This window comes from Trifolium pratense, linkage group LG1 (assembly GCF_020283565.1).
Source record: "Trifolium pratense cultivar HEN17-A07 linkage group LG1, ARS_RC_1.1, whole genome shotgun sequence".
Classification (NCBI taxonomy): Eukaryota; Viridiplantae; Streptophyta; class Magnoliopsida; order Fabales; family Fabaceae; genus Trifolium; species Trifolium pratense.
The window spans coordinates 17,653,035-17,725,123 of record NC_060059.1 but is presented as its reverse complement, the minus strand read 5'-3'; the positions used below and the strand labels follow the sequence as shown (position 1 = coordinate 17,725,123).

Sequence of the window (72,089 nt, the reverse complement as noted above, 5' to 3'; positions counted from 1 at the left end):
ACAGACACACCTCATCTTTTATTGGATAAGATCAAACTTTTCACTTTTAGGTGGTTGAGGATGACGAGTATCACGTTAGCTTCAAACTACCATAGCTGGTTGTCTAGTCCATTGTTGTGTTTGGGTTTTGTTTGATTTGATTGTGATTGCATCTCTTTAACTCTGTTGTAAACTTTTGTAGTCTACCTCGGTACGCCTTGTGCTGGGGAGACTGTTTGTGTTAATATATTCCATTTTAATTTCTTCAAAAAAAAAAAACTTTCATTATGTTCACTATGAATCGCTTAGGTTCACTCAGATGAGAAAAGCTCTCATTATGGAGCTAACATGGCACACAAAGGCCCAATAAGTTTGCCAAATGTATCCACTACTGTAAATTTGAAGTAAAGGAATAAAAGATAAAAGAAATGATAATGCATTTATGCATGTACATGAAAAATTAACGAGAATAAATTTTAATACATTGATGATGTTATGCACATAAGAATGATGACATTGTGTATATTATTAAAATTTTAATAACTTTTAAATTAAAACTTCATAATTGGTTGATGGTGTCATGCATGTAATTATGCATGATTTATTCAAGAGTCATATTTAACACATGAAATTGAAGAAAAATAAATTGTGTATTATTTATCTAGTATTCAAAAAAAATGTTATGCTATATTATATGTATTTTCATTATTTCTTTAATTAAAATTAGCATATTTTTCCGACATAATTTAACCCACAATTTAGTAATTGATTTATTAACGTGAAATAGAAATAGAAATCAAGGGTATATGTTTAGAATGAATAAATTAGTACAACATAAAAATTATTCATTATTCATATATAAAATTAATTAAAATAAATAATTTTGGGATAACAAAAAATTCATACGAATGATAGCTATGACTGTGGATAAAATTCATCATAGACACGAGACAAATAGTTTAACGGATACATGAAGATATACTAAACTTATATAGTAAATACCTGTAAACAATGATAACCCAGAGCACGGTTCAAGATGGACAACAACATAGGGTTCCATATTTAAAGAGACACCAAATATATTTTTAGTAATATATATAGGGTGTGTTTGATTTGTTAAAGGGTAAGTACTGGACAGAACAGTACAAGACAGAACAGCACAACACATGACAGAACAGCACATAACAAACTTTTGGGATATTGAACATTTTTTTGTCTTATACGATATTTTGTTAATAAAATGGTATTTTGGCATTTTAGACAACTTGTACTGCGGACAAAAAGTTGTGTTGTGGTTTAGTGAGGGACAAAAAATTCTGTTTTTGTCCTGTCCATTGCCTTCCAGTTTGTTCAGTTCCTGAAACAGTTTTACAATCAAACACAGTACAACTATAGTTGTCCTGTCCAGTCCCTTATTTTTTAGCAAATCAAACGGACCCATAATGTATAAATATAATGGATGAGCATAAATTTATTTTAATAGTATTGTAAATAGTTAGAAGATATATATTTTTGCACAATTGTCTTTTATTTTTACAAATATATACAAAAAATATGAAAGAAAAGAGAAAAATACAAAAGAAAATATAAAAAGAAACAAGAGATAAAAAAAATGATTATGCATGTAGTATTATATGAAAAATTATGGTGTTACGCATGTAATAATTATTCGTGGGTGTTTTGGTGATTGATATGCATGTCTTCAGGAATCATATTTAATATATGTGAATGAGAAATCATACACAATTTCTCATTTACATGTATATTTTTTCTTTCAAAAAAAGTACATTTGAATGAGAAATTGTGTATGATTTATTAATTTTTAATTTTTTAATTTAAACTTCATAATTGGTTGGTAGAGTCATGCATGTAATTGGTCTGTGGTATTTTTGGTGATTGATATATTTAACTCATAATTAGGGAAAGTAAATTGTGTATTATTTATATAATATTGAAAAAAAAATTAAATTTTATAGTATATTATTTGTATTTTCATCATTTCTTTAATCAAAATTTGCATTGTGAAAATCAAGGGATAAAAAATGCTATTATGAAAATTAAGGGGCTAAAATTGAAATTTGTAAAAGTTATGGGTCAAAATGTAAGTACACACAATCCTATTTAAGTCAAATCCGGTCAAGTTTTTTTTTTGTTACATATAGGGGGCGTTTGTTTCAGAGATTATAAATATATTCCTGGGAATCTTAAGATGGAAATAATAATTCCCATGTTTGTTACAATGGAAATAAAAATTGTTCCTGGGAATTAATTATACCCAGGAAATCATTTTTGTCTATGGTTCCTTGCTTTCTAATCCCCCCTAATTGAGGTGGGAAACTTTTATTCCCAAGTAATTTGAGCGGTTAGTGTAAAAATAGTGGGTACCCCCACTAACTTACACATGATATCACCTTTTAAAAAAATATAACTGTCAAAATATATATTAAAAATAAAATATATTAATTATTTTTAAGAATGTAAAATAAAGATTCCTGGTCACTAACGATTCTACCCAAACACCTTTTAAGGAAATTTATTCCTGGGATAGATATTCCTAGGAAACTTATTCCTGGATTTAAATTTTTATACCGTGAAACAAACGCCCCCATATGGTCGAATTTCTAAACTGTATTATGATAAATAGAGCTGTAAAAAGGGCCTTAAGGGGCCGGCCCTTTAAGGGGCGGACCCACTTATTCCTGATTATTAATTTTATTTAAATTTTAAACACAGTTTTTTTAGGGTGCCGATCGTGGACAGTGCTGATTGAAGAAAAAGAGAATAAGTTCACGACACTAAAAAAATTGTTTAAAATTTAAATAAAATTAATAATCAGGAATAAGTGGGTCCGCCCCTTAAAGGGCCGACCCCTTAAGGCCCTTTTTACAGCTCTAATGATAAATAGTAACACATAGTTTAATTATTTTCTTGACGAAACAAAAGTAGTTTAAAATTTGAAAAACTGCAATGAAGGAATGAATAAAAAATAATTTAAAAAATTGAATCAAACAATTTTAAAAAAAAATGCACGCCCAGTGGGACTCGAACCCACAATCGCTTGATTAGAAGTCAAGCGCCTTATCCATTAGGCCATGGGCGCCTTGTGTTAATCGTTTGATATTTGTCTTATATATAATATGTATCGTAATCATTCATAATTTATTTTCAAACAAAACTTAAATTCTTCGACAACCCAAAATTTAGCAGTTATTTGTTCCTTGTTTGTTCTCCACCGAGACTGTGATTAATGGAGGAGAAAAAGAGACACACATGCTTGAAGCTACAGATTAATGGAGAAGAAGCAATATTCGTTAAGGGAACTTGGTTTGATACCCATTTCAATCTCTCCATCACCGACGGTTTCACCGCTTGGAACTGTAAAGGTATTACTACTAATCAATAATCACTAACTCTAACCCTTTTGATTCATCTTTCGTATGCTACTACCCATTTGAATATTGATGCTGAAACAATCTTAAAGTTTTGATTTTGTTTTGTGGGGTTGTTGAATTTTGTTAGCATCTGAAGAGGAGTTGAAGCAGCGTGCTGCTCAGTGGGACCAACCTGTTTTGGAGTATGTGTTGTTGTCTGAGCGGTATTTGGGGTTTCAGCAACCTGGTTCTGTTTATGCATTTGCTGATGCTGGTGATGGTCATAAAAGGGTAATTCTAATTTGTAACCTACCAACTGTTTGTTGTTTAGTCACAGTTGCTTTTGAAATATTTGTTTTGTTATCAATGTGGTGTGTGGCATGATTGGTTGCATAATTGAGTGCAATAAGTATATAGTAATGGCTGTCTGTAAAGCCTACCTCAACTGATAATGCCGATATTGCTAGACTAGACATTTTCACCTGGGTTTGAAAGTAGATGTGTGTGTGAGTTTCAGCGGTGTTTGCCACTTAGTCGATAGACAATAGTATATAGTAAGGGCTTCCGAAACCGTTGCATATGAAAGAGCATTGTTTATATAGGTCTACTGCTTAAATGGTTCTTACTATTGATTCCACAAGAACAAATATTTGTTATGTTTTAAGTGGTAGAAGTAAATAATTAAAAGGATTGGAAGGGTACCACTGTTGATATTTTGAATAGGATAAAAAATGTCACATCAAGAAATATATTTAGTTCAGTTCAATTCAATCCAATACTCAAAGGTTTAAACAGTGGTTGCGGTTACATTGTGATCTTCAATATTGCAGATAGCTGAGGTCAAATGCGTTTGACGTAGCCTCAAACGCAGTCACAGAGAACAAAAAACCTGATGTTGCAACCTATATAGCAGTCGTGGATCTTTATTTAAAACCTTGCCAAATGTTAATACTATTATTGTTTTTCCTTTCCTTCAATGTGATGCTTTGCTTTAGGATAGATATTCCATCATAAAAATATCTAATTAGTTATATGATAACTTTATTATTTTCCTTTTTATATTATTCTGTTTCACTCACCATTAATCATCGAGTCACAGAGACGCGCCTTTCACTATTGGCTATTAATGTTTGTGTGTTTGAATGTTGCAGTTGTCATGGACATTTGAGAAAGGAGGAATGACGCTGCATTGGAGATGGAAATGCATGCAGTCTCCTGATAGTAAGAAAACTACTGCAGAAATATTGGACTTTCTCATGGATGCAAACATAAGGCTCAGTGTAAGAAAACGTTCTGTTTAACTTTTCTTTGTACATTTTTCATACAAGTAATTTCAATGAAGTTCACTTGTATGCGTCGTGTTTCTCAGTTTGTTCGCTATGGTTATTGTCTTCGAGATGCCATGCTTGAGATCATAATTGGTTACAAATAGGACTGCAATGTTTAATGGTGTGAAATGGGAGTTTAAACTGTTTAAAGGGATGTATCATCATCTCTGTTAAAACTTTATGAGAAATGGGGTAATAGGTGAAATGGTAAAATCCTGCATATCATTGTTTCATTACCAATTTGCTGTTGTATTCAATCCGTGCAATTATTTTATTCTTCTCTGTGTGAGAAATCATTGTTAAGAGACAGAATGATAAACATTCATGTTACTCATGTCCTCAATTCTAATCTTGAGCGAAGGTGCAAAAGCAACTAAAACTAAATTGGGAATAGTATTAATTCTTTAATCCGATTGTGTTCAAATTCTATCATTTAGTTGTCACCTGTGATTGAGATTTGATTATATAATCTTTCATTTGCTAAATTAGATTTACAAAGATTTTAAATGAGCTGAGTTGATCTTAGCAGCTGAACTGACGAACTGGTTCTTCAATCTATAGTTTTTTCAGCTTGATAGTTTTAAATATGCACTCAGGTTGTTTGCTTACTAGCATGAGTGCTGGGATCACAAGTAACAAACCTAGCACAAGTAGTTTGTCGTTACTGGATGTTTTCTTATTAATATTTTCAGTAAAAAATATATACTACTCGTTTGTCGTTACATTTTCTGCAAGTGTGTAAAACTTTTAATAGCACTATGGAAAATTTCAATTACAGCTGGACTAAACATAACCTAATGCTAAGCTGGTCAAAAGAATACTGTTGCGTACTAGTGTTCCACCAACACCTCTTACATTATTACATGAACTTTAAATTTGAAGTTAGTGTTCTTCCTGAAATTTTACATTTTCACCAAATATTCAAAGGATCTACTTAGTGGCTTGGCTTGTGAGCGGCTATATTCTCCCTTCGTATTCAGTAATTTACAAAGGTGAAAAATAAAACTTCTTTTCTCACAGAAAGTCACAAAATGTATCTTTTTTAATAATAGAAAATGCCGTATTTTTTTCTTTTCTTTTTTCATTTCATCTTGCCATAAACTAGTCATAAACCTAAGGCAATCGGTATCTATTTCTAGCCATCTTCCCTTTCCTTTAGTTTTGAACATCATAGTTGAGCATGTTTGTTTGTATGCATTTACAGGAAGAAGTTGTCATAAAAACGGAATTGTTTGAGAAGACGAAAGTAGAAGCTGAGAAGTGTTTGACCCAAAGTGAGATACTAGCCAATGCGAGGGTGGAATTTGAACATGAAATCTATACAAAGGTAACTTTTTTACTTTCATTTTGTAGTTGTTTTTTGTTATCTCTGTTTGTCCATTGAAAGTTTTGACCTGCATGGTTTCCAACTTAGTTTGCATCTGTTATTATTCTGTTTTAGTTTTTGGGAGTCTTAAATTCAAAGAAAGCAAAAATACGAGAGCTTCGAGATCAGTTGTCAAAACAAGATAATGCCAACAAATCTCCTGAAGAGGAAGATACAGAAAAAACTGAGAGTTTTGATGAGGAAAGTGATTATGACAAAAGCGATGAAGATCCTGAAAAGTGTATTACTAGTTCTTCGAAGGATGTTGGAGCGAATAAGCCATCTCGTTCAAGGAGAACTAGACTCACATGACAAATTATTTGAACTAGGAAAGAGTTTATTTTTCACCATGGATGTTACATTTGTACAAAATTCACTTAAAAATGACCGCCACTGCTAGGGATGATGCTTTTCTATAAATAATAAAAACAAAATTTTGGTATTTTTTATTGTATTTAAAAATTGCACACAAATGTTCACTCGTTAAGGGTCTATCTTTTTGTTAGCAAATAATTTTTTTTTTAAATTTTAAAAAAAAAAAATATAAATAGAAAAGATTTTCACATAGTAAACTATACTTATGCAAATGTATTATTAACTATCTTTCCTTGTTATTATCCAATTCATCTGTCAAAAATATAATGTATATTGTACTGTATTTATTATTATTTGTCTGAAAATAGTCTGTATATGTGTCTCTCAAGTCTCAATCCTCAACTCTCAACACTTTTTTTTTTGTTTTTGTTTTTTTTTTTATTTATGTTTTTTAAAGTCAATTAACATAGATACAAAATATATTATACATTTCTTACTTGTATATATTTTTGTTCATGTTGCTGATCAATCCTTATCCTTATCCACGTAAGATGATTTACTTATTTACTTTTTCAAATTGAAATTCCAAATTAAATCCAACAAGCTACTGGAATATGCTTTGTTTGTGAGTCTGAATAAGAGAGAAGGTGATGACTTTTAGGAAAACATAAAATAGAAAAATCTTTCATGTTTTTTAAAAGAGTGATTTTATAGAAAATGATAAATCAATATTTTTTATTAATATATTTTAAATTTTAAAAACATTTATACAGTAAGTTAATATTATAGATGATATTTAAAAAGATATATACACGCCCTAAAAACTGTTTTTAATACACTTTTTCACTTCTCTAAATCAAGAGAATTTTGTATTATAGAATAACATAAATCTCCTAAAACTTTCTATTTTTTTCACTTATTTTTTTCTTTTTTCCAAAACCTCTCTCGTCAGTTTTTCTCTAAACTTGCAAGCAAACAAAGCATATGAGAACAAATTGTCAAGTGACAATTCTATTATTATTTTATTACCTGAAAAAGTCAACATGTATGCTTGGTAAACAAGAAAACCAATTGATTGCGTGATATAAAAAATATGAGAATATCTTATTCCTACAAATTTTGTCACAATATAAAAAATATACTGCCACCAATAACTAGTATAAATACCCCATGCAATGTATTGCAATGCATTAACATATCACAAACACAAGAATTGCAAAGAAGAAAACACGTACACATATAGTCATCCCCATAAGCCAAAAAAATGTCTGATTGTAATGAAAGCCAAGGTAAAGAGTTAATTTGTTTAAGTGCATATACATATGATATGAATAATAAATTAAATGGTTTATGAGATATAAAAATATAATTATAATTTAGTCCCGTGAACTTAGCTCAGTTAGTATGTACATTGCATTATATATATGTAGGGGTCGATGTTCGAACCTCGGTCATCTCGGCTTGAATTTCTAGCCGTTGGACTCTTGATGAAAAAAATATAATTATAGTTTGATGATGGTTGAATTAATTAATTAATATTGTGCAAGTACATATGCAGGTAAGAGTTCATGGCCAGAATTAGTTGGAGTGGAAGGAACGGTGGCAGCAGCTACAATTAGGAGGGAGAATCCATTAGTGAATACTATTATTGTGCCGGAAGGAACTTTTGTCACCGCAGACTTCCGTCTTGATAGGGTTCGGGTTTGGGTTGATACATATGGAATTGTTATTAGGGTTCCAATAATTGGATAGAAAGTATCTACATCATGTCTATATTATATGAATGTTGTATATTATATGAATGTTTGAATAAGGAGAGGGTTAGTTTCTTTCCAATTAATTATATACTACTATACTCTCGTGTTATTTACATTTAAACATACATGTACATGTTCTGCACGGCAAATGTGTATTTTATGATCATAAATAAATTATTGGCTTAAATATGAAAGCAATTATGGCCTGTTTTGATTTTAGTTCCGGCAAAAAAAAAGTTTGATTTTAGTCTCTGCAAAATACCAAAACATTTAAAAAGGTCATTGAAGTGAATTGTTGGCCGACATGTTAAGTAATCGATGATTTGACAGATGCTGACTAGGAATTTTGACGACCTGGAATTAACATGTCATTTTCATTTAAAAATAAAAAAATTAAAATAGAAACTTAATATACTTACTATATATATATATATATTATATTTAAAAATATATTAGATTTTTAAAAAAAATTATCAAATAGAAGAAAGAAATCACGTAAAGAAGAAAAAACGCAGAGAAGAAAAACGCAAAGAAGAAAGGCGAAAAAATTAGGGTTCCTGAATCAAAGTTGCGATTGAAGGACAAATCACGCAAAGAAGAAAGAAGATGTCGAGTAGCAAATGTGGTAGCAGAGGTGGTTCGTCTTCTTCAAGAAGCAACCTCAGTTGTCGATTCCAACACGAAACCCTACGCGAAAAGCAGATTTAATCGCAATCGTTGATTCCTACATGAAATAGTACACGAAATTACGAAAACGAAATTGAGGAAGATGAACAAAAACAAATAGTAGAAGAATTCGCGAAGAAGAACTCTGCGATTTGAAGAAGATGAACGGAAACTGCGTTGTTCTTCTTTACGTGATTTCTTTATTCTATTTAATATTTTTTTTAAAATATCTAATATATTTTTAAATCTAATATATTAATTTTTTTTTTTTGGTAAGTATATTAAGTTTCTATTTCTATTTTTCAAATTTTTTATTTTTAAATGAAAATGACATGTTAATTCCACGTCGTCAAAAATCCCAGTCAGCATCTTCCAAATCATCAATTACTTGACATGTCAGCCAAAAATTCACCTCAATGACCCTTTTAAAATTTTTGGTATTTTGCAGGACTAAAATCAAACTTTTTTTTATAGGGTCTAAAATCAAAATAAGCCGTAATTACAGGGACCATTTTCACATTTAAGCCTAAATTATTTGTTTTTTATTTTACTTGCTTGGGAATAAATAATAGGCTTAACTACACATTTGGTCCCTTACGTTTATTTTAGGTTTCAATTTGGTCCCTTACGTTTAAAAAGTATCAATTTGGTCCCTTACGTTTATTTTAGGTTTCAAGTTAGTCCTTTCCGTTAGTTTTGTCACTAACACCGTTTGAACAGTACACGTGTCAGCGTGTCCAAGTGCCACGTGTCAGTCCACATATGCAAATTGACTGCCACATGTGACAAAATTGACGGAAAGGACTAACTTGAAACCTAAAATAAACGTAAGGGACCAAATTGATACTTTTTAAACGTAAGGGACCAAATTGAAACCTAAAATAAACGTAAGGGACCAAATGTATAGTTAAACCTAAATAATATATATGGTATTGGTATGGTACTTGTTGTTAATTTGTAGTAAAATTACACCAATGAATTTGTAATAAAATAGAATCCAAGTCAGATTTCTCCAAAATATAAAACTGCATCACGCATCTGCGCCTAGCGCATCTCTCCCCGCGCTCAGCGCATGAGGCAGAACCAAAAACATGAGACTGATGCATGATTTGCGCCTAGCGCAGACCCTTTTGCGCAGGGGGCAGTAGCTCCAATGATGATTTCTGACTTCTTGTGACCGAGATTTCAAGGCATATTCAACAACACAAGTATTGTCCAAGAATATTTCTTTTTTTTAATATACCAATCAACATATAGTAGATTAATTAAGAAATATATAATTGCATATTTAATCCTTACATTTATTTTATTTAGATTTTAAGTCGGTTCTTTATATTTTTAAAAATTTAAACGCCTACTTTATAGGGACAAAACTGTAATAACCTTCTGGGAATATTAAATTCAAAGAAAGCAAAATACCAGAGCGTCGATATCAGTTGTCAAAACAAGATAATGCCAACAAATCTCCTCAAGAGGAAGATACAGAAAAAAACCGAGAGTTTTGATGAGGAAAATGATTATGACAAAAGCGATGAAGATCCTGAAAAGTTTATTACTAGTTCTTCGAAGGACGTTGGAGCGAAAAAGCCATCTCTCGTCCAAGGAGAACTAGACTCACATGACAAATTATTTACACTAGTAAATGTTGGGGTTGATTGTCAAAGTTCCACATCGCCTAGTTTCTTAAATAAAGAAGGAGGTTAAAAAATAGCTAGTTGAGAAGTCCCACATTGCTTAGAGTGGTGAAGCAAGGGGGAAATCAAGGTTATATATTGAACCTAAGTTTTTTGTTTTTAGATGCACCAGTCAGCAGCACTTTAAAGTTTAAGCTTATATTTGATTTTTTTGTTTTTCTCTTGTACTCTTGTATAGAGTGTTGTGAGATGTATTGTGAGATGTAGTTATGTATTTCCTTTGGAGAGTGTGTGTGTATTGGGGGTCGTGGGATGGTTGAGGGTAGTCTATATGTATTGTAACAATTTTCATATAGTCATATTCTCTGGTTGTCGGTTTAGACAATGACCGTGATTTTTTCTCCGGTTTTGAAAAATTCACGTTATATTCTTATGTTGTGATTGCATTCTTTTATTTTCTCTATGCTGTTTTTCCAGGTTTATTTTATCATTGATTTTAAATTTGTACAAAATTTGCTTAAAGATGTGACGACAATCGCCTTGTGATATCTATTCCCCATAATCTATATAGAACAATATAATTCTGTTTTCTTACTTAAAATATTTTATATTTTCAATTTTTAAAATTAGTTTATTTTAACTTGCTAAAAAAATAATGGTTTTTTCTAATTAACCCTTACATAAATTGAGGGTAGGTGTCCTATGCTGACATGTCACCAATTAAATTCAGCCATATGTGTCCAAGTCAAACATAAATAATTTTTTACAAAAAAGTAATTTTGACTACTTTAATTTTCCAATAATTATAAATCCCACAAGGAATTTTGACTACTTTAATTCGCTTGCCGCCGCTACTTAACTTGTCGTCGTCACTTGTTTTAATCACTATCTGTCGATTTAACAATTCAAATAACAATTACAAATATCCCAAGGAATTAAATCGACAAAGAGTGATTAAAACATACAAGAGAATAAAAAATAAAATCAATGTTACCCAGATGAACCGATTCTGGAACAAATGTAGCCGAAACAAAATTATGAAAAACAATTGTGAAGAGGCCGATGATGGAGAAGTGATTTCGGTAATAAATTTAAAGTAGTAACCTAAAATATAATTATTTGAAAATTAAAGTAGTCAAAATTACTTTTTGGTAAAAAACTATTTATGTTTGACTTCGACACTTATATATCGCTAAATTTGATTGGTGTCATGTCAACATAGAACATATATTCTTAATTTATGCGAGGATAGAGAAGTAGTCACCAAAAATAATAACATTATGTGGCAATATTGAAGTGAACTATTGCGATGAAAAGATGAAATGGTAGCTAGGGATCGGTGGCTTTGCTAGGAACCTGTGCTTGGAAGTTCGAACTTTTAAACTTTAAAAATTCATAGAAATTCTACAATTGTCTTCTATGTAGTATCATATTTTGTAAATAGTTGAATAATCAACTCATTATACAATATTGTCAATCACATTTTTTTTAGCAAAATAAACTCATGGCATTCAATATAATAGAAGAGATACAACTAAGTGAATAATAGTAATGAATACTAGGGCTAAACTGAAATAAAGACACCTAGAAAGATTGGGTGCGATACTATTGACTAGACTCCTAACATAAGCTATCTTGTAATTAACATAGAAATGGGAAGGCAACTACAAGCATGGTTGTCAAAATCGAGATTTTACATTAACTCATTTTGCCTAGGTAACATCGAAACGTAAAATGGTCGATTTTACCTCATTAAAATAATATTAAGTTTATATATACGACATATATATACTTATATAATATTATAATACATCAATAATTTAAATTTTACCTTAATTTAATTAAAAAATCTAAAATATACTAAATCACCGTAAACGTGTTAAAGATGGAGTTGTTTCAACTTCCAACGTGACTAAAAAGAAATAAGTGAGAGAGAAAATGAATGGGCCAAATCAAATATTGGGCCTATTTGTTTAAAAAAAATTAAAATGATAAAATCGTCTCAAAGTATTAAAACATATGATTTACATGATTTCACTGATTTTACCATGATTTAAATCGTTCAAAATCGTGTCAGACCACAATTTTACCCAAAAAAATGATTCTACCAGTTATTTAACTAGAAATTGCTACCTAGAAACGTAAAAACTAGGATTTTACATTTTAAATCGCGTTTTAACAACCTTGACTACAAGTTGAGAGCAAAGTGTCAAACTCATTCGCATACAAACAGTCATTACATAAAGCATTCACAATCTTTTGACAGATAATTAATTTCAAAGATTACTCTCTCAAAGTCATTAGACAAAGTGAGTTCGAGAACATACTTCATTGCAATAGTTTCACATTCAGTAGCAGTAACTACAATGGGAAAAATCATAGACGTGCTTGGACAAAGGAAGTTAAACTATCAATGAAGCATATACCAATACTGAATTTCCCTTATGTCATAAAAATAGTTCCATCAACATTACACAATTCATCCAATTTGCAACAAGTTTCTCCCAAGTATGCACATGAGCAGGTGCAAGATCCATATATTAAGCATATTGTGGCACCAATTAAAGTCTCAGATCAGGTCAGAAGCAAGCCTATAAGAAGTAACCGGGTTCAGTTGTCTATTCTCCCAAATGGATCCATTAAGTGTGTGCCATACACTCCAAAGTACATCAACAATGAGAGGTTGTTTACTCTTCAACCTCCATCTCCTGAAAATGTGATGCAGCGGTTCCGATTCAACCATTCGATTTGATTTTCACTGAATCGTTTTTTTTTTCTTTCTAATTGAGCAATTTCTCTTTGCAATACACAATTTCGTTCGATTCTATGGCTTACAATTTTCAACATAAAAAAAAAATCCCAATTTCCTTTGAACATAATACAAATACAAAATATACACATTTCCTACGTATACACTTTTGTTTGTTTAATTAAATTTTTATTTTTTCTTATATATTTAATCAATCCAATTTGAAATCCCTAATTAAATAAAAAAGCTAACACGAATAGAAGGTGATAACTTTGTGCGAAAATAAACAGACAAATCTTCCAAAAATTTTAAGTGAGCGATTTAATAAAGAGTGAGTCAAACCCACTTGGGTTGGTGCATTGGTATTGGCTTGGAACCTGGGAGTGTGCTCCTCTTGAGGTCTGAGGTTCGATTCTCTCTGGTGCCAATTTGGGTGGGCTAATTTAGTTTCTTAAAAAAAAAATAAAGAGTGAGTCAATATTTTTTATTAATATATTTAATTTTGAATATATTATAAGTTAATTTTTTTTGGATACTATAATATTGTACGGAACATGTAAGATATATAAGGTGACTTCTACTTTTCTAATGGAATTTTAGTACACCTCATCTATCAAACCTTTGACCATGCTCAAGAGGACAAAACTCTTACTACTTAAATCAATTGTTGATTATTATAAGTTAACTCTAAAAATTGTTTCTTTTTTGACTTTATCTATAAATTAAGAGAATTTTGTATTATAAAGTAAAATAAATCTCCTAAAATTTTCTATTTTTTCGCTTATTCCTTTCTTTTGCCAAGTGACAATTCTATTATTATTCTATATATTACCTGAAACTGAAAAAGTCAAGATGTATGCTTGGTAAACAAGATCACCGATTGCGTGATATAAAAAATATACAATAAAAAATATACAATAAATATCTTATACCTACAAAATTTGTCACAATATAAAAAAGGGGTTTGCTAACTTAGACCCTAGTTAGGTCTAAGTTAGCAAGGTGCACCTTTTGAGTTGGACCAAAATACCCATTCTTTTAATTTTCGAAAGAATAGAGCAACAGGGGCATTTCTGTAATTTTACATAAAAAAAAAAATAACACCACGCGCCCCACCTTCTTAAACAATTAATAGACGTTGATCCAGTGTCGCGCGCGTACGGAAGGACCATGGTTACAGACCGTTGATTTCCATCAGACAGCCAAGATGTGATCTCATTAAGACTGTCTGATCAATCAGACAGCCCAGATCATCCTGATCTATCAGATCATCTTGTCTGCGCCACACTAGATTATATGCTGGAGAGAGAAAATTTTGCTTTTGAAAAAGGCAGCCACGTGTCAGCATATGAATGGGTCTGCGTGATTTTTTTCATTTTATACTTTAAACTCGATTATTTCGTCGTAAATTAATTTTTTATTTTTTATTTTTTATACCAAAATTCATAATTTTTTTTTCTCTACAAATAGAGACTTGGTTCGTTTGATTTGGACACCGAAAAAAAAACGCAATTTTTCACTACTTTAAACTCGATTATTTCGTCGTAAATTAATTTTTTATTTTTTATTTTTTATACCAAAATTCATAATTTTTTTTTCCCTACAAATAGAGACTTGGTTCGTTTGATTTGGACACCGAAATCCTTCTGAAACCATTTATATGGTAGAATGGTTTCAGAGAGTTGTAATCTGAAACCATTTTGCTGGTAGAATGGTTTCAGTAAGTTGATTACTAGTTATTTGCTTCTGAAACCATTTAGCTTGTAGAATGGTTGCACATAGTTGTATTCTGAAACCATTTTACTGGTAGAATGGTTTCAGTGAGTAATTTATTAATTGTGTTTGCTTCTGAAACCATTTATCTGGTAGAATGGTTTCAGAGAGTTGTAATCTGAAACCATTTTGCTGGTAGAATGGTTTCAGTAAGTTGATTATTAGTTATTTGCTTCTGAAACCATTTAGCTTGTAGAATGGTTGCACATAGTTGTATTCTGAAACCATTTTACTGGTAGAATGGTTTCAGTGAGTAATTTATTAATTGTGTTTGCTTCTGAAACCATTTATCTGGTAGAATGGTTTCAGAGAGTTGTAATCTGAAACCATTTTCCTGGTAAAATGGTTTCAGTAAGTTGATTATTAGTTATTTGCTTCTGAAACCATTTAGCTTGTAGAATGGTTGCACATAGTTGTATTCTGAAACCATTTTACTGGTAGAATGGTTTCAGTGAGTAATTTATTAATTGTGTTTGCTTCTGAAACCATTTATCTGGTAGAATGGTTTCAGAGAGTTGTAAACTGAAACCATTTTGCTGGTAAAATGGTTTCAGTAAGTTGATTATTAGTTATTTGATGAGATTAAGGTAGTGAAAAATTGGGTTTTTTTTTTCTGTGTCCAAATCAAACGAACCAAGTCTCTATTTGTAGAGAAAAAAAAATTATGAATTTTGGTATAAAAAATAAAAAATAAAAAATTAATTTACGACGAAATAATCGAGTTTAAAGTAGTGAAAAATTGCGGTTTTTTTTCGGTGTCCAAATCAAACAAACCAAGTCTCTATTTGTAGAGAAAAAAAAATTATGAATTTTGGTATAAAAATTAAAAAATAAAAAATTAATTTACGACGAAATAATCGAGTTTAAAGTATAAAATGGAAAAAAATTAACGCAGCCAATCAGATCATGACACGTGGCCTGCCTTTTTCAGGAATTTCTCTCTCCGCGTCATCAAGCAACTACCACGCGCGGCTGTCGGTGCGTGTGATGCACGCGCCTTGCTTTTGGCCACTAACACGCTGCCACGTGTCCTGGGGGGGGAAAAAGAAGTGGGGGGTGCGTGTACTGTTGCGTAAAATTACAGAAATGCCCCTGTTGCTCTATTCTTCCAAAAAATTAAAAAATGGGTATTTTTGTCCAACTCAAAAGGTGCACCTTGCTAATTTAGACCCAACTGGGTCTAAATTAGCAGCCCCCTATAAAAAAATAGGCTTAATTAGTAAAATGGTCCCTTAAAGAACTTCGTCCCAAAATATAAGCAAAAAGTGGTCAACAAAAGTGGATGTATTTGGTTAAAAATTTAGTCCAAATACATTCATTTTGGTTGACCACTTTTTGCTTATATTTTGGGACGGAGGGAGTATTTGGTTTCACATTGGTCCCTTAAAGAAAAAAATGTCCGAATAGGTCCTTAAAGAAAAAAAAAAGGTCTGAATAGGTCCCTTAAAGACATCTCTGTTAATCAATTTGGTCCTTTCCGTCCATTTTTTCCAGAAACCCTTAAATGATTTACCACATATATGTCATGTAAGCAGCCACGATTTACCACATAATGTATGCCATGTAAGCAGTGTCACGTGTACCCTACTTAACGGTTTCCGGAAAAAAAATGGACGGAAATGATAAAACTGATTAATGAAGATGTATTTAAGGGACCTATTTAGATTTTTTTTCTTTAATGGACCAATGTAAAACCAAAAATGTCTTTAAGGGACTATTTTACTAATTAAGAAAAAAAAAATATAAGGCTGCCACCAATAACTAGTATAAATACCCCATGTATTGCAATGCATTAATATATCACAAACACAAGAATTGCAAAGAAGAAAATACGTACACATACATATAGTCATCCATAAGCCAAAAAAAAATGTCTGATAATAATGAAAGCAAAGGTAAAGAGTTAATTTGTTTTAAGTGCATATACATACGATATGAATAATAAATTAAGTGGTTTATGAGATATAATTATCATTTGATAATGTTTGAATTAATTAATGAATATTGTTGTGTACATGTATAGGTAAAGATTCATGGCCAGAATTAATTGGAGTGGAAGGAAAGGTGGCAGCAGCTACAATTGAGAAGGAGAATCCATCTGTGAATGCTATTGTTTTGCTAGAAGGAACTGCTGTAACCGATGACTTCCGTCTTGACAGGGTTCGAGTTTGGGTTGATACATATGGAATTGTTATTGAGGTTCCAAAAATTGGTTAGAAAGTATGTCTATATTATATTATATGAATGTTTGAATAAGGAGAGGCTTAGTTTCTTTCCAATTAATTATATACTACAATAATATAGTATATTGTTATTTAAACATACATGTACGTACATGTTCTGCACTGGGAAATGTGTATTTTATTCATAAATAAATTATTTGTTTTTTATTTTCCTTGCTTTGGAGAATAAATAATGTATATGGTATTGGTATGGTGCACAACACAAGTCTTGTGCAATGATGTTTCTTTTATTTTTTTTGTTACCTTATCATCAACATACAACACAAGCCTTGTTCAATGATGTTTCTTTTTTTTGTTACCTTATCATCAACATATGGTAGATTAATTAAGAAAATATAATTGCGGATTTAAATATCTTTATATTTATTTTAGATTTTAATTTGGTCCTTTATATTTTAAAAATTTTAAATTAGTCCTTCAAATTGCTATGCCTACTTTATAGGGACAAAACCGAAACAAGCTTCTTCAATTCATATTGTTAACATGGTGAATTCTAGACTTCCCATATGTAGTAGATAATTTTGATGTTCATTTAGAGGAGAATAGAGTTCATTTGGAGAGAGGAAAGGTGAAAGTGTTGTTTGTGTTGAATTTAATGTGTAAATATTTCTAAAATATTGTGTATATTCATGTTTCTATCTTTAATTTTTCATCTTCTATAGTCTATACCTCAAAAAATTTAACTTCTAAAATAAATTAGTAGTATTAATTAATGAGACACATGCTAATAGTGTCTCCAAGCCTAAAATATTTTGCCAAAAGCATTTAAATGAATGTGAAGATGAGGAGAAAATTCGAAGAAAAAAAAGGTGAGAGAATTGAAAAAAAAAATGATGTGAAACTAATACAATTGTACTTATAGATAGACACAAAAAAAAAAAAACACATAAAAGGTAACCAACAAAGATTTTGAGTATGAGTCTGCTTGGTAAAAATAAGTTATAAGCTAGCTAATTAAGATTAAAGTGTTTGGTAAAATTAACTTTTAAAATGATTAATAAATATAAAATGACATAATTGATAGTGGGTAGTTTCTTTTTTAGAATAAGTAATTATTAAATATAAAATGACTAATAATTCAACACTCTGATAGAAAGAATTACATAGTTCTTGAAAGCCTCCTCATGATACCTCTTTCAAGTTTATATTGTTGATGGATATGACACATCTCCCTTGATAATTCATCTTCTTGTGGAGGGCTCGTCGGGGACTCGCTTGATTAGTACTATATTAAACATTTTCGTTGTTATATTCAAACATCACCTATTGGTTCTCCTGAGTTTTGGGATACGATCGATCTTGTTGGAGAAAGATGAGTTTGTGAATTTGGAAGGTGAATCGAGATGATGCATTGTCACTGTGAACTAATGCAAAATTGGATGACGATGTGTTCACGTGTGCATTCCGTTAGCCACGTGGACATATTGCGGCACCAACTAAAGTCTCAAATCAGGTGAGGAGCAAGCCTAAAAGAAGTAATCGGGTTCGCTTGTTTATTCTCTCAAATGCATTTGTTACGTGTGCGCCAAATACTTCAAAGTACAACAGCAAAGAAAGAATGGTCTCTTCTATACCCGAAATAATAGAGAAAATAACAGATCTAGAGAAGAAGCTACTGCTTTGATGGAATTGGTGCTCGAGGGTTAGGATGAGAGAGATACCAACAATTAATTGGTAGTAGTTAATCAGGTTGTGGAGTTTTTTTGTACGTCAGAATTCTATTCATTGTATCTCTCACTCCTTCAAAGTATTCCTTATACTTTGTGGGTGTATTTATTGGAATATATTCTTTTTGTTTTTTCAAAAACAAAAAAATGCTAGAAAGAGAGAGAAACGCGCTTTTGTCAATTTGACAGATTTTTTATTTTATTTATTTTAACTTATTGGCGGCTCAAGCCATCTATTATGTGTGTTATTGGCGGCCATCAGCCTTCCATAATGGGCAAGACAGTTTTTCAGCTTTCACGTCTCTCGATGTGCATTATTGGCGGCCCCCAACCTTTAATAATGCTTATTTTATTTGTTTTTTTTATAAGACTGATTTTATGCATTATTGAGGGCTTCTAGCGCTCACAAAATTTGATAAACAATTTTAGGTTTTCTTGTAATGACTTTGCTAAAGATATCCAACATGAGATAGTGTGGGCATGTACAATCCATAAAGATGTGCAATTCATCTTCAATTGCGCCATTGTAGAGAACACACACAATTTTACATTGAACTTTGTGACTATAGAGATTAAATCTATTGGGAAGACAACCTCAAAGTAATCTCCAACAAAAATGAACGAATTACTACAACGCACATTACGGTATGAAATGATTTTTAATTTTCATAAACTATATTAAATGTCACTATTGTGCCACTACAATATTTACCCACTATAATAGAGTTTTAGATTTTTCCGTAAATACTTGTTAGACGGTTTCTTTAAATAGAAAGTTGAGGGATATTGTTAAAAGTAAAATTTTCTTTAGATCTAAACCATTTTGATATTTTGGATTCTAACATTTAATTTTTAGTGAGAAAAGTTAATTAAACAAGCATGTTTGAAAATCGTCCGATGTGTGGTTTCTAATGGGCCGAACATGTGATTAAATATCACATCACAATTGCACTGCGATGTGGTTACGGAGACTATTACATCAATAATATTGCGAACGTAATTTTAAATGTGGATTGCAATATGAAATCTTTGTTGGTCTCCCGACTACCACTTTTAGGGATGATGCTTTTCTGTAAATAATAAAAACAAATTTTTGGTGTTTTTATTGTTTATAAAAAATACACACAAATGTTCAATTTTTAAGAGTTATGTTTTTGTTAGCAAATAAAACTATTACAAAATTTTAAAAATTATAAATAGAAAAGATTTTCGCAGAGTAAATTATACCGATGTATAAATGATATAACTATATTTTTTCTATATTATTATCAATTTATTTGTCAAAAATATATCGTGAAAATAGTTTAGTATATATATATATATATATATATATATGTATCTGTTTACACCGATTTTTGGTAATGTAAACAACCGCTATCCATAAACACTTTGGGACTGGATAGAAATCCTTTTACAGTATTCGTTCAAGTCTCGCGGTTTATGATATCACTTCATGCGTTCTTTAAGAACAAAATCATTGTTTTTATTAGTGTTAGAATTGCATCCAACAACTTTTAATAACAAGTTGTCTCATGACAACATAATAGAAAAAATACTCAAGTGAGCATTCAAAAGAAAGAAAAATAAAGAAGATGAAAATAAATGCAGAATTGCAAAAGATAAAGGAAAATAAAGCAAGAACGAAAGAATATATTAAATTGCACGGAATGTAAATGGTGGTTGGAATCCATTTATGTCCGCCCCTGAACCCGTTTGCCACCGCGGCGTGGGTGTTGCAAGGCTTTCATAAAATGGGATTCAACAACCCTTAATACATAGAAGTTACAAATATTTATGGAGAATAGAAAATAACTTCCTACATCTAAGGTTTTGACAAGTGTCATTTTAATAACTTCTAGTATCTAAGATTGCCACTTGTCCTTTGAATAACTTCCGATAACTTCTTTGTAGGAGTTGTTTGCTTGATCGACGCACCATGTCAATATTCGAATCTTTGAATGACTTCTTCATATGTTAGTCGAATGTCACAAAATAGTTTAGTCGAATTCTACTTAATATGGCTAATTTCGACAAATAAACACCAAATCTTTCTCAATACCAGAAACTTTATAACTTTGGTGTCAACAGTATCTCAACGTTTTTTTTTTTTTACTTTTTTCTTTCTAATGTCCTATTTGGTAAAAATAAACTATAAACTAGCTGATAGCTGCAAATTTAGTCGATAACTTATAGCTAAAAAGCTAATAAAATGAAATTAAAGTGTTTGACAAATTTAATTGTTCTGTAAGTACAAAATAACATAAAAATACATGATTAATGTGTAGTTTTTTTTTAGACAATTAGTGGGTAGTTATATATTTTTAAAAAATAAAGAAATAATAAATGAATATAAATAAGAAAAAAAATGGGATAAAATGTAATAAGCTATAAACTTATACACTACTTAAAAAAGCATATAAAAAATAGTACTGGTATAAATCCTTATCCTTATCGAGTAAGATGATAAAATCATCCAAATTGACATCCCCTATCTATAATAGTAAAAGAAGCCGCATGAATACTTTGTTTGTGACTTTGAATGAAAGAGAATGTGATAACTTTGAGGGGAAAATTTCCACATAAAATGATTTTATAAAGAATTATAAGGCAATATTGAGGAGGTATATCTTTAGTTTTAAAAATATTAGTATAAGTTAACATTATAGATGAGATTTAAAAGAATAATTTAAACACTAAAAATTGTTTCTAATACAATTTTTCACGTACTTCTCTAAAATTAAGAGAATTTTGTATGATAAAGTAAAATAATTCTCCTAATTTTTTTTAATTCTTATTTTTTTTTCTTTTTCCCAAAACCTCCCTCCTTAATTTTCCTCTAAACTCACAAACAAACAAATTGTCAAGTGACAATTCTATAATCATTTTGTTACCAAAAAAAGTCAAAATGTATCTATGCTTGGTAAACATAAACACTGATTGCGTGATATAAAAAAATTTGACAATATCTTATTCCTACAAATTTTTGGCACAATTTTATAAAAAAATAAATAAATATAAGGCTGCCACTGCCACCAATAACTAGTATAAATACGTACCCCATGTAATGTATTGCAATTTATTAACATATCACAAACACAAAAATTGCAAAGAAGAAAACACGTACACATATATAGTCATCCATAAGCCAAAAAATGTCTGGTAATAATGAATGCCAAGGTAAAGAGTTAATTTGTTTAATTAAGTACTAGCAAATGTTTGTTTGTTTTTCTGTCCTAGAGATTGTTAGATTTTTGTTTTTCTGAACTTTCTCTTTTATTTTTTCATTTTATATTAATATATTAACAACAAAAAAAAATACATATATACACCTATTAATAATAAATTAAATGGTTTCGGTCAAAAAATAATAAATTAAATGGTTTATGAGATATAATTATAATTTAAATAATTATAATTTGAATTGATTAATTAATATTATGTACACAAATGTTCAGGTAAGGAGTCGTGGCCAGAATTAGTTGGAGTGGAAGGAAAGGTGGCAGCAGCTACAATTGAGAAGGAGAATCCATCAGTGAATGCTATTATTGTGCTAGAAGGAACTGGTGTCACCAAAGACATCCGTTTTGACAGAGTTCGGGTTTGGGTCGATAAAAATGGAATTGTTATCGAGGTTCCAAAAATTGGATAGAAAGTGTCTCTAGTGTATACATTCATTATGTAATATATAATTATAAATGTTTAAATAAGGAGAGTTAGTTTCTTTCCAATTGAATATATACGATGTAATATATAATTATGTAATATATAATTATAAATGTTTAAATAAGGAGAGTTAGTTTCAGCACGGCAAATGTGTATGTTATTCATAAATAAATTATTTCTTTTTCATTTTCTTTGTTTGGGAATTAATATTAATATATGGTATTGTATTGGTATGGTACTGCTCATCACAAGTCTTGTCCAATATTCTATTTTTATTATATCCATCAACATATAGTAAGATTAATTAAAAAATAATACTCTATAATCCTATATATAAGAAACACATTGAGAAAAATACACACTTATTTTTTTATTAAAAATTTTAAAATGTTATGTGTTATTCCAAAACTAACTTTTGGTATGTGTCTGTGTAATTAATGCAAATAAGTTGCATTTTATATAATTTAATAAGAGTGTATAAGAGATTATCTATTTAATAAAGAATAAATTTAAAGAGTGTTTCTTATAAAAAGACCAATTTATTTTTCAAAGTGTTCCTTATATATAGGACCAGAGAGAGTATATAATTATATTTTAGTCCTTTACATGTATTTTAAATTTTAAGTTGATCTCTTATATTTTAAAAGTTTTAAGTTAGTCGTTCAAATTGTCATGCCTACTTTATAGGACAAACAGTAACAACCTTCTTCATTGTTAACATGATGAATTATTTTACTTTCCTATAGCAAATAATTTGATGTTCATTTAGATAAGAATAGAGTTCATTTGGAGAGAGTATATGGAAGTGTTGTTGATTGTGTTGAATTTAGTAATGTGTCTATTTTGTGTGTGTAAATATCTACTATATAAGAAAAAAAGGTACATATGAAATCTCTAATTTGCCCATTTTTTTATTTTTTGACACATAATCAATTCAGGGTTATTTTGTGTCTTTATTAAAAAAAGTTAGTAGAAAAATGCTAAAAAATTTCTTAGTAGGAATCGAACCCTTAACCTTTTAGTTACACTTCTTATTAGATTTACCACTACGCCATATGAATTAATTTGTTATATTTTTGGAACAAACATATAATCAACATGAGTTAAGTTAAAAGAAGAAAGGGGAAGTGTTTATTTATTTTTTCTTTATTAATGACATGACATACTTGGCCAAAACAATATTCATGTCATTAAACTTTTTCTTCCATTTCAATAAGTATATTTTAAATATTAAGAAAATTAAAAGAATCTATAAATAAAAGATATTAATTAGTGATTGATATTTTTTATCCATCTCTTTAATCATATCTTCAACGCCATCGCCATCCTTCGTCATATGTTTTTATCAAAATCATCATTCACTCCATTACTATTAACCCTTCCTTCAAAATAAGTTTCATCCACAACAACAAACCCTAAAACCCAAAGAGTGGAAGATCATATTTTTAATATTGAGTTGCAGAAAATAAATGAAGAACAAACATTAATTCATAAAACAAGATAAATACCAAATTGATGACATGGATAATGTTTTTGCCAAGTGTGCAATGTCATGTCATTAATGACCTTGACATGTCATCAAAATTGACCCTAAAATGGAGTGGGGATCAAAACTCAAGAAAAATTAAAATAGGGGGACCAAAAAGTTGGTTTTTAAAATAGGGGATCAAAACTTCAAGAAATTGAAAATAGGGGGACCAAAACTGCATTAAAGCCTTTAAATAAAAAAAAATATAAAACAATCAAAAAGGGGTGATTTTAGATCAAAATTGATCCAAAATCATCCCTCTTTGAAAGATGAACAAGAATAAAAAGCAAAAAGTAGGGTTTACTATGTTGTTGTTGTGGGGCGGTTATGAAAAAGCAAAAAGTGGCATATGTTTTTCCTCTTATTAATAAGATTTCATGTTCTTTAATAATTTATGTAGGATTATATATATTTATACTCATCAATTAATAAGATAACCTTTTTTTTTATTTGTACGAGACTTATAATTTTAATCATATATTAATAAAGTTGTTTATTTTTTTTTATAATTTTACGGGTTATACTAGATCAAATATTAATACAAGGACCTAATTATTTTGTTCATTTTTACGAGCCATATATATTTTTTATTAATATATTAATAAGGTTGCTCATTCTTGACATATATTTATACTCATGCATTAACAGAAGGATATAATCTTTTGTGTGATTTCTGCGGTGCCTGTGTTTTTTTTTAACAAACTAAAATGAATTTTATTATTAATAATGAGTCCTGATTGACATAAGGTGTGCCAAACAAAACAACAACAGTTTATATCATACACATACGCAGGGCCTATGTTTTTACTCTTATTAATAAAATTTACAGTTTTTAACTATTTTTTGTGAACTTATATTTATACTCATATATTAATATACGATAACTTGATCTTCTGTGTGGTTTATGCGGGACCTATGTTTTTTACTCATATTAATACGATTAATACGTTTGTCCATTCTTTTATAACATATACGGAACCTATAAAATACTCATATATTAATATGGAAACTTTTTTTTTGTGATTTCTACGGAGCTTATACTTTTATTTATATATTAATTAAGTTGCCTATTTTGTTTTACAATTTTACGGGTTATACTCATATTTAATACGGTGACCTAATTATTTTGATGATTTTTGTGAGACCTATATTTTCACTAACATATTAACAAGGTTACCTATTTTTTAATAATTTTAAAAGGATATATTTATACTCATATATTTAATACAGGGACCTAATTTTTTGGTGGTTTTTACAAGGCCTATGTTTTTACTAATATATTAATAAGGTAACCTATTTTTCCATAATTTCTACATTATCATTTATATTCAAATATTAATACGGAGATCAAAGAGATAACAACAGAAATCACAATTTTGATATAGCAACGGCAAGGGGCTTTAATAAGGAGAACATCAAATTGCTTACGACGTATTTCTTTACCGACTTCCCAGATAACGTCAGGGCAAAGACTTGTTTCAATGCCTTTCTTTCTTACGGGGACATCGCAGAGGTGGTTATACCAGCAAAGCGAGACAAGGGAGGTAGAAGGTTCGGATTCGCACGGTTTGATCGAGTGGCTGACCCACGCAAGCTTGAAATTGATATGGACAATATTTTAATTGGGAGAGTCAAAATCTCAGTTAACTTATCAAGGTTTCACCGACCGGAAGGGAACAATAGTGGTGGAGACAGGAACGCAGAGAGGAAGGGGAAGCATGTAAACAACCATTACGTGCATAACAGACCACGCTATTCATCAACAAATGGCCGGCAACAATCACACCATTCCCGTGAGAATATGAAGGATTCTTACGCTTATGCGGTACGGTCGGGGGATGCATCGAGACTGGGAGATAGAAAACAAACTATTGTTCTATCATATGAGGCAGAGAAGAATGATCTTTTAAGGCTGCAGAAGGCGTTCATAGGGGTTGTCGTACATACAGGAATGACATATAACATTCAAAATGCCTTTCACGCGCAAGGATATTTTGGGGTTAAGGCTACACCTCTAGGATCCAATTTAATTTTGTTAGAAGGTCAGGAGGATGGGGAGATGGAAGCGTTGATGGAAGATGCAAAAGATTGGTTGGATCAATGGTTCAAGGAGATTCGACCATGGAATCCAAAGGATGTAGACGTTGCAAGACTAGTGTGGCTACGTATTTTCGGTGTTCCGGCTCACGCGTGGAATGATCTTTTCTTTGAGCAGGTTACGAAACCATGGGGAACTTTTTTGAATACAGACGACGTCACAAGCAAGAAATTAACAATGGATGTTGCTCGCATTTTGATCCGTACATCTTGTCAAAAACCGGTGGATGAATTCTTTGACGTTAAAGTTAACGGTGAGATTTTTCACATGCGACTCATTGAAGACTCAAATGGACCCATGAGACTGATGCTTCCTCAGCCCCAAGGCAAGGATGGTAGAGATTCTGTTAGAGTCCTAACCGAAGACGAGGAGGATGAGACGGAGGAGGAGGAGGAGGAGGAGGAGGAGGAGGAAGAAGAAGATGTGAGGAGAACGTTATCGGTGGCGGACGGATTGGAGAGAGAATCAGAGGGGGAAGGAGAAAATTTATTGGCGTTAAATTCTTCGGTTAATCCTAATAATACTACACTCATGGAGGTTGATCATGCCATTGTCACTAATTTTATAAGGGAGACGGGAGAGGAGAATTCAAATCACTCAATTAATTTAGATACTAATCTAAATTCATGCAGAGTCATTTCTGAAAATTTGAATTCTAAAAGGGGTTATGTGGTTTTGGAGGGAGGCGAGGAGTTGGTGGACAGTTTGATTGTGAAGGATGGAAAATTGATGGGCCGGGAGGAAGGTGTAGGTGAGCCTACGTTTTCTGTCCTTCCAAAACAAAATGTCATGCGGGTTACTAGTAGAAGAGGTTCTACATCTGTGGATTTGGGTCAACTCCATAGTTCCAACAATCAGTTGGGCTGTGTTAGTGGCGATGCAGGAGATTTAAGGGGAGGTGTTTATAGCGATGGACCAAGAGCGGTGTATAATAAATTAAATAGTGGCCCTTCGATGCCCAAAACTCCACAGAAAAAAAAGAGAATGCAACATCAGAAAGGGAAGTTTGTTAATTCAACTGTTCTTCCTTCAGTTGCTTTAAGAAAACAACAACAACTAGCACGCAGCTTACATTCACGGAACTCCCAATCTTTTTCTTCTAAATCAGCCGCGAACAAGTCTGATGCATCAGAGACTAAACATCGTGCAGAACAGGTGTGTGAGGGGGTTACTCGATCGTTACCGAATGGTAAAGATGCCCGGAAAATTTCGTCGCATTCGGTTTCTTCGGCAGGTGAAATTTTGTGTTGCAGTTCCATTAATTCGTCTGATATTCGTAACTGCAACAAAAAATTCTTAAAGAATTATGATAAGAAAGTGGTGTCTAAAGTTTGGCGTGGAGCTTTAGAATTGGGAGTCGAAGTGACATCGAATATTCGGCAGGACAATCAGGAGGCAGGGGCTATGGGAGAGATGGAAGAGGTATGTCTTCAAGAAATACAGGATAATGAAAAAAGAGATTCGGAAGAAAGAATCAGAAGGGAGCAACAACAACATTTACATAAATGAAAATCGTCTCTTTGAATATGAGAGGGTGGGGAGGGAGTGCAAAAAGGAGAAGGTTGAGTTTGTTTCTACAAAAAGGAGCTTTTGATGTTTGTTTGCTTCAAGAGACAAAGAAAACTTCAATAGATGATTTTCTCATTCATAATTTATGGGGGCATCAGGATGTTGGATGGGTGGCAAAAGATCCAGTGGGTCTCTCAGGTGGATTGTTAGTAATTTGGAACTCTGTCACTTTCAATTTACTTAACAACTTTTCTGGCGAAGGTTTTTTGGGCATTAGTGTTGAGAAAGAAGGTGAGGTGATGCATATTGTTAATGTTTATTCTCCTTGTAGTGCTTCAGGTAAGAAAAAGCTTTGGGAAGATTTGTTGGCACTCAAGCAACAAAACAGTGTAGGGGAGTGGTGTGTGGGAGGAGACTTTAACGCAATTCTACACTCTTCGGAAAGAAAAGGAAGTAGTGCTGTCAATAGACGAGGTGAAAAATTGTTATTTAATCGCTTCGTAGAAGAGATGGAGGTAGTAGATGTCCCGGTGTTAGGCAAAACATTTTCTTGGTTTAGCGCCGATGGAAAATCTATGAGTCGGATAGATAGATTTTTATTGTCCGACGGTTTCATTGTCAAGCATGGTATCTCTGGACAGTGGATAGGGGATCGCGATATATCTGACCATTGTCCAGTTTGGCTGATTGTTTCTCCCGTTAATTGGGGTCCTAAGCCTTTCAGAGTGATCAATGGTTGGTTGGAGCATCCGGATTTTTTGTCGTTTGTGGAGACTTCTTGGAAGAGTTTCGCGGTACATGGTAAGAAGGCTTATGTGTTGAAAGAGAAATTTAAGTTATTGAAGGACTGCTTGAAAAAGTGGAATAAGGAAGTATTTGGTTTTCTTGACCTCAACATTGAGAAGACGGTGAAAGATTTAAACGATATCGAAAACATGATGGATGGAGATGTTAGGGATGTAGAGTTAACAAGAAGAGAAGGGTTAAATAAAGATTTTTGGAAACAACTTCATCTAAAAGATAGTCTTTTAAAACAAAAATCTAGATTACGGTGGGTAAGAGAGGGTGACTCAAATTCTAGATTTTTTCATGAATCTATCAAAAGTAGACGAAGGAAGAACCAATTGGTGGCCTTAAAAGATGGTGATCAATGGGTTGAGGGAGTGGATGAGGTGAAGGGTTGTGTAAAGAATTTTTATGCGGATTATTTTCAAGAGAAATGGCTAAACCGACCGAATCTTAATGGTTTACAGTTTCAAACTCTTTCCGATGAAGACAATCTTCTTCTAATGGCACCTTTTTCAAGCGAAGAAGTTAAAGAGGCGATTTGGAGTAGTGACGGTAACAAATGTCCAGGACCAGACGGTTTCAATTTCACTTTCTTGAAGGCTTGTTGGGATATTATTAAAGGTGATATTATAGACTTTCTTCATGAATTTTATAATAGTGCAATACTTCCTAAAGCCATTACTGCATCTTTTCTGTCTCTCATTCCCAAGAAGGATCATCCGCAAACTTTATCGGATTATCGACCTATTTGTTTGGTTTCTAGTTTGTACAAGATTTTGTCAAAGGTCTTAGCGGCAAGATTGAAGAAAGTTTTGGGAAAGGTAATCTCGACCGTCCAATCGGCTTTTCTGCCCAATAGGCAGATATTAGATGGTGTGCTGGTTGTGAATGAATTGATAGATTTGGCAAAAAGAAAGAAAGATAAATGCTTGATGTTTAAAGTAGACTTTGAAAGAGCCTATGATACGGTGAACTGGCATTTTTTGGATTATATGATGGTTAGAATGGGTTTTGCAGAAGGTTGGAGGCGATGGATACGTGCTTGCGTTTGTCAGAGTTCTATGTCCGTACTGGTCAATGGCAGTCCTACGGAGGAGTTCAGTGTTGGTAAAGGATTGAGGCAGGGTGACCCAATGTCACCGTTCCTCTTCTTGATTGTTGCTGAAGGTCTTTCGGGACTTATGAATAAAGCGGTTGGAAGCGGCTCTTTTCATGGTTACAAGGTAAACAATAATTTAATGTTTCATACTCTGCAATTCGCGGATGATACCATTATAGTAGGCGAAGGCAATTGGGACAACCTTTGGACTATTAAAACTGTGTTGAGAAGCTTCGAATTAGTTTCTGGATTAAAGATAAATTTTTTCAAAAGTAAGCTTTATGGTATTAATTTGGATGATAGTTTTTTGCGCGCATCTTCGTCTTTTTTGCATTGTGGTGTGGATTCTATCCCTTTTCGCTTTCTTGGCATACCGGTAGGTGCTAATCCGAGAAGAAAGGCTACTTGGCTACCTATTATTGATTCCATGAAAAAGAGACTTGGTGTTTGGAATAGTCGTCTTTTATCTATTGGAGGGAGAGTCACTCTCATAAATTCAGTTCTTTCTAGTTTACCTCTCTATTTCTTCTCTTTTTTTAAAGCACCGGTTTGTGTGTTGAAGGAAATGGTGAGCATTCAAAGGAATTTTTTATGGGGTGGAGGAATGGATAGATCAAAAATATGTTGGGTTAGTTGGGATAATATTTGCCAACCAAAGGATAAAGGAGGGTTAGGCATAAAAAATTTGGAGTCATTTAATGATTCACTCTTATGTAAATGGAAGTGGCGGTGTCTGAATGATTTGTCTGCTTCTTGGTTCAATCTTTTGCATTTTCGTTATGGTTCTTTTGCCGCTAATTTCTTATATGGGGAAGGGAGGGAGAGTCTCAAACATGCTTCAATTTGGTGGCGGGATATGTGGAAAACAGGAGGAGCGGAGGAAGGGGGTTGGTTTGTTAATAATATTAGTAGCATTCTCGGCGACGGTAACAATATAGCTTTTTGGAAGGAAAAATGGTTAGGAATGGAACCGTTAAGTGAACTGTATCCATCTTTGTTCCAAAAATCAACTCATAAAGATGCTTGCATTTCAAATATGGGGATATGGAATAACAACATGTGGTCTTGGAAACTTAATTGGATGGAAGCACTTGATGATGCAGATATTGAATCCCTCAATGAATTGCATCAATTGCTTGAACAAGTTCGGCCTAACAGAGCTTCTAGCGACAGGCGAAGATGGTCATCAAATTCTGATGGTTCTTTTTCGGTTCGATCAACGTACATGGTTTTGCAGGACAAACGTGTAGGTACTACCCTTGATACAAATACAGTGGCAGCATTGAAAAGATTATGGAAGAACAATGTTCCATCAAAAGTTAGCGTTTTCGGTTGGCGGTTGTTACTTGAAAAATTACCAACCCGGGAGGCTTTATTTTGCAAAGGTATTATCACGAATAATCATGAGAGAAGTTGCGTATTTTGCTTCAAAGAGGTAGAGGACATACAACACATCTTTTTCACTTGCTGCATTACTTCACAAATTTGGCAGAAAATATTTGTTTGGTTGGGCACTAATGTGATCTCTTTTGAGGACGTCACAAGCCATTTCACTTTGTTTGGTGAATTAGCAAAAGGCAACCATAGCAAGCGAATTCGTCATATAATTTGGCTGGCGACGACATGGAGTATTTGGAGCACGCGTAATAACATTATTTTTAGAGGAGACTGTGTCAACATATCATCTTTAGTGGAGCAAATTGTTTATTTTTCTTGGTTTTGGTTTATAGGCCGAACAGGGAACAATGTTAATTTAGTTTTTTCTGAATGGCGTAATAATCCTTTAGATTGTTTTCAACGCATCTAAAGTGATCTATTCTGAATTGTAAGGGTTGAGTACCCCTTGTACTCCTTATAATTCATTATTTTGCTTATCAAAAAAAAAAATATTAATACGGAGACATAAGGTTTTTTTGTGATAGTTTTACCATTGTTCTTTTTCTATTTTTTTTACCAAATATTATATCTTTCTATTTTTTTAATCTTTTAATCTACTTCCCAATAAATTACTATTTTATGTTATTAAGTGAAGTTTTCAATTTTTTACTATTTTTTTAGACCTATATTTATAATTATATATTAATACGAGATCCTAATCTTTTGTGTGATTTCTAGAGACCTATGTGTTTTTTTTTGGTACATGGGAACCTATGTGTTTTACTCATATTAATAAGTTTGCCCATTCTTTTATAACATCTGCGGGACCTATATTTAAACTCATATATTAATATGGAAACTTTTTTGTTTGTGTGGTTTCTACGGGACTTATACTTTTAATTATATATTAATTAAGTTGTTTGAAACAAAAATAAAATAAAAATTAAGTTGTCTATTTTTTTTTACAATTTTTCTGGTTATACTCATATTTAATACGATGACCTAATTATTTTGATGACTGTTGCGAGACCTATCCTATATTTTCACTAACATTTTAATATGATTGCCTATTTTTTAATAATTTTTACGGGACTATATTTATACTCATATTTTAATACATGGACATAAGTTTTTTTTTTTTGTGATTTTTCAACACCTATGTTTTTACTAATATATTAATAAGGTAGCCTATTTTTTTTCTTCATAATTTCTACATTATCTATATTTATATTCCTAAATTAATACGGAGACCTAAAGTTTTTTTGTGATGGTTTTACCATTGTTCTTTTTCTATTTTTTTTTACCAAATATTATATCCTTTCATCTTACCAAGTAAGGAGCGGCAACGCCGCGACTCCCGTGCGGACGCACGGGTGTCCTGCTAGTTTCTAATTAAAATACTACGTATATTCATGTTTCTATCTTTAATTTTTCATCTTCTATACCTCTAAAAAATGTCAACTTCTAAAATAAATTAGTAATATTAATGAGACACATTTGCATGCTAATAGTGTCTATAAGCCTACGGGTGTGTTTGGTAACACAAATAAGCTAGCTTATAGCTTATTATATGAGCTTATAAGCTTGTTTCAAAAAATTAGAGGTGTTTGGTAACAAGCTTTTTATATTAGCTTATAACTTTTTTTCAGATGCTATTTCAAGTAGCGTTTGAGCTTATAGCTTTTTACACTTTATTCCATTTTTACCCTTTAATTTAATAACTACCCCCTCTAAAAAAAACTACCCACTATCAATTATGTAATTTTATATTTAATAACCATTTTAAAAGCTAATTTTACCAAACACTTTAATTTCAATAAGCTAGCTTTTCAGCTATCAGCTATAAGCTAGCTTTTCAGCTATCAGCTAGCTAATAAATAGAGCTCTCCTCCTCCACAATTATTCATTCAGAACTTCAGAGATCGAAGTACAGGACTCTAAGGAACGCAAGGAGGAGAAGCAGAGAGAGCTTAGCAACTCTCAAGGGAAGGTCAATCTTCCTCATCCGAGGGAGAGGAAACTTCCTCTGCAAGGCTACGAGGTTACTTTTATGCATATTTTCTCTATTGTTTAATATGTCTTTTAGTAGCTAAGTATCGTTAGGTTGGGTCGAGTAGATGAATTCCTCTATGAATCCTTGATGTTTATGTAATTTATAGTTTGAAAAAGTTTATTTTAATTAATATTCAGTTTGTTAATCATTATTATCTTGTTTAAACGCTTTATTCATAATACCGACCATATTGTTGAATGAACTTAGCGGATTAGCTGATATCGTGGCAGCATGACTAATCCGACATATAAAGGTAATATAACTAGTCGAAACTGGGAACGATAGTACAGTACTCAAGGTAATGACAAGAGACCAGAATATAATTCGCATCGACCTTTGGTACTCTATAAGTTTTATTTTATAATTATAACATGACAATATTTTCTCGTGCAAAAAGTTTAAATTAAAAAGGCCGGCCGCCAGCCTTCGCGTGTACGACACCGAATTTTGACTTTGTAATTTATTCGACCGCTTTCGCGTGTACGCCTTACAACTTCAAAATTCTATTTAAGAAATACACTCCCTACGGTCTCGAATATAAACAACAAAACAAAAAAAATTGAAAGTCTCAAATATAAACAAAAGTCTACCACATTTATTATGTTTATTATCAATATTTCATGGTTACCCTTAATGATTACATTGTTTTCACGGTTTTCAACAAAAGATAAAAATAAGGGTCATGCTAACCAGTGCCCCCGGGACACTAGTTAAGGATACTAAAAGGAGTAATTTTTGCATTGAAAAGAGCATTTTTTATACTTATAAAAAGTAGATTACACAATTTTCAATACATTCATACTTTATTTAACTCTTTAACCAGTGCCTCAGGGGCACTAGTTAGCATTTTTCTAAAAATAAAAGTGGAAATGTGGTAGTTTTTTCTCATGATTCAATGCACTTTAATTTATCCACTTTCTTAAAGAGTGTGCTTACTTTTTAAGGCAAATGCTAAATAGTGCCCCAGGGCACTTGTTAAGGATTCAAATTTAGAAAGTTTTACTTGGAAATAGTGTAGTCAATACAACAAAAGTCTATATTTTGATGTTTTCCATGCACAACTTTTATTTTATTTCTTCTTTTGGTTCCTTAACTAGTGCCCCGGGGGCACCGGTTAGCAAGACCCTACTTGAAAAGTTACTTTTTAGTAGAAATTTAATTTAAAGTTTCCGTTAGCATTCACATAACTAACCGTATTTTAAACTCATTTCTTTGGTTCGGCTATAAGTTTGAAATAGCATTTTTGAAAATTAATTTCTGATTTTTCTACGGTTAGATACAAATTTCATTCTTTCGAATTGAAACTGGTATCGCATTATTTCACTTTTCATCGGAAAATTAAAAATTTCAAACTTAAAAATAATTCCTGTTACAGTTTTTAATAAATAAATTTTGGACCTATACTGTTGGTACGACGGCCATTATATTTCTCGGCTTTTCACCACCAGTTGAATCTAGTTCGGGGGTCAGTTCTGGCATCAAGTGGTTCCAGCTCCCTCCCGATCGCAGTTGTGGGGGATCGAACCGCGGTCCTCCCTATCAAGTTCAGCACCAATCACCACTGAACCAACTAACGACGGCCATTATATTTCGGACCTATAGAAATCTACTCAGATATGGTAATAATAAATAAATTTTTATTAAAAGTAGTCATCTTCTTCATTGTAACATAGAAATCAAATAACACTAACATATGAAGAACATAAAAATAAAGCAAGAATTAAAAACTCACAATTAATAATCTAAATACTGGAAATTTATTAACCATGAATTTATAATCTACAACGGGAATTGGAATTGAAAATAGCTCCAAGATGGCTGTCATGGGGCTGACGGTATATCTGACTATCATGGCGTGGTTGACTTGCTCCTTCGCTTTGTTGACTCAGTGGTGACGGGTGGTGGGCTTGACGGCCGTCATCTTGCTGACGCTCCCGTCATGGAGGTCTTAAGCTTGTATTTTTCTCTTTTTTTTCACCATTTTTCATCGTTTCGACGCGCAACAACTTTTATTCAACACATGCTTGAAATAAACACGAAATACCAGCATAAAAGCATAAATCGAGATCAAAATATGTGTAAGTCGAGCTAAAATAATAGTGTATTTTACTTGTTATCAAATATTTATCAACAATTGTAGAGTTTTAGTTGTTTTCCGTAAATACCAACTAGATGGCGCTTTAAATATAAAGTTGAGAGATGGTTAAAAGTAAAACTGAAACTTTTTTTTTTTTTCTTTCTTTCTGAGTGAAATTTCAATGTTTTGAACATCCAAATCAAGTGCCTTGTAGAAATTAACAGAGTTCCTTTGAACACAGATATATCTTTCCTACAAGGCACGTACGTTTCAAAGGATATATACAAATACAAAATATATACATTTCCTACTTGTATACTTTTGTTCATGTCTGCACGTACGTTTAATTAAACTCTTATACATTTAATCAATCCTTATCCATAGGAGAAAGATGATAAAATCCCTTATTAAATGAAAAAAGCCTCATGAATAGACTTTGTGAGTTTGAATGGAAGAGAAGGTGATAACCAGAGACTCGCATGCATGTCCGAGGTGTGCGACGGCATAGGGCCTCAAAATTTTGAGGGCCTCAACTCAAAATTTTGAGGTCCTATAATATTACTTATATATTATTTATACCTATAAAATATCAGATGTATATTAATAGATTAATTTTTAGGCCCTAAAATAATAGTTATATATATTGTTAATGTTCATAAATATCATGAGTATCAATATATTAGTTATCTATACTCGTAAATATAGTTCTAGTCCATTTTAATCTTTGCATAAAATTTAATCTTAGATTATGATGTTCCTTTTTGACGTTATATTCAAAGATAATTATTTTGTATTTCTTGTTCCATTTAATTTAATGTAAGATTTAATATTGATAATTTATATGTTTACAAGAATGTTTGTTTTTTATATTATATGCATTTTAAATCGATAATTTTTTTTATTTTTTTTTATTAAGGGGCCACTTTTATATTTTGCACAGAGCCTCCTAAAACTCGGAGACGCCCCTGGTGATAACTTAGAGGGAAAATAAAAATGAGAAATCTTCCACATTTTTAAGAGTGATTTTATAAAGAATGAGTCAATGTTTTTTATTAATATATTTTTAATTTTGAAAATATTATAAGTTAACATTTTTTTTGGATATCATAATATTCGTACGGAACCTATGGAACATATGCTTAAGAGAACTAATATTCTTACCACTTAAACCAATTTATTGTTTGTTATTATAAGTTAACATTAAAGATGAGATTTTAAAAAATCACTAGTTTAGAGATCGCATTCCCACGAGTCTAATGACTTTTATTCGATTAAGTTTGTTATTATATTAAGGATTAATTTAAAAATTTGTTATAAAATATTATTAAAATATAAGTGAAACTATTGTGATCTTTCTTGTTTTTAAATAAATTATAATTAATATGTTCTATTTTTTTAACAAAACTTTCTATAATTAATAAGTTGGTAGTAATATATTTTTTTTAGAAGCAAATTGGTAGTAATATTGTTTATGTTTCCATGTTCTTATTTTTATGCTCGTTCATCTTAATCATTTTTTTATATCAGCTAAACTTTCGATAATCTTTTGATTATTTTTGTTTTGTTCCTAAATGGATAGATTCATACTTTTTATTTTGTTCCTATTTTTATTCATATATTTTTAATAGAGTAAAACTACAATGAAAGATATAAAATTTGGAATATTATTAAAACTAACAAGGACAACTTAATAAACTTGGTAGTAATCAATTTTATATTAGAAATAAATAAGGACAACTTAGTAAACTTGGTAGTAATCAATTTTATTATATTTGAAGTAAATTTAAACACTTTAAAAATAGTTTCTAATACAATTTCATTACTTCTCTAATTTAAGAGAATTTTGTATTATAAAGTAAATAAATCTCTAAAATTTTCTATTTTTTCATTTATTTTTTTTTTTTTCTTTTCCAAAACCTCCCTTCTCACTTTTCTTCTAAACTTACAAACAAACCATATGGGAACAAATTGTGAAGTGACAATTCTATTATCATTTTGTTACCTAAAAAAGTCAAAATGTATCTATGCTTGGTAAACAAGAACCCTGATTGCGTGATATCAACAAATTTGACAATATCTCATTCCTACAAATTTTGGCACAATACATAAAATATAAGGCTGCCAACAATAACTAGTACTAGTATAAATACCCCATGTAATGCAATGCATTAATATAACACAAACACAAGAATTGCAAAGAAGAAAATACGTACACACACATACATATAGTCATCCATAAGCCAAAAAAAATGTCTGATAATGAATGCCAAGGTAAAGAGTTAATTTGTTTACAGTGCATATATATACATATGAATAATAAATTAATTTGATGCTGGTTTAATTAATTAACATCGTGTACATGTGTAGGTAAGAATTCATGGCCAGAATTAGTTGGAGTGGAAGGAAAGGTAGCAGCAGCTACAATTGAGAGGGAGAATCCATTGGTGAAAGCTAACATTGTGCCAGAAGGATCTGTTGTCATCCAAGACTTCCGTTGTGACAGGGTCTGGGTTTGGATTGATAAAAATGGAATTGTTAAGCAAGTTCCAACAATTGGATAGATAGTGTCTTTATACATACATCATGGCATGCATATATAATGTTTGAATAAGGAGAGTTAGTTTCTTTCCAATTAAATAATTAATTAATTACATACTATACTATACTATACAATACTATAGTATATGTTAATAACATACATGTACACTCCACGACAAATGTGTATTTTGTTCATAAATAAATTATTTGTTTTCCTCTGCAAAGCACAAAATCTTGTCCAATAACATATTTTTTCCTTCTTTTTTGACTACATCCATCCACTCGGACGTTTAATATTAGTGTGACTAAACATGAAAGAAACAATAAACTAAATTATACTGAAAATAAATAATATTGTTTAATGTAATACATTCAGGATAAATATCACCTATCAAACACTAGTTAAGTTAAGTGTGGTATCAAGTATGTACATAGTAATCCCTTCAAAATAAAAATAAAAAGTAGTACATAGTAAAAACTCAGAATTTTCATAGACTAATATCAATATATATAGTTGTTTATGACAATGAATACTTCATTTGCTAGGGGTGAATCCAAAAAACAAAAAGAACAAATTAAAGTAACATCCATGATACATGACTTTTGAATAATTTAAGCAATTTTTGAAAGATTTGCAGTCTTCGACCGCATAAGAATCGTGCAAAGGTTAAGGGTTAAATCAATCATCGCAGTTGGAAAAACTATCCGTAAAATATATAACCTTAGTTGTAAAACTAGGCATAGCCATAAGGCTGGCCAACAAATAAAGCCACACCCCATTCCCTTCCTACTACACTACATTGAATATTCTAGTCCCAATTTTCCAGACTGCATTCCTCTTTCCAATGAAATTCGTAACTGAATTTAGTATACGAGCAGCTCGATTAAATTGAACATGTTTCAATGCCCTGCAAGATAGAAACCAATGCAGACTTCAGAATTATAGTCCCATAAACCAGGACTCCCTTGCACTAAATTACACTCAAATCTCGCTATACATACTATGGCAACAAAAATACACATGTTTTGCCATTTTCATGCAAAACTGGACATCCGATCGGAGTCTTAGTCTTTCACAATGTATAAAACAGCCAAAACAAAGTGAATAATAGAGCACACAGTTTATAAATGAATAGAGTTACAGATAATGCCAACTACGTCCTTTCTGCAAAATATTGTGTTCCTTAAAGATAATTTACTATTTAATTAAAGCATACAACGAGAAGGGGATGGAAGCAGTTGAAAACAGGTTATGATGGAAGGAATAACATTGGTCATAACCTATAATTCTAAACTAGCTCTTCATAAATATCATTCAGACTAAAAATAATGCAATTAGGCCTTCGATTTCTTCCCTTTGGCTTCATTACTCGGTTGGTTCTTGAAGGGTAGGAAAGTCTTTCCACCCATGAATGGCCTGAGGACTTCTGGTATCTCTACCCCATCCTCCTTTTGGTTGTTCTCTAGTATGCAGCAAATGGTCCTTTCAGTAGCAGTGAGAGTAGAGTTCAACAAATGAACATATTGCTTCAACTGCTCATTGCTCTGCAACACGAAAAAAGATGTAAAGGCTAACTGTTAAAATTATGAAATTACATTCTTGTAGAGGGTTGAAATCAGTAGCCAAAAAAAAAAATAAACATATTGCTGATGGCAACACAAGTGTGGTCATTGACACACTTTAAGCTATTGGAGTCTAGGATCATAACATATCAGGCCTATAAACATAAGTAAGGACCATCATCACCAACAGTTATTCTCAAAATGTTTTAACAAAGATAAAAAAATTTACTTGTCTACAATTTCAATTTGAATGAAAAAACATAGAAATTTCAGGAAGAATGGGTTTCATAAATTGATATTACAACATTCTTACATATACAGGGAAAGATCTCTCCCCCTCCTCTCTCTGGAAATTAACTTCATCCAAAAGTTACTGAATAATACCAAGTAATAATGGCATAAATACGATGAACCTGGGCATAACTGACCTTTTTCTGACCATATCGAATTTCTAATTTTCTGGCCTGGTAGTCTGTACAATTTGAACAGGATACCAACTCTCTGTAAGTTTGAGAAGCTGGAAACCATGCTTCAAGATCATACTTCTTTGCTGCAGCATCATTTAAAGCACCAGATACAATGGAAACAATTTGATATGGAATGTTCAACTGCAGCAAATAAAACAAAATGTAACTACATAAGAGAAGATGTAAAATAAAAAGGAGGGCAAATAAAGCATACAGTTTAGGTCAATAACAACCAAGAGAATAATCTATATGCAATGGCAATAATATCAACATAAAGTATTAGTACTTAGCCAATACATAAGACAGACAATAATCATAAACATACAACAAAGTCCTATATATCTAAATTTAAAAGAAATATAGAGATGCATTAAACATTCCTCTGGTTAGACGTGTTTGGCATGTCAAAGACAAGAAGGTGGCTTAATCCCATAGATATTCAAGACCATATTATAGTATAATATATAGCACTCCTATCTCTTAGGGAAGGAGAACGTAAATTACTCTATTATAAATTCTTTTTAATAAGAACTCAAATGAAAGAATGGCTTTATAATGAAGGAAATTGTCGTACCGCCTTGTAAAACTCCTCAGAGTTCTTAAGCATTTCCTCATGCATGTCCCATGAATCATTGTCATTTGGGGAAGTAATACAAAACTGTTCCACTTTCTCAAATTGGTGAACTCGGAATATTCCTAGAGTATCTCGACCGTGAGATCCAGCTTCTTTCCTAAAGCAAGATGAATATCCAGCATACCTGCAGAAAGCATGTTTCCAAAATTTAAAATAACATATTTTTTCCAGTTTTAATATTAAACGTGCAACTAAATTCAATGTTACCTTAGGGGTAGCTGGGTAGGGTGGATCCAATCATCTATATGATATGCACAAAGTGGCTGCTCTGCTGTTGCAATCAGATATTTGTCATCTCCTTCACCAGTTACCTAAAAATAATAATTCCTTAGATATGTTCAGATCAGAAGAAAAGATTGGGTGATCTTTGGCTTGTTATGTAGTTTCAATTTCAGACAGTATAATCATTCACTCCCTCCAGTCTCTAATGTAAGCAAGTATTCATATTTGGTGGCCTCAGAATATAAAACAACTTTCAATATATTTAATGATGCCATTACAGAAATACACCTATATTAATATAAGTTTTCTTTTTCATTGACTCTTGTTCTCATGAAACAAGTTTTCATCAATATCGCTTTTCAGAATGCACACATTTTAACCATCAAAAATAGAGAGAAAGAATGCACACATTTTGTATGAGATTGAGAAAATTAATTGCACTTAACTAAATTTCTTAGTTAGTGTGAGGTTAGGTACTTTTGCTTTAAATCAAGACTGGAGAGTGGAGAGTATAATACAAAAAGGCCACCACTATGCTTGCTTTAAATCAAGACTGGAGAGTGGAGAGTGGAAATCATTTCCATTACAAAATTTTAAAAATGGAAAATATAATGAAAAAAAGGTGGCATCTTTGTCCTCGTGAATGAAAACAAATAAACAGAAAAAGGACAATCTACAATTATGTTATTGGCAGTTTGGCACTTTAAAAAGATAAAACATAAGCATCTAAAACACAAATTATAAGCTCGTAATAGAATATCATCTATATACAGAGGCCTTGCTGATATGTCTTATGATAAAATCAAACTCTTACATGGACACCCAGATCAATAATGGAATAAACTTGAAAATTTTACCTTATAAAGTTCTTCATCAAATTGGGCTAATTGAGCACACTTGGACATCATATCTTTTCTCATGAAGAAAGGAGTTTGTAATAAAGTATATTCCCTTTTCTCTAAAAACTCAAGCCCAAAGTTGATTAGAGCTTGATTAAGACGAACACCATCTCCTATGAGGTAGTAACCTCTACCTCCAGCTACATCAGCTCCTATAATGCATCAAACAACATGACAAAAAGGGATTAGGATACATTCAGAGAAGGTATCTGACCAGAAATGCAGAAACTATTGAAAGCCTTAGCTACTAAAGTTGAAAGAGAGCAGTGTTCCATTGGTGATTAACATAAAAGGCATCGGGTGGGAAACACAAATACAGCAAAAACAATGATGCACACAATTAACTTAAAGAAATCATACTATGATAATTAGATTCTAATGAATCAAGCAATATGTCACAACAAATCAAAATACTCAACAGTGTCCAAATTCAGTATAGTGGCAGAAAGATATTGTGCAAATCACGCACTACTGCAACAACTAAACCAATAAACACAGTTTCGTGTATGTTTCGTTCCACTTCTAGAGAGGCCAAGGAGTAGAACTGATTTTGACATATTTGGTTTCTCTAGAGTAGAATTCACCAGAATTGATTCTACTTAAAGCTAGAAATGGTAGCTTTTCATTCAAAAATTGATTTTTACACTAAAACCTATTGCTCAACTCACTTTTACAGGAATGTATCCAAACATAAATCACTTTACATTCAATTCAACTCAATTTTGGTCAGAATGACTTTAAGTAAAAATGAATAAATTCAAACCTTTCTTCAAATCAGCTATCCCAAGTAGGTCAACTAGATCCACATGATTCTTGAGTTTAGGCTCAACCCTTTTCTCCCCCCATGTTCTAATGACTTCATTATTGGCCTAAAACATAAATCATCCCAAAATTTTTAAAACAATGATTACATTATCAAAGATAAAAATCCATATAAAATAAAAATAGAAAATACCTCATCATTGTCAACTCGAACAGAATCATGGATTAGGTTTCCAATAGTTTCCAATTTGGTATTCAAAAGGCTTAGAGTTTCCTTAGCCTCCACCTCTTTCTCAGCTATCTTCTTCTTAGTCTCTTCAGAATCAGCAATGAGCTTGGTTGCATCTTCACCAGCCTAACACATACACAAAAATGGAATTCACAATCGAATTTACAATCGAATTGACGATCGAATTTAGGGCCTGTTTGTTTCAGCTTAAAAAAAAAAAGGATTTTTTCTTTGTATTTTTTAAAATAGATTTTCTAAAACAGTTTTTCAAAATATTACAAGTTTTTTATATTCATTTTTTCTAAATTGAAACACTAATTTTGACATCATATAACATAAACACATATTATTGAAGATCAAAACATAGTCAAAATCACAATTTTTTGCAAAAAGTTGTATTTCAAAAATGATTTTTATGAAAATCTATTTGAAATAGCTTCAAAATTAAGTGATTTTTCGAAATTTTGATATTCAATTTTTTTTTCAATCAAATGATGAAATTCCTAAAATAACATTTTAAGAATAACTATTCAAAGGAAATTTTCATTTGAAGCTTTTATAAAAAGTTTCTTTGTAAATTTATTTTACACAAAATTATTTAACACTATAAGAATCTATTTTTAAAAAATCTATAACAAACATGCCCTTAAAATAACGAGGATTTGAAATTGCATGTAAAAAGATGAAAATGAAGATAGTGATACTAACACGCTTGAGTTTGGAAACTTCTTTGTTGATCTTGTTGACTTCTTTGCGGAGATTTTCCAACTCGAATTGACCTGAGAAAAAATAAAAATAAAAATTGAAAGGATTATTAGGTTAAAGATGAGATTGTGAATGTATGTTAAAGGGAAGAGGATTTATGAGTACTTACGTTTTCGCCATTCTTTGTCGAGATTGATGATTTCATCAACGACTTCGACGCTGGCAAAACGACGGCGTTGGGATTCACGGATGAGTTCGGGGTTGTGACCCTTTTCTTCCCTGAATAGGTTGATGTCCAACATGTTTGTTTGTTTATCGTTCTTGCGCCGCCGCCGTATACTGAAAAAGAGAGTGAAACAAAGCAGAGAGTAGAACCGGACGGATCCTCTCCTTCAAAGTTTTCTACTTCTCTCTCCTTCTTCAAATTTTATTCATTAGATCAATCTAATGGTCGGTAGAAAATTAAACGAAAAAAAAAACATAAATAACCCAAAATATATCACTAAATGTATTATTCATTTATCTTGTATTGATCGTATTTTTTTAATAACATATAGATGTAAACATTAATAAATGAGATCTTGTTTGATTTGTTTTGATGAGTATTTTTAAAATATCAAGTTTTTATAATTTTTACAAATAGACAATTAAAAATATTAGTGTTCGCTTTTGATTAATTCTTCAATTAAATCTATTGTTGTTAAAATCGTGTTTTAACGCGTAACGCATTCGATTTTACGTTTTTAGGTATCAAAAACGTGTTAAATCGGATGTAAACTCTCATTTTTCGGTAAACTCGGAAAAAAAAACGAGTTTACACCGAGTTAACTCGGTCAAACTCGTTGGAATCGTGTAAACTCGTCGCACGAGTTTACTTGTGATTGCAAGTTTACCTATAAAAGTTAATTTTCATTTTTTGTCTCAATTTCTTTTGTTTAATTGTATATTTTAATAAAAGTTTATGGACATAATGCTATTTATATGGTGATTTGGTATATTTTACCTTTATAAATTAAGTATATATTTTGAAATATTGACTTTTTTATAGTATTATACTAGTATATATGCCATGTACATAATAATTTTAATATTATTTTAATTTTTGGTAAACTCGTACGATTTTATGAGTCGAGTTTACCTAGGCAAAACGAGTTGACGTAAAAACTCGATCCTGATAACCTTGATTAAATCCCTTAGTCTAAAGCATTTTTCAGTGTCTTGTCCCTTGCACCTGTGATAGGCGCACTAACCATTTTCGTTAAGCCCCATTCGAGCATCCTTATCTCTTGCGGGGGAAAGAGTGGCCAATACTGCTATCAAGATCTCATGTAAAACATGCACTTTGGCGTTGTTCAGGGGTTATAACGCCTTGCAGGGGGATAAGTCTTATCCCCATGCCTTGGTTGCTGGTGATACGGTTTCTTGTGGTGCCCTTGCCACAGTGCCTCATGTGGTGGCCAACGCCTCTGCTGTTGATTATCAGGAGCCTTATTCCCTCTAGCTCTGTAATCTTTTTGCCTGGCATCTATGTATTACTCTCTTCTCGTTTGGTATATCATTCTGCCCTTTTGATCACTTCTTGCATTGAGGAGGCGGGTTTCTGAGCCAAAGACTCGTTGAAATGTCCTGCCTTGAGACCGTTGTGAAATGCTGCTACAAATATTTCTTGGTTGAGGTTGGAAACCTATTTTGTTGCTTCGCAAAACCTTGCCAAGTACTCATGGAGGGGTTTCGCGTAGTTTTGGCGGATGGAAAATAAACTTGTTGTAACCTTGACGTGTTTTGAACCCGAAAATTAGTGAATGAACTTTTTTGGAAATCTGCATAGTTCTCGATCGAATTTGTCGGAAGATTCATGTACCATATGGTAAAGCGGCATCTTTGATTTGAACATACCCGGTAATAGTTTGTACTTTAGGTGCTCAACAGCTCCAATGATGGTTGTTAATTTGCTCTCAACTGCCAAGGGTCTCGGTCTTTCCATCGAAAGTGGGAAGATGGGGAGTATTGAAGCTTTCTGGGACTTGAGCAACCCATAACGCTTGTGATAGGGGGGTTGGGACTTGAGTATTGAATCTTATATATGTTGTAAGTTTAATCAAATTTATAATTTTAATCAATCCTTATCCCTATCACCGTGTTGTTAGTGCTCACATATAATTCAAATGCATCATAAAATCATCCAAATTAAGTCATTGGTTTTTTTCTAATGATAGATATATTATACTGAGTATAATAAATATAGAAAATAATAAATATAGAAAGGACAAAAATTAATACAAGAGAAAGTTCAAAAAAATAAGGAAGTATCATGAGTATGTTCCATCGAAATCTAACAAGCTTTAAAGTAAGATAGAAAAACAAACAGACAAATAAAACTACAAAGAAGCAATATGACACACCACTACCAAAGTAGAGCCCCTCAAAGGCGGGCACAACCACGAGAAGAAAGATATCTCTAAGGAAGAAAGAGACAAAGATCAACCATAGGACAAAGCAACAAAAGGACTTCAATCCTCCTAACCCGTCGAGATCAAACATATGACATCTCAATAAACTTTATCGATTCCAGTATAAAGTAAGGTGTATACCTCACTCATAAAAGAAACAAGGGGAGTCAGAGTTTTTACCTAAAAATAAATCCAAATTAAGTCCTTATTATTAAAAATCTAAAAAGGCTGCACACGGACATGTTATGAGAACAAATTGTCAAGTGCCAATTCTATTACCATTTTGTTTCCTAAAATAATAATCAACATGCAATGATTCGTCCATAAGAAAATTGATTGCGTGATGTTATAAAATTTGACAAAATCTTATCCGTACGTACAAATCATACACCGTTCAACAAGCCATAAGATTGCCACCAAAAACCACTATAAATACCCTAGAATTGCATTAATACATCACAACACAAACACAAGAATTGCACAAGGAAAAATAAAAATACACATTGTCATATATATTGAAGGGTTAAAAAGCTTAAACATGAGTAATAGGGGTGAATGCGAAGGTGGTAAAGATTAATATGTTTATGTGCATATACATATGAATAATAAACTAATATATGGTTTATGAGATTTAATTCATATATATTTTGATGGTTTTGATTTAATTAATATTAATGTTGTATACATGTGTAGGTAAGGATTCATGGTCAGAATTAGTTGGAGTGGAAGGAAAGGTGGCAGAGGCTACAATTGAGAGGGAGAATCCATTGGTGAATGCTGAGATTGTGCTAGAAGGATCTGATGTAACCCAAGACTTTCGTTGCGATAGGGTTTGGGTTTGGGTTGATAAAAATGGAATTGTCAAGCAGGTTCCAATAATTGGATAGAAAGTGTCTACTATAGTCTATGTTCATCGTCGAATATATATATATATATATATTTGAATAAGGAGAGTTAGTTTCTTTCCAATTATAGTTGTCCAAATATCACTCCTCTTAATTATATACAACGTACTATACTATATTATGTTATTATTTAAACGTACATGTACATAATAATTTTAATATACTAGTATTTATAGTATTATACTAGTATATATGCCATGTACATAATAATTTTAATATTATTTTAATTTTTGGTAAACTCGTACGATTTTATGAGTCGAGTTTACCTAGGCAAAACGAGTTGACGTAAAAACTCGATCCTGATAACCTTGATTAAATCCCTTAGTCTAAAGCATTTTTCAGTGTCTTGTCCCTTGCACCTGTGATAGGCGCACTAACCATTTTCGTTAAGCCCCATTCGAGCATCCTTATCTCTTGCGGGGGAAAGAGTGGCCAATACTGCTATCAAGATCTCATGTAAAACATGCACTTTGGCGTTGTTCAGGGGTTATAACGCCTTGCAGGGGGATAAGTCTTATCCCCATGCCTTGGTTGCTGGTGATACGGTTTCTTGTGGTGCCCTTGCCACAGTGCCTCATGTGGTGGCCAACGCCTCTGCTGTTGATTATCAGGAGCCTTATTCCCTCTAGCTCTGTAATCTTTTTGCCTGGCATCTATGTATTACTCTCTTCTCGTTTGGTATATCATTCTGCCCTTTTGATCACTTCTTGCATTGAGGAGGCGGGTTTCTGAGCCAAAGACTCGTTGAAATGTCCTGCCTTGAGACCGTTGTGAAATGCTGCTACAAATATTTCTTGGTTGAGGTTGGAAACCTATTTTGTTGCTTCGCAAAACCTTGCCAAGTACTCATGGAGGGGTTTCGCGTAGTTTTGGCGGATGGAAAATAAACTTGTTGTAACCTTGACGTGTTTTGAACCCGAAAATTAGTGAATGAACTTTTTTGGAAATCTGCATAGTTCTCGATCGAATTTGTCGGAAGATTCATGTACCATATGGTAAAGCGGCATCTTTGATTTGAACATACCCGGTAATAGTTTGTACTTTAGGTGCTCAACAGCTCCAATGATGGTTGTTAATTTGCTCTCAACTGCCAAGGGTCTCGGTCTTTCCATCGAAAGTGGGAAGATGGGGAGTATTGAAGCTTTCTGGGACTTGAGCAACCCATAACGCTTGTGATAGGGGGGTTGGGACTTGAGTATTGAATCTTATATATGTTGTAAGTTTAATCAAATTTATAATTTTAATCAATCCTTATCCCTATCACCGTGTTGTTAGTGCTCACATATAATTCAAATGCATCATAAAATCATCCAAATTAAGTCATTGGTTTTTTTCTAATGATAGATATATTATACTGAGTATAATAAATATAGAAAATAATAAATATAGAAAGGACAAAAATTAATACAAGAGAAAGTTCAAAAAAATAAGGAAGTATCATGAGTATGTTCCATCGAAATCTAACAAGCTTTAAAGTAAGATAGAAAAACAAACAGACAAATAAAACTACAAAGAAGCAATATGACACACCACTACCAAAGTAGAGCCCCTCAAAGGCGGGCACAACCACGAGAAGAAAGATATCTCTAAGGAAGAAAGAGACAAAGATCAACCATAGGACAAAGCAACAAAAGGACTTCAATCCTCCTAACCCGTCGAGATCAAACATATGACATCTCAATAAACTTTATCGATTCCAGTATAAAGTAAGGTGTATACCTCACTCATAAAAGAAACAAGGGGAGTCAGAGTTTTTACCTAAAAATAAATCCAAATTAAGTCCTTATTATTAAAAATCTAAAAAGGCTGCACACGGACATGTTATGAGAACAAATTGTCAAGTGCCAATTCTATTACCATTTTGTTTCCTAAAATAATAATCAACATGCAATGATTCGTCCATAAGAAAATTGATTGCGTGATGTTATAAAATTTGACAAAATCTTATCCGTACGTACAAATCATACACCGTTCAACAAGCCATAAGATTGCCACCAAAAACCACTATAAATACCCTAGAATTGCATTAATACATCACAACACAAACACAAGAATTGCACAAGGAAAAATAAAAATACACATTGTCATATATATTGAAGGGTTAAAAAGCTTAAACATGAGTAATAGGGGTGAATGCGAAGGTGGTAAAGATTAATATGTTTATGTGCATATACATATGAATAATAAACTAATATATGGTTTATGAGATTTAATTCATATATATTTTGATGGTTTTGATTTAATTAATATTAATGTTGTATACATGTGTAGGTAAGGATTCATGGTCAGAATTAGTTGGAGTGGAAGGAAAGGTGGCAGAGGCTACAATTGAGAGGGAGAATCCATTGGTGAATGCTGAGATTGTGCTAGAAGGATCTGATGTAACCCAAGACTTTCGTTGCGATAGGGTTTGGGTTTGGGTTGATAAAAATGGAATTGTCAAGCAGGTTCCAATAATTGGATAGAAAGTGTCTACTATAGTCTATGTTCATCGTCGAATATATATATATATATATATATTTGAATAAGGAGAGTTAGTTTCTTTCCAATTATAGTTGTCCAAATATCACTCCTCTTAATTATATACAACGTACTATACTATATTATGTTATTATTTAAACGTACATGTACATGTTCTGTACGACAAATATGTATGTAAGTAAATAAATAAATTATTTGTTTTACATTTTCATTACTTGGGAAATAATATATGGTATTGGTACTTCACAAGTTTTGTCCAATAATACGTCTTATTTTCTTTTGTTTTTTATTGGTTGAGCAGATTAGGGTTAACCTAATCAATTTCTCAAAAGTGTGATGTCTGCGATTTATAGAACTTTTTCAAATTCACACATTCATGTATTAGTTCATAATTTGTGTTTATTTCTTACCAAGTTTCTATCATATTAATAGTCCATTCAAGTTCTGATAATCCTCCAACTGAATTTTAAAAAGTACTATTTCAGAAATAAGGCCAAACATTTCTAAGATTGTGCATGGACACATGTGTCTAGCTATTGACTTGTACATTTGCATAGTAAGATTCATATTCAACAACAGTGACTAGTAGTTTTGAACTCTATCTCTAATATCAAACTTATGACACAACCATTTTTTTAGGGTGTATTATAAAAGTTTGTGCTTTAATGACTCGGCACGACTATCCTAATTTAACGAACGCTCTAGGAATTATGCTTTGAAATTCTTTTGAAACAGACCCTACTTCAACATTAACATATATGAATCTATCAAGGGTACTCATGTAGCTAAATACTCTACTACACATAGAGTTTAAATCACATAGAGTTCATGCCTCTCTTATTTATAATGATAGCATATGATCATCTCATATTACTCACAACGTGTTATTATCCATTGAACATAATTCGTGGGATCTCCGGTTATTTAGGTCGGTTCCATTATAAGCAACTCATTATCTATAGGCAACATTTTCATTTATCTATAGAGGAAAATGTCTCAATTTTTTAAAATAGAGGACTAAAATTGCGGGAAAAAAATAAAGAGACTAAATTATATATTTAATAATAAAATAGATGATCAAAATGTCCCCGTGAACTTAGTTCAATTGGTAGGGACATCACACTTTATGTGCAGGAGCCCGGGTTCGAACCCGGGACACTTCACTTATTCACCTTTAAGGTGGATTTTCTAACCACTAGGCTACTTGGCAAAAAGAAAATAGATGACCAAAATTGTATCTAAGGGGGGTGTATTGGATTGAGATTTCAATGGATTTTAGAAGATTTTTTTTATAATATAAAAGTCTTGTGGTATTCAATCAAGAATTTTACAAAAGTTAAATAAATGTTATGGTATTCAATTAAGATAATCACGAATTAAAACCTATATTTAATCAATTCTTATCCTTATCGACGTATCCGTGCACACATTTTTAATCCAAAGATCATAAAATTTTCCAAATTTAAAGTGATTATAAAAAATCCAAAACGGCTGCATAAACACGTCATGAGAACAAATTGTCAAGTGCCAATCCTTTTACAATACCATGTTGTTACCTAAAATAATCAACATGTGTATCAAAAAAAAAAATCAACATGTATGTAAGCTTCATAAACAAGAAAACTAATTACGTGATATCATAAAATTTAATAAAATCTTATCCGTACTGTACAAATCATGCACCGTCCAAAAATCCATAAGATTGCCACCAAAAACTACTATAAATACCTCATATATTGCAATGCATTAACATATCACAAACACAAAAATTGCACAAGGAAAAATAAAAATACACACATAGTCATATAGATTGAAGGATTAAAAAGACAAAAAAATGTCTAATAAGGGTGACTGCAAAGGTGGTAAATATTAATATGTTTACGTGCATAATGTACATGTGAATAATAAACTAAATGGTTTATGAGATTTAATTAATATATTTTGATGGTTGAATTAATTAATGAATATTGTGTACGTACGTTACATGTGCAGGTAAGGATTCATGGCCAGAATTAGTTGGAGTGGAAGGAAAGGTGGCAGTGACTATAATTGAGAGAGAGAATCCATTGGTGCATGCTAATATTGTGCTAGAGGGAACTTTGGTTCCCCCATACTTTCTTTGTAACAACGTTTGGGTTTGGATTGATATAGATGGAATTGTTACTGAGATTCCAAAAATTGGATAGAAAGGGCCTATCCAAAGTCATAAATTTATAATGTTTGAAATAATAATACATTAAGTAATTATTAAATAATATTTGAAATAATAAAGTCATAAATTGGAGCTAGTTTCTTTTAAATTATATACTACTAGTCTACTATATGATATTTAAACATACATATATGTACATGTTCTGTACTGCAAATAATTAGATATATATATATAAATAATTAATTATTTGTTATTCTTTTTTTTTTTTTGCTTGGAAAATAATATATGGTATTGGTAATCCACATGCCTTGTCCAACATTGTATCATTTTTTTGACAGAGTATCCATCAACATTAATAATTAAAATATTACAAATATTTAAAGTCTTTATTTAGTGGTATTGTTGCATTAAAAACACACATAGAGCAAGTGTACTCTAGCGCAGAAGTAGTATAAAAGATTATCGTATCCACAGGGATTAATTAACAATTACCAAACTAGTTAAGACTATTTATTATTTAGACTAATCGATGATTCCATTGTTTTTAGTAACTAAATAAGTAAATAGAAAATACGAACGAACACAAACAAAAGTAAAAGTTGTGATTCAAAATAGAGAGGCTTAGGGTCATGGTTTCACTCGCAATCATTGATTCCCTACATCTAGTTCCACCTGAATTCCTTTATTTTAACTCAATTACCAATCCCTTTACTAAAACTATTAACCCGTTTGGTCATTCGTGATTAATATTCGTTTCCCTAAATTAACCCCTTGTTTGGTCATGCAAAGAGTAGAAATTCAAGAAAATCATAAAGCACAAAAAGGTTGAATGATTGGAAGACTAAGATTAAGGTTTGGTCATGCAATAATCTAAGTCTCATTTATCCTATAGGTCCACCAATTAACTGCAGTACGGTCGCTGATCAATCAATTGATTATAAACATTCATAGGTTGATCATTCCTAATCATGTGATAAAATCCATAAGATAACATTAATTGAACAAAATATCGAAATTCAAATTAGAAACTAGAACATATAAAAGCTAAGACATAGCAAAAGGAATTTTAATTGCAAGATTCACCATAAACCCTAGAATAGTATTTAGCTACATATAATCATGAAGAACACTAAAAGATTCATGAAATTAAGAGAAGAGAATAACCCAAAAATACTTCAATTGTTGTTGGTATTCTCCTCTATGTTCTTCAATCTCTCCTCTCCAAAACTATGTCTTCTATGTACAGTGTACAACCCCTTCCAAATTGTTCTCCAAAATGTTAGCATATTTTCTAATATTATGTAGGCTGCAATCAATTGTGGGTTTTGGTTTTAATAAAAACGGGTTGATGTTGTTGTGATCCATTTGATGATACTTAAGCCCGATAATTGTGATCAGTAATAATTGGCTTGAACACTAATTCTGATTTGTGTAGAAACAAAGTGTAGGCCCAACTCTAGAGTCCATGATGGGTGGTACTAGGGTTGTTATCTTATAAATAGATAGGCTAGGTCCCCTTTGCCGTCACGTCGTCAAGCTAGCAATAAGCTGAAAGCTCATTTGTGGTTTTACCCATCAAAGACCTCAAAGACTGGAGCATGTGATTAGGCAGAGGAAGACCTTGTCTAGTATATCGATGTTTTCGATATTGGTTTCCGGTAACGATGATTTGTGATTATGATTATCAAGTAAGTGTGTTCTAATTTCATATAATATATCGATCTATAAGTTGTTAATTATTACATGTGGTATCAGAGCCTTATTATATGATTTAGAACCCTAATTTTGATAAATTGAACCTAATACTTGTTTTGAAACTACCGTTATTGAAATTCATCAATCAATAAGTTTGGGATTAATTTAATTCAAGGTTTTGGCCATCTATAAGGGTTTATTAATTTATTTTGATGAATCGCAATATTGCGAACTGTCTTTGTTTTTGAACAGCCGTTCATGGATTGAAATTCAATTGAATTTTATTTGGTTGATTTTTAAAGCCAAGTTTTCCTATGTGAATTGAAATTCAATAATTCACTCATAATAGATACACTATTTATTGATGGTCTTCGGTTTTTCATACATGAAAACTTGATATGATTTATTTTTCCTTTTTATGCTACGATTTTCCATTGTCTGGTATGCACATGTGGCAGTGCCATTATATGCACTTTATCAATAATCAAGTTTTTGCTAGACCAAATTGATTCAAGTTGTTGAAAACATATCCATATTGACGTGAATTATGATTGTAATGTGTTCATTGATATACTGCTTTGAAATCTGACTATATGTTTTGCTCATGTCATGATATACTGTCGATGCTTTTATGCAATTGATCTGTCATGTTAACAATTTTCCAGCAATGGGATTTTCTGGCTCAAATTCAAATTGATTTTGGCTATTGCTACAATTTTATTCTTGTTGAGGATTTTGTTCCTCAATATTAGTATCTCATATATTTTATTTGAGATTATTCTATGTAAATAACAGTATCGCATCCCACACCTTTTGAACCAGAAACTTTCTATTTTAAATTTCTCAACTTGGATTGAAGTATCTCACATTTTTTCCTTGAGATTGTTCTCTCTGCAAATAATTTTCTTTGATACATGTTTGTTTGATTTGTTCCTTGAGATTATATCGGTCGATTACTTATTTTGATTTTGACAAATTAGTAATTGTTTCCTTATTTCATGACCGGTACAAATTTCTTTTATAAATCACAGGTAGGATCCATATTTTGTCAGTGGTTATTACTATTTTATTTGAACTTGGTCACTTATATAAGTTCCTTATGTGGAAATAAAGTTTTACTGATAATGTGGATCCATAATTATAACAACAAGATATGAAAATAAGAGCTTTGAATTTTGTTTTACTTGATTTGAATTTGATCCATTGATGGGGTGAGTTTGTTATGTTTTCCTCCATCTTCAAATTGAAAGAAAGTATTCTTCTCGTACTCTTGGGGATTTAATGGATTGAAAATTACAGCACATGAATACTTCCATTATGGCTTGTTCTGTTTCATAGGAGGTGACTTTTATGCGATGATACTTGCATTCAAATTCTGATATTTTTTCGGTTGTTATGTGTGATGATATATGCATTCTGTGTTTAGCTATTTATATTGCATAATTTCATCCTGATATGATCTGTATTTGTGAATGGACTCGACCTTCTATGATATACAACTTGAGATAGAGCTAGCTATTTGATTCATGATTTCTTTAAATTTTAGAGATCAGATTTCAAGCTTCATCATGTTATATATGTAGTATCCAGTGCTTCCTGGAACTTGTTAGTGACAAACAAAAGTCTCCCTATACCTTAAAGTTTTGTTTGATCAGGTGGCTATTGATACTTCTGTATTAAATTGCCTTATGATTATTAAAGGAATTGAAAATTAACGTCCTTGCACCGTAGCTTATTATTCATATATATTGAGTAAATTATTATTGAAGTTATTTTATTATCATATAACGGATTGTCCTTGATTTGTGGCTGTTTGAGATAACACTGTTAAAAATCTTTTGATAAAGTCATCGATGCTCATCGACTCTATTTGTAAGGATGAGGTCACACTTTGGAGGTTAGTGGTGCAATTATTTATACTCTTGTGACTTATTATATAATTGCACATTAGGAGAAATTCTTTTAAGATATTATCGAATTCTTTTGAAATAATAAATGTGCAATTATATACTAAAGTTTTATTGTTTTTCCAGAATATTCTAAATTAGAAACTCTTTATATAATGATTAATTGATTTCACGTTATATACTCCAATTTTTTAAATTTTACTCTATTGAGTGAGAGTATTTCAAGTTTAATATTTTGAGAGTTCAATTCTGGAAAAATATAAATTTAGTGTGACATTGTTTGACATGTCCATTGTGTGAAAGAGAAAATAGTTGAATATTTGTTTAAATATTTTAACACTTTTGTATTTGTAATTCAACTATAATTCTCTATCAAGTGAGAGAGTTCTACATGTCAACTATTTATAAATGTTTATAGAGACTTATATTGAGGAGTCTTATGTTATTTATAAAAGTTCGGGACTATTTGATTTATATCCTCAATAATATTTCAAATGAAGTCTCATATTATTCCGCTGCATAAATCATTTATTTATTATATTGAGTTGACTGTTTCACAATAATGATCTCTCTTGAGTTAACTGTTTCATAGTAATGATTTCTCTCCCCAACTAAAGACATATAATTGTATGTGAAAACTTTTAATTATTGATTCCTATGCAAGAGATTTCGTGCGTTGGTATATGGCGTTACCACCAAAGTGGAACCACTTATATTAATTGATGGAATTTTCTTTGTAGTTTGAGAAATGTTTTTAATTGTGACATGTGATTTTCTGCCCAAAGGTGATGATTATATGTTATAATTAAAAATTAATTTAAGATGAAGTTATTGGAGGATGTATTGATCGGAGGAATTTGTCTGCCTAAAGGTGACAAATTTCAAAGTTCAGTGTATACTCATTGATTAACTCATCTGAGTTTTTGACTAGGGTTTTATCCTTAGTGAGTGCATTCTGCCCAAAGGTGATTGTACCATTATATTGGCCTCGTTGTGATAGCTTATTGATTTTGAGCTATATCTTGTCCTTACGATAATTAATTGATGAGGTTTTGACTGAGGCATTGATCCTAGTTTGTGTATTCTGCCCAAAGGTGATTACATTATTATATTGGCCTCTTATGATAATACTAATGCATTCTGGTTTTGATTCAGAAATGAATTTCTCCACGCATATTTATGTTTCCATTGAAATGTTGAATATCTTAAATTATAAGAAATGGAAGCAAGACTTGGAGTTTCTTTAAAAATTGTGAAGGAACATTTGGATAAGTGGGAGTTTTAATATACCACTTGATTAGTGGGAGATAACTTATATTCTTTTGATATGCTTGATTAGTGGGAGTTTGAATTTTATATTAACTCATTTTATAAATTTGAAATTATTTGAAATATAAAAATATTTGAGCTCAATGTTGTTGGGATCACTATGCCGGTGATCAACACTATTTTGGAACTGAGACATTATATAAATAAATATTATAGCTCAGTGTTGTTGGGATCACTATGCCGGTGATCAACACTATTTTGGAGCTGAGGCATTATGTGAAAACATAAATAAATAAGCTCAGTGTTGTAGGGATCACTTAGCCGGTGATCAATACTATTTTGGAGCTGAGGCATTATGGTATCTTAAGAACCATGTAATTTCTCTGGCTTTGAGGCATTTGAGAGAAATTATGTCCAAAGTATTGGAGCTCGATGTTGATTAGATCATTATACTGCGGTAGTCAACATTGTTTTGGAGCTTGGACTTGTGGTATCTTATGGATCATAGAATTTCTCTGGCTTTAAGGCATTTGAGAGAAATTGAGGATTGATGAAGAAAATGATAGTATGGTTGAGATCACAGACATATCATCTTCTCGCTACACTCTACACAGATGACTAGTCGACGGAGTTTGGTGGTATTTGTAACCATGGAAGGTGTTGTATCGATAATGATATAATTACCGCTATGATTCGATATCATTTAACTTTTGTTGGACGGAGTCTTAATTAGATGTTGCATCTTGGGATCAATGTGGCCACGTTAAAATATGTTGTCAACCCGAGAGTCGTTTTCAAAATGTTCTCTTCAAATTAAATATACACAATTGATTTTGCCCAAGTGGGAGAATGTTAGAATATTTTCTAATATTATGTGGGCTGCAATCAATTGTGGGTTTTGGTTTTAATAAAAACGGGTTGATATTGTTGTGATCCATTTGATGATGCTTAAGCCCGATAATTGTGATCAGTAATAATTGGCTTGAACACTAATTCTGATTTGTGTAGAAACAAAGTGTAGGCCCAACTCTAGAGTCCATGATGGGTGGTACTAGGGTTGTTATCTTATAAATAGATAGGCTAGGTCCCCTTTGCCGTCACGTCGTCAAGCTAGCAATAAGCTGAAAGCTCATTTGTGGTTTTACCCATCAAAGACCTCAAAGACTGGAGCATGTGATTAGGCAGAGGAAGACCTTGTCTAGTATATCGATGTTTTCGATATTGGTTTCCGGTAACGATGATTTGTGATTATGATTATCAAGTAAGTGTGTTCTAATTTCATATAATATATCGATCTATAAGTTGTTAATTATTACACAAAATCCCTATTTATAGTAGGCATTGGTTCCAATTGCTTCAAGTGTAAGAATCTGGAATTTGCGAATCTGCCACTGCCGCCTTTGTTCCTCTGTGTTGTGCCGAAAACTTCCTCCTTAAGGCTTCCCATGTATCACTTAATCACCGCCGAAAACCACTTGTATTCCAATTTCATTTTAATCCAAGACTATGGTTTTGATTTTCTTTGGGCCATTATGTGAGATATATCCATTTGGGCTTGTCATCATTTGCATCCAATAAGACAAAATGGTTAGATGATGATGATAATAATAATAATAATAATAATAATAATAATCTTTTATATTATAAGCTTGTATACACAAGCAAACCCTAAACCCTAATTTGTTTTTCCTGTTTTCCCTCCATTTTATTTTGCAATTTTTATTAAAAAATAATACTATTTTGTCTTGACTACGATTCAAACCTGCAACCCTTCAATTCAAGGCAATATTACCAACCACTATGGCAAGTATACCAATTGTGATTAAAATTATGTGCAATAATTGATAAGCACCATCAATTTCAAAAGTATATCATATCAAAATTATTGTTGACTATATTATTCATCACGAAATATTTTTATGTCTTCCCTGATCAATGATTTTTTTTCTATCGGATCATAAATTTAGAGAATAATTATCATGTGAGATTTGGAAAGTTATTATCACGTGTGATTTGGAAAGTTATTATCAAATTCATTTATGCTAAATCAATTTTTTTTGCAATACAACCAAACATAACCATAGTCATGTCACTAATCACATTCATTATTTTGATTTTAACATTGCAAATTTAATATTAACCGATGATCAATTGATACAATATGCACTAGCAGATATTGAGATGATGTTACGTAGTTGTGGGAAGAGTTTAAAAGATTATTCTCCAATGCCTAGAGCAGACACATCATTAGTTCCTGATATACAAAATAGTTTAATACACGACGAATTGAATTATAACAGACAATCATTAGCTGGGGAACATGTTAGATTGATGTCAACTATGACTTCAGAGCAACGTAAAGTATATGACACAATCATGACAAGAGTTAACGAAAACAAACCTGGTGTGTTTTTTATTTATGGTTATGGCGGTACAGGGAAGACATTTATCTGGAGGGCCATGTCAGCCGCATTACGCTCAAAAGGTGAGATAGTTTTAACAGTTGCCTCAAGTGGGATCGCTGCATTGCTTATACCTGGTTGTAGAACAGCACATTCAAGGTTTTGTATTCCTCTAAATGTTGACGAGTTTTCAACATGTACCATAGTTCCTAAAAGCCCTTTGATGTTATTAATACAAAAAGCAAAGCTCATTATATGGGTGGGATGAAGCACCAATGATGCACAAACACTATTTCGAAGCTGTTGATCGAACTTTAAAAGATATTCTCAAGTCTGTTGATGAAAAAAATAAACACATTCTCTTCGGTGGAAAAGTTGTTGTTTTTTGTGGAGATTTTAGACAAATTCTACCAGTAATACCCAAAGGTACAAGGTCAGAAGTTGTTCATGCTACTATTAATTCTTCGGTTCTTTGGAATTTTTGTGAAGTTTTAACATTTAGTAAAAACATGAGGCTTCTCGGTGGTGCTTCGAGTGCAGACGTTGAACAAAGAATATTGTTTTCTGAATGAGTTTTGGCTGTTGGCGATGGAGAAATTGGAGATGACAGCGACGATGATTTAGAACTTGACATTCCATCAGATTTATTGTTCCAAATTCAGGTGATCCTCTTGCTTCTATCGTTGAAAGCACATATCCCAACTTTTACAAAACATGAACGATATAACGTATTTCCAAAGTAGAGCTATACTAGCTCCTAAAAATTCAATAGTCGATACAATAAATGATTATATGTTGGATTTAATTCCTGGAGAAGAAAAAACATATTTGAGTTATGATACTCCACTCACACAAAATGTAGACGGTCAAACAGTGGATGATGTTCATACTCCCGAATTTTTGAACACGATTTCTACTCCGGGACTTCCAAATCACAAGTTGAGACTTAAAGTTGGAGGTCCAGTTATGCTATTAAGGAGTTTGAATCAAAAATTAGGATTATGCAATGAAACAAGACTTATTATTACGAGATTAGGAAAATGTGCTCTTGAAGGAAAAATTATTTCAAGAAGTAATATTGGTGATCAGGTTTTCATACCTAGATTTTCTCTAACACCATCTGACGTGAGAATTCCTTTTAAATTTCAACGGAGACAGTTTCCTATAATGATTTCTTTTGCGATGATTATTAATAAGATTTAGGGACAATCTTTAAAGCGTGTTGGGATATATCTTCCGTCGCCAGTGTTTTCACATGGTCAGTTGTATGTTGCAATTTCAAGAGTTACTTCTTGAAAAGGATTAAAAATATTGATCATCGATGATAACGGTGAAGATACGACTAAGAATTCGAATGTGGTCTATAAGAAAATCTTCCGTAATATAACATAATTTTCTTTGTATGAATATTTATCCAAAATTATTGGCGAACTATCGTTTAATGTTACTCAATTTTTTTCGTATACCTTACATTATCGGAATTATCATATCTTATTTAATCATTATATAACTTACAACTAATCAGACCCGTGCACCGCACGGGTCGATGTTCTAGTAATAATAATAATAATAATAATAATAATAATAATAATAATAATAATAATAATAATAATAATAATAATAATAATAATAATAATAATAATATGTTTAATGATTCAAAAATTAGATTTGCATTCTTTTTATCTTTCTTCTCATTTGTAAAATATAGAGCAAATCAAGTGAGTTATTTATATAATAATAAATAATTATTCTTAAATACCACAAAAGTATCTATATATAATACACTAAATTGGAGTTTATCAGGTACTTTTAGTAATAGTTGAAAGTCCTTGTTCACATATGTATGCCTATCACTATTCACTTTGTCCGAGTGGCAATTAACATGTTCTGAGTGGTGGTTAATGATAGTCGTATTGATGGTTAAAATTGTAGTCCTCCAATTTTATTTTATTTTGTGGTTTAAGAATTTTAATTAATTAAGTTTCACTAGTTGTGATGAATATTTATCATATATATAGGAATATTAAGATATACTTCTGTTTGATCTGCTAAAAAAATAAGGGATTGGACAGGACAACTGTAGTTGTACTGTGTTTGATTGTAAAACTGTTTCAGGAACTGGACAAACTGGGAGGCAATGGACAGGACAAAAACATAATTTTTTGTCCCTCACTAAACCACAGCACAACTTTTTGTCCGCAGTACAAGTTGTCTAAAATGCCAAAATACCATTTTATTAACAAAATATCGTATAAGACAAAAAAATGTTCAATATCCCAAAAGTTTGTTCTGTGCTGTTCTGTCATGTGTTGTGCTGTTCTGTCTTGTACTGTTCTGTCTAGTACTTACCCTTTAACAAATCAAACACGCCCACTGCAATTTAGAATACAATTTTTACAAAGAGTATAGTATCGTGCAAGTAGTAAATTTAAAACAGTAATCTAACTTAGTTGTAGTGGTGTTTTAGGTTATCGGCGTTCTATGTTTGAAGAATGGTTTTTCCAAAAGGGTTTGGAGAATATATAAGCTCCTTTTCCGGTGGAGTTTGTGACACTATATGGTCCTTCCTAGTTGGTAGTTAGCTTTCCGTCAAGGGAGTTCTTTCCGACTATGTCTTCGCGTTGTTGTTGCTTGTTTCATGGCTGCTTTTGGGAGTGCGACAAAGCTTTTAATGGGCCTAGAATATCCGATACCCACTTGGAGAAGGGCCAAGGTGAGGTGATCGTTGTCAGTTGTGTTGGTGGTGCTAGGTGTACAAATTGAGAGTTATTTTTCAGGCCCCCTAAAAAATCTCACTCGCCTCTTGAAATTTATCAAACTATCTCCCTCATTTTTAGGATGCGAGCACTCTTCACATTCTAAATAGCGAGTGACAATATTTTTAACTCAAATTCAACATCTACGACCCCGTAAATGAAAAAAAGATCATGAAAAAACTCTTCGCACATGTGAGAGGGGTGCGAGAAGAAAAACCCGTACAAATTATTTTGTGTACCTTTTGCTAGTGCTAGGCGAAGAAATGAAGTTGAGATGTAACTGGACTGAACCTGAAGTACTTCTCCACATAAAAATTACTGCGATAAACAAGTACTCCTTCCGTTTTAAATTACTTGTCGTTTTAGAAAAAAACAAGAAATTAATAAAGTGTATTTTTGTACCTTATCTTTCTATTATACCTTTATTTTAATTCACCAATAATTTTTTTTTTGCACACACTTTCTCTTTCCAATAAATTTAATATATTATGTACAAAAAAAATTTAATATGTTATGTACCAAAAAAAAAATTGTAGTTTTCCAAATATATATTAAATCTTTTACGGTTTCAACAACTACTCCTGAATATTTGGAATTTATATGAGGGTATAATAGACAAAATATAACCTTAAATTATCAAAACGACAAGTAATTTGAAACAATTTTTTTTTCTAAAACGACAAGTAATTTGAAATGGAGGGAGTAGTATACAATTATTATTTAATAAAATATTGGTGTGCAATTACTTAAATTACCCATAAAATTATTATGTGTAAATTTTTCCAGAATGAACAATTTAATATTTTTATTAGTAGTTTACTTTCTTAAATATACTAGATAGATGTATAGTTCCTCACGTATTTAATATTAAATTATTTGAATCTTGTTAAAAAAATGTGACAATCTAGATTAAAATATTTGATGCATGTTTGATTTATTCTGGAACATGATTGATGACTATATTTATGTGAAGGATACATTTATAAATATTAAAAAGTAGTGTTTAATGATGAAAACTTAATAAAAAAATAAAATCCGCAATAAATGATTGCCACCTATTAACCACCTCAACGGTGTACCGGTACACCCCCACATAATACGTGTACTGAAGAATTCACCATTTAGGAATAACTTTTCTATGTTTAAACATCATATTTCATTTATTTGTTACTGAAAATAGTATGTGTGTAACTCAACGCTTTGAACATCGAAGACAAGTTCTAAGTAGAAATTAACAGAGTTCCTTTAAAATAAAAATTGTACAAAGCATATATTTTCTACTTTTATACTTTTGTTCTTATGTGTATCGCAAGTTTAATCAAATTCTTATCATTATCGACCTGTCCGTGCACACATATTTAATCCAAAAGGATGCACGAACACGTTATGAGCATAAATTGTCAAGTGCCAATTCCATTACCATTTTGTTACCAAAAATAATCAACAAATATGTATGCTTCACAAACAAGAAAACTGATTAATTATAATATGATATCGTAAACTTAATAATAACTTCTTTTTTTTAAACTTTAAAATCTTATCCGTACAAATCATGCACTGTCCAAAAATCCATAAGATTGCCACCAAAAACTACTATAAATACCTCATATTGCAATGCATTAACATATCAAAAACACAAGAATTGCAGAGAAGAAGAAAACAGTTACATATAGTCATATACAAATTAAAACCAGAAGTCGACAAAAAAAATGTTTGATGATGAATGCAAAGGTAAAGAGTTGTTTTGTGTACCTACTTATACATATATATGAATAATAAACAAAAGGCTTAATTAGTAAAATAGTCCCTTAAAGACATTTTTGGTTTCACATTGGTCCCTTAAAGAAAAAAGAAGGTCTGAATAGGTCCCTTAAAGACATCTCCGCCGTTAATCAGTTTTGTCCTTTCCGTCCATTTTTTTGAGGACCAAACTGATTAACGGAGATGTCTTTAAGGGACCTATTCGGACTTTTTTTTCTTTAAGGGACCTATTCGGTCCTTTTTTTCCTTTAAGGGACCAATGTGAAACCAAAAATGTCTTTAAGAGACCATTTTACTAATTAAGCCTAAACAAAATGGTTTATGAGATTTAATTATAATTTTATGGTTGAATTAATTATTTATTAATATTGAGTACCAGGGTCGACCTTACACGCTCCATCGTGTTGGGCCTCCATTTTTTGGAGGCAAAAATAAAAATTATGTGCTAGTAGATCTCTAAAAAAAATAAATAAATAAATTTTAAAAAATAAAATAATAAGTTATAGTGTTTTTTTAATTTGTCTTTGTTATAAAAAAAAAAAAAAAACACTATAAAAGTATAATTCAAAGTGATGTCCATGTTAATATTTGGGGTTTGGTCTCCAAAGTCCAAATAATCGGGACCGGCCCCTATTTGGACAACTGTGTAGGTAAGGATTCATGGCCAGAATTGGTTGGAGGGGAAGGAAAGGTGGCAGCAGCTACAATTGAGAGAGAGAATCCATTGGTGAATGCTTATATTGTAATAGATGGTTATGATAGTGTCATCGAAAACTTCTGTTGTAATAGGGTTTGGGTTTGGGTTGATAAAGAACATGGAATTGTTATTCAGACTCCAATAATTGGATAGAAAGTCTCTCTATATATATATAGTCATAAATTTATAATGCTCGAGATAAGAAGCTAGTTTCTTTTAAATTATATACTACTTATTATATGTTATTTAAATATACCTATGTACATGTTCTGCACTGCAAATAATTATATAAATATAAATAAATAAATTATTTGTTTTTCATTTTTATAAATATTTTTTTTTGTTTTAAAAATTCAAAAACAGTTTCAATTTTAAGTTATGAATTTAAAAAAAAAAAATCAAAATTAGTCTAAAGAATAAACATAAAAATAAATATTCATGGTAAATATGTTTAATATCCAAACAATTCATATCACGCTAGATGCAACTCCCGTTGCGATGACAGCACTAGCTAGCATCAATAAGTGTCTTAATCTTCATCATTGCAAAAGGATATTGTGGCAATGTTAAATATCGAATATCATTGCGTATCATTGAGTAAAATCAATAATCTTTGAACATTATGCCAAACAACGCCAAACAACAAAAGAATTAGAGGGTGGCACGAAGCTATGCCAAATATGCCCAGTCCCGTGTATGTGAAGGTGGAAAGATGAGCTGATAAGCAAGTTTGAAAGTGAGACAACCATCTTTTGGCTACCACGGGGTTACAGGGCAATTCGAGGAGATCTCCTACTACTCTAGTTGGATTAGATGTTACCCGATGATGGTAAAGCACCTCTTTGAGCGAGTCCTTGATAGTTCGGTTGTGTGCAGATGATTCCTCAGATATCCCTCTCAGTCTGCATCGTCGCTCAACACCTAGCGGCATATTTCCCATAAGTACAGTGAGTACTTGGACCAGGTGTGTTGACTCGGGAGCAAAGAGGCGGTCTTCCTTTGTATTTGTGGTATGTTGCGCCAAAGTATATGAGGTGGCATTTCTGGATCTCACATCCCTACATGATTATTCTGCCGCCAGGAGATCCTCTGAAGCCATGTGAGATTGAGACCCTTATGGAGGAGCATGTAGAGAGAGAGGGCTCGATTGCTTCTGACCTGGTTGTTATGAACAGTCGGATCCGACAAATTGTGGCGTCACTGTTAAATAGTGGGGAATTCACGGAGGGCTCATGTGCCAAGCCAAGTTTTTGAATAAAATTTATTCAACTGTCAATTATGCCTTTCGTTATCAAATGAGGAGTGGTGGAGTTGCTACTCGGTAGTCTGGTTGATATTTGTGATCATTTTATGATATTTTGTTGCTTTTGGATAATGATAATTTTTTTGATAATTTTATGAATTTGTTGCGTTAATACGAGCTTATTTAATTGCTTTAATGAATCGATAATTAAGCGCATTAATAAAATAAGGGCATATCCGAATTTTGCTTTGTGTGCTACAGGTTTGCACTTAGAAGGCTGGGTTTTAATTTTTGGTCCTACAGACTACCACTTTAACTGCTCTCACCTTCTAGTTTGATACGAGATGTTTCATTTTTGCACGGAAAAGACCCATTTTAGTGCCACCCATTTTGGTTAGTCATAACATTTCCAAAATTTGGCCACAAAAAGTTCCTTGTTGATTACCATAATATTTCCAACCTTGACCACTAAAGAACACCTATGAATTACCAACAATAGGCTATGCGGCTATTTACACACGAAACGACAAAAATATCAAAAACTAAAGTAACTAAAAATGAAAGAAAAATAAAACCAAAAGAAATGAGAAGAAAAGGGAGTATTTATAAGAAATTTGGGGTGCTCTGATTGGCCATTGTCATATCATGGCCACACATGCGATTAATTAAAATTGATAATTTGACAATCCTTTGATTGATGCTGTAGACTTGACCATCAATTAGGTTATTGCTTAAGTAGCATACGTAGTCCACGTGATAGATAGTTGATTGTGATTTTTCAAAATTTTTATTTTTTTATCGCATACGCTATTTAAAATGTAAAAAGAGCGTGTGAACCCTCAAATACTCCTCCAATTGAGCCTTTGGTACGTACAAAAAAAATCAAGCAGTACTGGTGTTGTTGTCATTACACGCCCCATTTTGCAATTAAGTCCCCCAAATGTTATTTTATTTTTGTGGTTTAATTACTTTAATTAAGTCCCCCAATTGCGATGAATACTTAGTCTTTATATAGGACTAGGATAGGATATCGTACGTCACTAAAACTTGGAATACTTGTTTAATTAGTTACTACTTTAGCTAACTTTTCTTTATGGAAGCCAATAAAACACGGATCATTTCAAAGACTAAACCAAAAAATATAAAGTTCATGATCAACCTAATTATGTACTAAACTACAAAGGAGACATTTGGTCTCTTGTAGAGATTTCAATTTAAAATAATCAATAGGTACCATCAATATATTCCTTCTGAACTGGCTCCACTCCCTTCCTTTTGATGAATTTTTTTTTAAATGATCTTAATATTTTTTATTGTTTTAATCTCCGGAAAAAGAGACATGATAATCATAAAGTTAACTGAAAGATAAATAAAATTTAACCGAAAATTGATTCTATGAAAATTTGAAATTGATTTCTTTTCTTCAAATGATTCATTTTTAATCGAAAGTTACTAAAAAAATTCTTTTGTCTTTGAATAAAGTGATAAATACCACTAAAATTATACACAACTGTAAAGGTGAAATTTCAAACTTAAATAAATATGTTCTATATATTAATCACGTTGTTTATAACATCATATAGGGTAGTGGATAAGCATGACAATAAAATTCATACATGCGGGTACCCACTCAAACCATACCCGTTTTGACGGAGAAATCTCGAGTTGACTGGGTTTGGGTTTTTCCCGATTTAAAATATGGGTTTGGGGCGGGTAATGGGTACATTGATACCCACCCCGAACCCGTCCCCGAACTCGCCCCGCTTATACTAAAAATTAGATTTCACCTCTTTTAAATTAGAAACGCTTAAACAATATTTTAAATTACGTTCATATATTTATTTTTTATTTTAATTTGAGTATTAAACAAACCATTTTCTCTATTTTTTTCTTTATTTAAAAAAATATTGTTGAGAGAAAATAATTTTGGACATTTAACTTTTTTTAATAAAAAAAATACTAAAATATAATCTAAATTCATGGGAAAAGAGGCGTAATGGAGATACCCGAAACCCAATTGGGATACTCGATCCTCGTTGGGTATGGGTTTGGAGTTATCATTTTTATCCCCGCTCGAATTTGGAATGAGTTTGGGAAAACCCGAACTTTATGGGTTTGGGTTTAGGGAGGGCAAAACTCGTCCCCGCCCCGCCCCGCCCCATTGCCATGCCTGGTAGTGGAACAACCTGTTACATGTACGCACAACCATATGTTTAATTAGTTACTATACTATAAGATAAGATTATACCTTATATAGTACACATGTCTCTTCCTTCCAAAGAATGGCTAGAAAGCGATCGATCACATAGTTAAATTAAATGCATGGAGGTATAGTATAGTGTATAGTTACCAGGGAAATTATCCTAAATATATCAACAATTCTTTTCAATCAAGAAATAAGTACGATAAAGACATTTGGGTATACAACTTTTTAAGATGTGACATTAACTCTCAAAATATACTTCAACGCGTTTTTGCCTATATTTGGCTACATACATGTTCACATTATACAATACTCACATTTGACATGGATTTCCCGCTGTAAAAATTTCAGGCAGCAGTAAATCTATCTGAAATTAAATGGTTTAAATTTTGAAGAACTCAATTGTATATGCGGTAAAACAATCTTAATCGACGATTTAAGATCCAAACGATCCAAAATAGTTGCATTGTTCTGTTGTAACTTTTGTAGAAAATTTGAATCCACTTCATATTCGTATTGTAGTTTTCATTTCCTAATTATAAAATGGGAATATGCGGCCGTAAAACCTAGCTTAATTGACATTATTGATATTGTTAGGTTGAATATTTTTATCCGAAACTTCATGCAGTTGTGTTTTTAAATTTCATTGGTATTTTTTATTTCATCTGCACATCCAACAATAATTGGTATTAACACGCAATTGAGTGGTAAATATGATATGTCCATACGTAAAATAAACTTGAATGACTAATGTTGTATAAATAAAATGTTAAGCTTAGTGAAAGAAAACACTAAAACAAAATTCAACAAAGAATATTAAGCAGTCACAGACCTTCAAACCCCTACCAAAGGTTCATCATATCATGGATTTCAACAAAGAATAATTAATTTTTTTGAATCTCCCACAATTGCGATCGGGATGGGGCTGAAACCATTTGATGACAGAACTGACCTCAAACCAGATTAAACTGATTGTGAAAGTAAAAAAAAAATCAACAAAGAAAATACTAAACAATTAAGATGGGATCAAGAATAAGAGTTAGTAGAGTAAAATCGCAAGTTTGTAAAAGTTAAAAAGTCAAAAATACAGGAGTTGAATGAATAGCTCAACTGCTCAACTAGTTGAGCTAAAAGTGTTAAAGGAGTTCGAAGTTCAAGGTTCAAGTCATGACAATGTATAATAAAACTAACATAACAATTAAAATACTAACAATTTTACATTAAAAAAAGTCAAAAATGCAATTAATTAGTTTTGTTATATGCTTATAAAAAAAAAAAAATTAGTTTTGTTATATACATTTCATCCACATGAGTAATTATATTTGACATACTTAAACAGTAAATAAAAATATTTCTTTTCTAGTCAAAATTTAAACTTTAATTTATCACGTTGCGGAATTATAACTCGTCGTGCATTATACTGTATATATATGCATCAATTTAACTCCAAATATTGTTTATAATAAGATATTATAGATAATATGATAATATGACTCCATCCATACTAATTTTACCTCACGCACCCTAGTGATAAAAGTAAAGCATTTTTAAGTGGGAACATGGAATTTTTTGGATATATGATTTGATAAAGTAAATCACAATATATGAAGATTGAACCGTCTCATGTGCATTCTGTCTGCATGTCATTAAATAAATCATATATATAGTAAGATAATTGACAGCCAGGACATATTAATAGAACTATGAAACTAACCAATGAAAACATAGGAAATTTTCTTCAAAAAAAGAACTGTGAAAACACGGTTCATGTGCTTAATTATACATTTGTGGTAGTACTATACAATTAAGAATTAGTCATATATATGTACCCAAAAAAAAAATAGTCATATATATTTTTTTATAAATAATAATTAGTCATATATTGAATGAACTCTTTCTAAGATAAATTATTTGGGAAAATCTAAGTTCAATTTTTTGTGGGAATAATTTTTCGTCAAATTTTACTTATCTTGAGATCAAATTCTGAATTATCGGTGCCTCCTTCTCCTGTGAACCAGAGATTAACACAAAAAAAAAATTTAAAAATAAATAAATAAAAATTAGTCACATATTAACGCGGCAAAGAAGAGATACCAAAATAAATTACACAACCTCGTCATGAAAACAGTCATAAGAAGAAAGTGTAACCAACAAATCAAATGGAAGTATATAATAAAGTTATACCTTAATTAAGCTATCTTTAGACTCATAGAGCCAAATGGAAAAATCCCATGAATAAACACCAAAACATCACTTTCATTTAATTGATACAAAACCATGAGAATTGCCACATAGACTTAGCCAATTATTTCATTTTCTTTAATTTTGTCACTTATTTAATTTGACCCCCCAATTTATTACATTCCCTTGCCTCTATATAAAAGCCCTTTCACCTTCACATAATTTTTTATACATTCTCTTCCATATATTAATTTTCAAACACAAAGTATATTCTAGTATTTTGTTACATTTGTTTTTGGTGACATGAATTCAAGTGAAGAAGGTGGTGGTGATGATAATCAAGGTAAAAAATGTTCTTATGAATGCACATTTTGCAAAAGAGGCTTCACAAATGCTCAAGCATTAGGTGGTCACATGAATATTCATAGGAAAGATAGATCAAAGGCTTCAAAGCAATCAAATTATTCTTCATCATCACAAGTTTCTAACAAATTCTTCACTAATGATGAAGGTGTGGCTTTTCCTTATGCTAATTCAGAACAACATATGAGTCAAAACTTTGATCATGGCATGTATTTTCAACATCAATATTTTCCAACACCACCACCAAATAATTACCTTGTTGGAAATAATTACCAACCTTCAAATGTGCATGGTTTCGGATATGAATATTCAAGATCATCATCAAATTGGTCTAATTTGCATTTGAATCAAGAGCTTCAAGGTCCTAATTTGAGTCTTCAAATTGGTTCAAGTCAGCATTATGTGGATAACACCCATCATCAAAGAATTAAGAGAGGGAATGATGAGGAAGAAAATGAAGTGGATTTGGAGCTTAGATTAGGCCATGATCCATGATTCATAGTTTCATAATATATATTAATTTCATCTTTTAAGGTATATACATTTCTTTAATTATGTGTCATTAGATGCTTTTTAAATTATTTGAGAAGAAGATTATTACCTATATCACATCAAAATTCGTATTTAGGTTTAGCTAGCTAGTAATTAATTTCTCTTATATCCTATAGCACGTTATATTAATTGTATAAGAAACAGAAATTTGATTGAGCAAACATTCTCTTAACAGGTTTGATGCATAGTTAGCTAGCCAGAAGGGTGTGCATGAAATATGACATTGAGGTAGATAATTAAATTCTATTACTAATATAGTTTCTAATTAATTAAGATTTTCAGATGTAAGAATTAAGAAGAATATTAGGAAAATTCTATTTATATTTAACCTTGGTATTGTAAGCATCTATCTAACAATTGAATTTGTGGATATATATTATATAGGAGTGTATAATTGAAGCAGTATAAATAATTTCATTTTTCTTCTTTTTACTTGCAAATTGCAATTACGAATCCCCTCAGATTCTTATTGTTATTGATTACTTCACATGTCTTCATGTCTATCTTTTTACTGTATTTTATTTTTTGAATACAACATGCATGTCTATCTTTTTAAGACGATATATTTTTGTGCTATTAATTAATTGGACAATGAGACATTAAAATTTGTAGCACGAACACCGTTGTTTTTGTCAAGTAGTTTGGTAGTTATAAAATTTGTCTTAAAAGTAAATAAGTAGAAAATTTGCCTTAAAAGTAAATAAGTAGAAAATTCGCCTTAGAAAATTCGAACATCGGCTCATACACATATAGTGTGACGTCCCTATCAAATGACTAAATGCACTATTTATATGTCTTGTTTTGACCGTATTTTTCAAAAAATATATAAATATAAATATTATCATATAAGATCTTGTTTGATTTGTTTCGATGAATATTTTCAAAATATCAAATTTTTATAATTTTTACTAATAGACAATTAAAGATATTCGTAATCAAAATTATGTATTGACATACTTGCAATGATCAATGAGTTCTTATATTTTGGGACGGAGGGAGCAATTACATTTCTTCAAGAAATTAATTTTGATTTGCCAACTTTAAAAATTACTCCGATGGGAATTGAATTTTCCGTTGTAAATGTGTCTTGCAGTTAGTTCACATAGCTGAGTTGAGATCCTCTCAATTTTCAATTATTTTCATTTCTTCCATTAATTACCAAAGTTTTTAAATATTTTGGAGTGTATAAAAGTAATTTGACCTCATTTAATGTCATATTTTTGTATTTATATTTCCAAAACTATATAGCAATAAAAGAAATGAAAATAATTGGAAATGGAGAGGATTCCAACTCTTCACAACTACCCAATATAGATTCACACTTGACAGAACCTGAAAATTAAACTTTCAACTCCTTTAACTCTTAACTCAACTAGTTCAGCATACCAGTTGAATTTCCATCCCACCCCTTTCAAACATCATTAATTTTCTACTTATTATTTAAATTTCAGCCATTGGGAAGTAAAAATCCTTATCTAAGAGTTATCTAAGAGTTAAAGGAGTTGAAAGTTTAGTTTTCAAATCAATTTAGATTTTTTTATTATGAAACTATATGAAAGTTGGACAACATGCAATTTTGATCCCATGTACACCCATCAATCATTTTTTTTAATAGCAAATTATTAGTATGTTAATTGTTATGTTAGTTTTTGTGAGAAAAAAAATTGTTATGTTAGTTTTTTACATCTTATCAGAATTTGAAAATTGAAATTTCAACTCCTGTAACTCTTAATTCAACTAATTCAGCATACTAGTTAGACTTCCATTCCACCCCTTTCAAACATCATTAATGACGCAGGTATTTAAATCTTAGCCAATGTGGTAAAGGGGAAATTAAAGGGGCAGATAGAAAATTGGTGAATAAACTAGATAAAATCAAAACATGATTATCATCACATGGGTTTCATTGTCTTGTTACCAAAACTTATCGTAGTAAAAGTGGGTGATGGTGACAAGAACTATAAAAGAAAAGAAAAAATTGTTTTGAATTTTTTTGTTACATAGACAAAATA

General features: G+C 31.6%; 4 protein-coding genes, 1 non-coding gene and 1 pseudogene across 5 annotated transcripts; 4 read left to right on the top strand and 2 right to left on the bottom strand.

The window, feature by feature from the left end:
* Positions 1 to 3,006: 3,006 nt before the first annotated feature.
* TRNAR-UCU lies at positions 3,007 to 3,079 on the bottom strand. The gene has a single exon. It is a non-coding gene; the product is annotated as a tRNA-Arg (tRNA).
* A 90-nt stretch (positions 3,080 to 3,169) lies between these two features.
* On the top strand, positions 3,170 to 6,486 carry LOC123902413 (DNA repair protein XRCC4). The gene is made up of 5 exons (XM_045952132.1): positions 3,170 to 3,362; positions 3,499 to 3,641; positions 4,502 to 4,630; positions 5,883 to 6,005; positions 6,120 to 6,486. The coding sequence occupies exons 1-5, from the start codon at positions 3,227 to 3,229 to the stop codon at positions 6,354 to 6,356; spliced, it is 768 nt and encodes a 255-aa protein (XP_045808088.1). The 5' UTR covers positions 3,170 to 3,226; the 3' UTR covers positions 6,357 to 6,486.
* Positions 6,487 to 38,678: 32,192 nt separating this feature from the next.
* LOC123902411 (serine--tRNA ligase-like) lies at positions 38,679 to 43,528 on the bottom strand. Its single transcript, XM_045952131.1, has 9 exons — positions 43,230 to 43,528; positions 43,064 to 43,134; positions 42,320 to 42,481; positions 42,128 to 42,233; positions 41,323 to 41,516; positions 40,451 to 40,554; positions 40,184 to 40,367; positions 39,571 to 39,750; positions 38,679 to 39,124 (listed from the first exon to the last, which is right to left on the bottom strand). Exons 1-9 carry the CDS (start codon positions 43,360 to 43,362, stop codon positions 38,915 to 38,917), a joined length of 1,344 nt encoding a protein of 447 aa, XP_045808087.1. The 5' UTR covers positions 43,363 to 43,528; the 3' UTR covers positions 38,679 to 38,914.
* A 14,851-nt stretch (positions 43,529 to 58,379) lies between these two features.
* LOC123902410 lies at positions 58,380 to 59,647 on the top strand (annotated as a pseudogene).
* A 3,139-nt stretch (positions 59,648 to 62,786) lies between these two features.
* Positions 62,787 to 63,688, top strand: LOC123889451 (glu S.griseus protease inhibitor-like). Its single transcript, XM_045938792.1, has 2 exons — positions 62,787 to 62,808; positions 63,489 to 63,688. Exons 1-2 carry the CDS (start codon positions 62,787 to 62,789, stop codon positions 63,686 to 63,688), a joined length of 222 nt encoding a protein of 73 aa, XP_045794748.1.
* Positions 63,689 to 69,415: 5,727 nt separating this feature from the next.
* LOC123902409 (transcriptional regulator TAC1-like) lies at positions 69,416 to 70,476 on the top strand. The gene is made up of 2 exons (XM_045952130.1): positions 69,416 to 70,059; positions 70,253 to 70,476. The coding sequence occupies exon 1, from the start codon at positions 69,466 to 69,468 to the stop codon at positions 70,018 to 70,020; it is 555 nt and encodes a 184-aa protein (XP_045808086.1). The 5' UTR covers positions 69,416 to 69,465; the 3' UTR covers positions 70,021 to 70,059; positions 70,253 to 70,476.
* Positions 70,477 to 72,089: the final 1,613 nt, after the last annotated feature.

Bases quoted from the DNA above. Each gene is read 5' to 3' on its own strand.
- LOC123902413 (XM_045952132.1), top strand. From the start codon at position 3,227: ATGGAGGAGAAAAAGAGACACACATGCTTGAAGCTACAGATTAATGGA. The intron at 3,363-3,498 runs GTATTACTACTA...GAATTTTGTTAG, and splicing joins CACCGCTTGGAACTGTAAAG to CATCTGAAGAGGAGTTGAAG. The intron at 3,642-4,501 runs GTAATTCTAATT...TGAATGTTGCAG, and splicing joins CTGGTGATGGTCATAAAAGG to TTGTCATGGACATTTGAGAA.
- LOC123902411 (XM_045952131.1), bottom strand. From the start codon at position 43,362: ATGTTGGACATCAACCTATTCAGGGAAGAAAAGGGTCACAACCCCGAA. The intron at 41,517-42,127 runs GTTTGAATTTAT...GATGCATTATAG, and splicing joins GATAGCTGATTTGAAGAAAG to GAGCTGATGTAGCTGGAGGT. The intron at 40,555-41,322 runs GTAAAATTTTCA...TATTATTTTTAG, and splicing joins TTGATGAAGAACTTTATAAG to GTAACTGGTGAAGGAGATGA.
- LOC123889451 (XM_045938792.1), top strand. From the start codon at position 62,787: ATGTTTGATGATGAATGCAAAG. The intron at 62,809-63,488 runs GTAAAGAGTTGT...ACAACTGTGTAG, and splicing joins GTTTGATGATGAATGCAAAG to GTAAGGATTCATGGCCAGAA.
- LOC123902409 (XM_045952130.1), top strand. From the start codon at position 69,466: ATGAATTCAAGTGAAGAAGGTGGTGGTGATGATAATCAAGGTAAAAAA.